Source organism: Marmota monax, unplaced genomic scaffold (genome assembly GCF_021218885.2).
Source record: "Marmota monax isolate L192 unplaced genomic scaffold, Marmota_monax_Labrador192_F-V1.1 WCK01_AAM20220418_F8-fsc00357, whole genome shotgun sequence".
NCBI lineage: Eukaryota > Metazoa > Chordata > Mammalia > Rodentia > Sciuridae > Marmota > Marmota monax.
In genome coordinates, this window is record NW_026694465.1 from 506,623 (window position 1) to 578,711 (window position 72,089).

Sequence of the window (72,089 nt, forward strand, 5' to 3'; positions counted from 1 at the left end):
ATATTCGACAACTAGATCAAAAGTTTAAAGGAAACCAAGATTCACCTATCAAATATTTTAAATGTCTGCAATGTTCTTGGTTTCTGAGGATAACTAAATTGGAAAGTTTATAGTCTAGTTGGGGATATATATATCCCCAACTAGACTATAAATATATATATATGCATATATACATATATGTATATGTATGTATGATGATCTATGTATGTATACATATGTATGTATGTATACATACATAGATCATTACAACACAGGTTCATCACAGAAATGTCATTTCGGGAGTTGGAGTTGAGGACACAAATTTTTCTGGAAAAAAAAAAGAAGCTCAAGCTGAGACTGAGACTTCAAGTATACAAAGAAATAGAAGTTAGATACTGATATATGTGTGATAAATTTAAGGAATGCTCCAGGAAGAAGAGTTAGGATATTAAGAAGAATAAAGTCAAGACAAGGCACAGAAAATGCTAGAAGTTACAGGCAGGTAACTGCTGCTGGATTTTGAGGTTCAAGTAAGAAAATATAGCAAGATGGTGGAGGCCAGAGAATATAGTAAAGGAAGAAAAAAGTGTTGTCTTCTATACCTCATTAAAGAGCTTGAACAGTGTCTTATAGGAAATGAGTAAGTATTGAAAGGCTTTGGGGGTTTTGTTAAAGAATAAGCCATTCTCTTTGTTTTAGACAGTCCCTTTAAACACCAGTGCCTGGTGCCTATTTTCCCTACCCATCACTCATTATTTCCCACCGAGTATCAGGGTTTTTAGCCCCCCGTTCCTTCCTTACCTGCAGAGAGATTGGGGAGAGCACGCCCTGACCAGTACGAGCCAAGAAAGGCAAAGGTCTGCTGACCCCTGGCACCCAGCCCTCCCCCGCTGGAGGACAATCAGAAGCATCAGGGAGACCAGTCAAAGCAGGATCTCTTTAATGAGAAAACACACACAGCTAATATAATGTACAGGAGCCAATCAGGATAAAGATCAGCAGGGTGGGGAGAATTTACATCTACACCCATCCTACAGGCCATAATGGGAGACAGGAGCTGTCCATGAGGGCAGAAGGGTTCTGAGCCAATCCTAGAGGTTGTCTGATTTTTTTGTCACAACCCACAGCACCGCCTCCTGGCTGATTGTCAGGTGCCATCTAGCCATGTGCAGCCCCAGGACCAGGAAGCAGGTAGCAAGTTAGGTTTCCTCTTTTCTGATGCAACATGCCTCACACTGAGTGTGAATGAAAACACCTAAGTGAAGAGTCTGGGGGAAGTGAGCTACCTCTTTGACATTATCTTGTAGGTACACTTGCCTTCTGGGAGGTGTCCTCCGTTTCACCCCTCTCTATTCAGCAGTAGCTTAGAGGAATAACCTTTGATACCACAGGGAGAGCTGATTACTCCACTGTTTGGATGACCAGATGCAGCTGCCTGCCTAATTTAGAGGGGGGTGTAGATCTGTCCTTTTATGAAGCCATACTCTGCTGTCTGCTTTTCCATAGTAGAGTCTACATTTATTCTCTAATTAGATTTCTAATTCAGAAAATGTAGGGCAGAAAACTGATAGTGTTTACTGATATCATAAAACTCCAGTAAGTTTTCTGGTGGTGAAGGTGAGTTTTACAGTTATGAAATCTGTCAAGAAAAAATAATGACTTCTACATAAAATGAAAATAAACACAAAGGTTGATAATGTGCATGAAAAGAAATACGTAGGGTTGAAAAATACCCACAAAAGAAAATACGATGCTGTTATTAAGATGTAGTGGCATATAAAATGAGTTATTAAGAATGACATTTGCGTCTTTAGGTGGCATAGCAGAATAGCAGAACCACCATATCATATAGTACAAAAGAATTCTCTAAAACAGAGAGAATTTAAGATTGTATTTGATTTCACTATGTGAAACCCAAGTGCAAATGTCTAGCTCCAGCTAGATAAGAGACCAAGAGCACCCAGGAAATGGCTTAGCTGGAAGGTGGCAAGTGAAGCCATGACAGTAAGAGAGGTTACTCAGAAATACTGAAGGGGTAGAATAAGTACAGGCTAAGTACAGAATGTGGACAAAGAATAACTTTATTAACATGTAAGAGAATACAATCTCACTTAGAAGACAAAGACCAGTAGAAGGGGAACCAAGAAGTTGTCGAAAAAGCAAAGAGAAGAGCATTTGAAAAGAAACAATAACTAAAGATGTCAAATTTGCAGTGAGGTTCATTAACAAGATGGAAAACTGTAATTAAATGCAGCAGTTAGTACCTCCCTGGTGGTGTCATAATCTACAGTTAAAGATTGAAATGGCTTGATACCCAAAACTGTCCATACTACAATGGGAAAAAAAATCAATTATGTTAAAGTTAAGTACATTAATTATTATTCAAAACAACTATAAGGGATGCGAAAGCCAGGATACACCAAGCCATGGATATTCACAGCATATATAGCTAGTAAGAGCTTAGTGTCTGATGTATTTGGAACTTCTCAGCAGTAGAGTGCTTGCCTAGAAATTCGAGGCTGTGAGTTTGATCCTCAGCAGCACATAAAAATATAGAAAGAAAATAAAGATATTGTGTCCAACTACAACTAAAAAAAAAATTTTAAATGTCTAATGAACCAAGGAAAAGAGTATTTGTCTCAGTTCATTTTGTGTTACCATAACAAGAGTATCACAGACTGGCTAATTGGTAAAAATAAGAAAATTTATTGCACATAGTTACAGATGCTGGGAAGTCCAGTTCTGGGTGCTGGAGTCTGGCAAGGGCCTTACATTGTTATCCCATGGTGAAAGGGCAAAGATCAAAGTTACAGCCTCAAGTCCTTTTATGATTGACATTAATCCATCCCAATGATGTTGATTTGGGAATTAACTTTCCAGTACATGCTTTCAGTGGGACATATTTAAATCATAGCAGCATTAAATCTTAAAAGAAAAAGTATGAAATATATGAAAAGATTCTGAACATTGTTGGTAATCAGGAAATGCAAATTAAACCCAAAATAATATAGTATTACACACCTGCCAAGTTGAAAAAAAGTAAAATGGTGGATAAAATTATGTGTTGAGTGAGATAATTAGCAAATTAGGAAGTTTTGTTTACTGCTGATGGGAATGAAATTTTTTGAAACCCTTCTGAAAACATTTTGGTGCTTTCTAGCAAGGCTGGATATGTACAAACCTATGGTTACCACTCAACGGTATCCCAATGCCTAGAACAAATGTCAAACAAGAAGCTAGAAATTTCATATTATTTTTATAATTGCACATAAACAATACACATAAACCTGCAAATATATAATCAGTCATAATGTCCTTTAATTAAAAATGATATAACACATCATATATAAATTATACCTGTAATATATCTAGATAAGAATTAATATCTTGATAATTTAAGCAAAAATTCATGAAAAAAGTATAGCTAGACAACACTTGCATAAAATTAAATGCCAGAAAAAATCTGAACAATACATGGTTGGAACCCACACTCAGGTGGTAAAACTATAAAATAAAAGCAAGAGATTATTAACTTCAGAGTCAGAAAATTTGCCGTCTGATGGAGGGAGGTTTTTCATGAGGCTGTGAGTGTTGAGAGGCACAGAGGCATTTCTGAGGCACAAGTGGTATTATTTTTTATTAATCTAGGTGATGGGTAGACAGATGTTCACTTGTTATCTTTAAAATGTACTTATACACTTCATATATTCTTTATATTTTTCACAATAATTAGCAATTTTCAAATAGAAATAAGTAGAATGATAGCAGGAAATCTTTGCTTTACAACACTCCCAAAATTATTAAAAGAACTGTTTTAAGAAAAGTCAGAGTAAATGGGACTTCTGCATTTTGCAATCTGACACAGGATCTCTTGCTAGAAAACAGAAATGCAAATGCAACAAGATTATTTCGCTTGCACAGCTGAGCTTGCTAGACAAGTCATGGAGAATCCTTGGAGGCCTAAAACAGAGTTGAAACTGAAAATCCAGAGTGCTAAGCATAACCAAAGCCAGAACTATTACACTACTAATAGCAGTGCAGGCTCATAAGCCACAGGCATATGATGCACATCCCCCAGCCAATACAACAAGGGGCAGTGGTAGAATTGAGAACCTGCTAGAGGGACCACTCCAAAGGTACGAAGTCAGGGAAGTCTGAGTGAGGAGGACAAAACCAAATTAAAGCACTCAGACAAATGTACTTCTTTGTCTCCGCCTTGGGGTCATGGTTGGACAATTAAATTAAGAAATTTTATTCAAAAGAGAACAGAAATGAACTCAAGACAGATCAACAAAGAGTGAAAAATTTGTTATGCATTATTTTATTTTCCCTTCCCTAATTTGTGGGTGGATATTAGCAAATGTTCAAGCAATACATGTATTCTTAATCCTATACAAGTTGTTTTATAAATAAGTTAATAAATAAATAAATGTTATGATAGTCAATTTAAAAATATGTAAAACTTATTTTCTGAATTTCTTTTAAAACTACAAAAGGCGAAAAATCCCTTAACTTGATAAATGCCACATAACAGAAACTGGACCTTCTTTAAAGAAGAATGGTGTATTTGCTATATATAACAAGCAAGGCTTTGCTCTCACAATAAGATTCCCAATTTCCTGTGCATTGTAATAATTTGTGGGGGAAAAAAACTTTAAATATTAGGAGGGAAAAATAAAATTGTCATAATCCAGGCAATTATAATCATCTACATAGAAAATTCAGTAGACTCTATATTGAAATAGGAATGTGTGGTATTCTGGAATCCAAGCCAACTTTTTCAAAACAAAAGCAACAGAATCAAATGTTAGTCGGTAAAATAATATAAAATATAAAATATGAACAATGAACATTTGATTTGGCATTGTGCATATGATTGATGTCCTGGATAAGATTAATCTCTATGGAGTAACAGATACAAAATATATCAAGAAAGGCATGACAATAAGTGTATTTAGTGAGTTTTCTCAACTCTGTCAAGGAATATTGTTGTAAAAGGGTTTATTAGGTATTTATGAAATACCAGATTCAGGTTACTCATGAAGAAAAGAGGTCAATTTAGCTCACAGTTATGGAGGTCCAGAGATCAAATGACATAGCATAGGCTCTATGAGATAGGTCGCTTGGCTACATCACCTCTGGGTGCTGATAGCAATGGCAGAAGAATGTGCAGGAGCAAGAAAGTGATTACATCTCCAACCAGGAGCTGAAAGGGATGGGTATAGGGAACACACTATCTCCATTTATAGCAATTTCTTGCAAGAACTCAAGATGTCGGTCGAATGAGAACTCTACCTTATATATCACCAGTGACCTAAGGACCTCCCACTGACCTCATCTTTTAAAGATTTCATCGTCTCCCAATAGGGCCACCCTGGGGACCAACCTTTTAACACATGGACCTTTGGGCCATTTTTAAATCATAGCAAAGGGAATAGAGAACTGCGGATGTATCTGCATGGAATATGAATTTTTTGAAGATGGGAGTTCTATGCTGGTAGAAGTAAACCTGGGATTTTATGGTTTCACATATGTAGTTAAGTTTGGGAAGGAGAAGAGGGAATAGTAATGAGAAGTAAAAATGTGAGTTCAAACCTGGACTTTAATTTCTAATCTTAAAAACCTTAGAAGTAAATAAAATGGGGTTGTGGATACATGTGTCAAGACATTTTTACTGAATTGAAAGAAAAAGGAAAAGTGACAGAAGAAATAGATGGAAATACCGAAAACTGGGTTAAATCATTACTGACAACGCCTCTTCTATTGCCCATCCAGTAGGGAAAAAAGGTCATCTTCTGAGACTAGAGGTGGAAATGCTGGAGAGGAGACTTTGGAATAAAATTTTAGTTATTATGAATTTCTAGTAACACAGATCAGCTTGCTTTCATGCATTTCCCCAGAAGTGCTTGTATGAATGGAGCAGGGAAGTGGCTGGGGTGTTGGTGCAGAGTTGCAATTTTGCTAATGAATCCCACAGTAAATCAAGATATTGAGAGTGATAGGGAGAGACTAGTTCCTACAGTAACCAGGGCACTTCTTTGTGCTGAGCAACTCAGCAGGGATGATTAGGTAAATTTCTCTGAAAACATTCAGTAGTGAAAATACCAGCAGAGGTACAATAATACAAAATATAGGGAAATTTAAGTACTACTTTATGTTTATATTTATAAGGTAGTTTTAATTCTCCCAATTTTTGATTATTAAGGTAATATATGCTCAGTAGGGAATGTGTGTAAGTATTCCCCCTAATACATCTGAGAATTCTGAAGTCTTTACACTTCCAGGTCCCTCTTGCTCCAATTTCTTCTTCCAGGGAATTGCAGTTGTTTCTTGGGCATGTGGCAGGTTGTAAATAACTAGCACTCCTCGGGAGGGTGTAGGATAGCAGCAACATTAATGATCATTGTTCTTTTTCAATGTGTTTTGTCCATTACAAAGGTTATCCTGAATACTTTATTCTAAGTACTGATGACACAAGCTGGGTTGCAGAGTAAGACTTGCTCTGAGGTTTAGTTTCAATGGAAGAGGACTACAGTGGAAGGAACCACTTAAAATTGATGAATATATAAAATTATGCTAAAAATCCACCTGCCATTTCCTTCACTGCCTCTTCTCATGGCTGCTTTTACATGGTGAGAGAATAAAGAATATCATTCATTAGGTGCTTTGTCAAACATAGGACCACCTAAAACAGACCTTTACTTTAGGAACTTCAATTATTCACAGCTAATTTAATGCAAATATTTTCTAAAGCATAATCAAAATCTCATGTAAAAACCCTCCTTCTACTTTTGTCTGAAAGGAGGACAGCTGGTATTCAAATTTGTTTTATCAATGTCCAAAATAAGCCACATATATCATAGTTTTATTTTTATATAGTTGAATGTATATGAATTTCATAAATGTGCCTATGTGTAAAAATGTTTAATGTGATCAGTCTAGCCATAACATTTGTGAATGCTTTGAGGCTTGATTTGTTTTTTGTGCTTTAATGATATATTATGGATATTTTTCTGTGTCAGATATCAACCTGTAGTGATTATGATATAATGGCCAACAATGTGGTATGAAACACTTGTAAAACAATTTAGTAATTAATGGGTTTTGCCTAAAATGTTGCTACTACAAACTACTACAAACATGGCCACAAATAAGCTCATTGAAAAAAAAAAAAAAAAAATATATATATATATATATATATATATATATATATATATATATTCGCCTGAGAAGGCTTATGCAACATTTCTATAGAATAGATAAGCAAAAAATTAATGTCTCAAATGATGTATGAGCATGAAACTTGCACAGTTACTGTCAAATGCTTACTTCCATTGTCTATCTCAATCATCCATTAAAATTTACATTCTTACCAACAGTATATGAAAGCATCTGTTTCCCAGTACCTTGAACAACACTGACAATGAATTATTTCTTTTTTGTGGCAGTCTTCCAGCATTATTGTTTTTATGTGACTCTCTTGGATTTGGAAGATGAACCTCATTTTATATCTTTACTAAAGATTTACATGTATACTATTAATTTCCTCTTTGCAAGTTTGCTAATGTAACTATTAAGCTGTTCATCATTTTTGTCTTACTGATTTATAGAAGTTTCTATGTATTATAAATCTTAATCCTTTATCTGATGTACTTACAAACAGCCATTTTTTTTTTTTCTTTCAGCCCCTTTCTTGATTAAGGTGTCATTCTCTGTATTGAAGTTCAAATGCTTATACCATCAATTCATCTTTTCTTGGTGTCTGGATTTCGATTCTTATTTACAAATACCTTCTCTGTAATTTTCAGTAATTACAGAGAAGGTCTTGGTAATTTTTAAAATGTCTTAAATATAAACAAAGAATTTAATTTTTTGTTGAATGAAATCTTCAAAAGAAATGTTAGGAATTTTCTCATATTTTAATACCATACCCCAATTAGTTCAATAAATAAAATATCTGAAAAGTACTTTTATCTCAAATTAGGTCCTATGTTTTCAGAAAGAGTGTTGTTATAAAACTTTTCATCAAATAGGTCTAATCTATATTTCTTTCTCATCTTTTATTGTGGTACTGGAGATTAAGCTCAAAGACTCATGCATACTAGGCAAATGCTCTACCACTGAGATACATATACAGACTTTTTAAATATGTATATATATCTCAGCAAAATGCATTACAATTCTTATTACTTATTATAGATATATATAATTATACATATCTTATTCTATATAGAGAGAGCACAATTTTTTTTTTTTATTTTATTTTTTTTTTTTAATTTTTTATTGTGGGTTGTTCAAAACATTACAAATTTCTTGACATATCATATTCCACACTTTGATTCTAGTGGGTTATGAACTCCCACCTTCACCCCATACACAGATTGCAGATTCACATCAGTTACACATCCATTGATTTACAAATTGCCATACTAGTGTCTGTTGTGCTCCGCTGCCTTTCCCATCATCCACCCTCCCCCCTCCCCACCTCTCCCCTGAGAGAGCACAATTTTTCATACTCTGTATACAAAGTATATTCACACCAATTCATTCCTTCGTACATGTACTTTGGATAATGATGTACATCACATCCCACTATTGTTTCTAACCCCTTTCCCCTTCCCTTCCCCTCCAACCCCGCTTCCCTAACTAGAGTTTGTCTATTCCTCCTGTGCTCCCTATCACTATCCCACTATGAATCAGCTTCCTTATATCAAAGAAAACATTCGGCATTTGGTTATTTGGGATTGGCTAACTTCACTTAGCATTATCTTCTCTAACTCCATCCATTTACCTGCAAATGCCATGATTTTATTCTCTTCTATTGCTGAGTAATATTCCATTGGGTATATATGCCACATTTTTGATTCAGGATCTTGCCTGAGCTGGCTTTGAACTTGCTATTCTCTCGCCTCAGCAACTCAGGAGGTGTGTCACACCACATCTAGCCAGATGTGTCCAAATTTTAATCTGACCTTCAGCACTCAATCTTAGGTGTCTTTGTGCACATTATGAAACCTATGTAGGTTTTTATTTTCTTGTTTATCAAACATGAATAATAATCAAAATTAATACAGACATTTATATTGAGGACTAAATAAACAATGTATTCATTTTACCTAGACATAAAAATGACCAACGAATATTAATTTTATTCTGTCCTGGAACTTTGCATTTTCTCAATAAATATCTGAACTATACAAAATAAATCTAGGTAATTTTATGCCTAGATGTTTAAGACACTTTGAATTTTTGTTGTATTTATCCTTTAAATAATGTACTTAAAGTTGTAAATATTATTTTTAAATACTTTCTCTAATATATCAATTTGAATAAATCCTACTGATTATATGCAATTCCTGTATTAAAATGAGTCTGATTGTTCTATTCTACAACATTGATGTATTTGACATTTCTTACAACTAAAGTACTTTAAAAATTTTTAAATTTCAAAATTATTACTATTCTCATACTACCCATGAGAAAGATAAAATAGCTATCAGAATTTTACACAAAAACTGTAGGCTCAAAACAGAATTGATGACCTATCCAAATTCATAGGATTAATCAATTAGAGCCACCATTATATTCCAGATTCACTGAATGTTAGGCCAGACTTCTACTTACTACACCAGTGGGAACCAAACTGTGAATCACTGCAATAGTGTTACTCAAGCTCAAACATGTGTTGGAATTATTTAAAGGGCTTGTATACCCCAGAGTTCTGTGTCTAACTGCACATTTCTGATTGAGTTGATTTAGCTTTTCTAAGAAAGCTCTGGATGGTAATAATATGGCTTCTCTAGGAATTTAATTTTGAGTACCACTGCAGAAATTCCACGCTTGAAATCCTCAGGAATGGTTAAAGGAACAGGTGGGATGTGGGGGTTTTGAAGCTCCCCACCCCAGCTTTGACCCAAGGAGCCACACTTTTATCTACATATTGGGCTTCCATAAAATCAATTGACAAAAAGTTCCTGGTGATTGAAAAAAATAAACCAATAAAGGTTCCTAAAACTGTCTTATACTATCTCTCATCTTCAAATTAAAAGGGTAAAGAACAATATTGTATCCAAGAAATTCCAATACTCTTCTAAGGATATCAGAGCCATAGTCTTCAATAAATCTTGTTACCTGTAGTATTAGACAGTTGGTTGCTTCTCCGTTTCATCCCCCTCACCCTGCCCTCTCAACCCCTTTTGTAACATTTTATATAAAGCCAATATTTTATTAACATTTTTTAAAATCTGGATGAAGATCTTTTCAATACAAAAGAACACACCATTCTGTTGATAGATGTGATGGAACTTGGAAGCATCTGAATGCTTTAACCTGTAGAACTCTTAGAATCAGCCAAGTCAGTGTGGTATGTCTACAGGCAAGTATTTGACACAGATGGATACCATGCATGACCTACCATATATTTCTCTGTCTTTCTCTGTGTGTGTGTGTGTGTGCGCACGCGCTAACCAATAATATAGTTTTGAACAACTATATTAGCTTGGACATCACAATGTTTCTGGCTCACTTTTTGAAACAGTGGATTTGGCTTTAATTATTTCCCAACCACTTTCAGCTGTATATATTTGTGTGAAACTGAAAAACAACAGCAGCAGCGACAACAACAAAGCACAACCAGGCAGAAATAGGTTCCAAAATATCTCCCTGGAAAAACAGTAAGTAAAAGGTGTCTAACTGTGTCTTGACTTTCCCCAGCTCATTCTACCCTCAGTTGTTTCAAAATATAGGCTTTGTAATGAAATACTTTCTTGGTACTATTGCCATACATAAGAAATTGCTAAGAGCCACAAAATAACTCGAATTCACTTATTTTCTTGAAACTCAGAACATATGTGATTTGCTCAGTATTTTGCACAGTCCTTAAATCCAAACCATTTTCCAGATATATCAAAAGTAGGTTGCACAAAATAGATCACAGTTCTCTTTGCCTGGCTAGCTCGGTCATTATCCCAGCTTGAAGATCTCAGGCTTAGGGAGAAAATTCTCTTGGTAAAGGGAAGAGTCTGACATAAATGATAGGGACACAAAGTTGTCTCCTAGATGTTTTTATGGTATCTAGAGATGTCCCCAGAAAAGATTACCTATTAAGCAATGCAGCAATGTTCAAAGGTGAAATGATTACATTATGAGAGCTGTAATCTCATTGGTAAATTAATACATTTAATGGATTAATAACCTGGATTGATTACTGGGTGGTAACTGTAGGCAGGTGGGCCATGGCTGAAAGAAGCAATTCAATGGAAACATGGCCTGGATTGTATTTATTCCTGGCTCCTCACTGTCTTGGCTCCCTGGCTGCCATGAGCTGACAGCTTTCTTCAACCACACCATGGAGTCAGCTGACCAAGAATGAAATCTCTGAAACTATGAGTCCCAAATAAACCTTTCCTCCTCTAAGTTGTTCTTGTCAGGGATTTTGGTCACAGTGACAAAAAGCTGACTAACAAAGTCTGTCTAGGAATTCAAATGGGAAGTCTTGTTGGCTAGCCAAGAGTCAGTGTCTTGCCAACTTGAAACTTTTTTTTTCCTCTCATCTCTTGCCTCAAAGAAGGATATAACCTGGGACTCAACAGCTGCTTTGTAAGCATCAAGTGTTCCACATATGTTATCAGTGGATTTATTTATTTTCTCCCTTAGGGCACTTTCCCAATCTTATTCCCTGTTTGAGGGGTTTCAGTTAATGGAGATTTATAGTTTTCATTCTCTGAAATTGCCAGTCCTATTAAGGATTAAATAATCTGAAATAGGTAAAGGAAGACTTTTATGCCTTCTAAGAACTTTCTTACCCTAACTTTGATCTGAGAAGAACTGTCATCAAGTAAGTTCTAATCAGACAAGGTACTGAGAGTCCGTAAGATGAAGGAATTCATGATGCAAATATAAGAAACAGCATCCCAGTTACCCAAAGGCAAGACTACAGGCTTTGTATACCCAAATGTAGCCAGTATCAAACATAAAGCAGGTATTGGAATAATGGTAAGCTGTGAAATAAATATAAAGGTGATCAGGTCATGAACTCTGCCTTTGGGATGCTCATGTGTGTGAAAACCCAATATATATGGTGAATGTGATATGATAGGATGTGATGTGGTAGGTATGGCATGATATACTGATTTAGATACAGATAAAGACACACTGCACCTGGGTAAGTTAGGCAGGCATGGACTAGCCATGGAGCTCCCTAATGGTATCCTTGAAGAGACCAACTCTACCTTCCCATGCATACCCTCATTCCTCTCATTTCTCTTTCTGTTTCAAAAGGAGAAGGAAAGAAGAAAATATAGTTAAGGTTTTGGTCAGCAACATTTGGATTAAGTTTACAAGGAAATTTTTCTTTTTAAATGTTAAAAAAATGTAAATCACTGATTCGGCTTCTTATTCTGCCCTTGAAAATATAAATGTTCTCAGCATTTAATAATGTTCAAGTTATTCCTATTACTTAAAAAACAATTCCACGGGGACAGCAGTACTCCTTCCAGTATATCAACTCTAATCAGTGAGCCTAACTGTCCATTGATTTGCTAACAGCTTGTGATTAAATTTTAAAATCTACCACATGGCCTGGAAGAAAAAATACCAGCATTACATCTTTCTCAGTCTTGAACAGTTAAAGTATAAATGTATACACTGATAAGCTTTGCAAGGTCATAGTCTAGCTGATTATGTAATGTACTGTGAGATTAAGCTACCCACAGAAATTCTACAGCTTTTGCCATACTGAAGAGTGGTTTTTGGTTTTGAACCAGGTAGATTTTTCTTACTCCTAACCCATTCTCATGATAGCAAGAATTTTTCCAAGATAGTAATGTTATATTTTTCTGTCAGTCTGTTTTTCTTTACAGTTGTAAGAGCCAAATAATTTTCCCAGGTCTCCAAAGCTATCTTGCTAGAAAAAAAAAAATGTTTGCAGAGGAGTCTACCAATAAATAAAGGTAATTTCTACAAATAAAAGTAATTGAAAATAATTGCTGATGACAAATCATTTTAGATTCCCTTCCTTCCTTTTTTATTTTTCTTTCTTCCTTCTTTCATCTTCTTTCCTTCCCTCCTTTCCTCCCTCCCTCCCTCTCTCTCCCCTTACCTAACCTCTCTTTCTCGGTTCATTGGTTTTCATTCTAATATTCACTATGGGATCCCGATAATGATCCTGAAAAAATAATCTCCGGATCCTTCGCATCTCCACCTCTCCCTGTCCTGGACATACTCGTGTGTTTCTAAATTCCATAACACGTGTGAGCCATTTTCAATGCCCAAATTGCCAAAGACATTATTCTCAGCTTTTCCTTCCAGACTTTAGGCATTCTAGTGTTGGCCTCAATAACAATTTTTTCCCCCAAGTGGTTGTGGGTTGGATGTTTAACTCACAGGGTTTTCAAGGAATGTCTTTTACTTTCCTGCCAGAAATAATTTCCATAATTTGCTAAACAAAGGCAGCATGTTGTCTTAGCCCTTCAGGCAGACCCTAGACAGGAAAGAACTGATCTACACAATTCATTGTGAGTAAGATCTGCTCTGCTCTCTCAGGAATGGGGACCTGAGTTCCTCCCTGAGAATGTGGACTGCCATTTAAAGACCACTACTGAGCCAGGGAAGGGGTGGGGTAAGAGCAAGCAGAAAACATGACAGTTTTTTCCTAAGGTTTCAAGTTGCCTTTTTCTTCAATCAGTATTCACTTGGTACCTTTCTTGTCATCTTGAGTTCTGACAAAGTTGATTGTAACAGTTTTCCATGGTTTTTTGATGGCATTTATATTTTCCTACTCTACTATTTCAGCTAATATTTTTCTTATCACATAAACTTTCATATTTCACATTAATCTCTTCTTACTTTTTCTCGTTCTGAGAGGTTCGCTCAAGCTAGTAATGTAATTTTTGTTTTGCTTTTTTATTTAGCTTTCAATCTTCTGTATAATCCCTCCACTGGGTTTTTTATTCAATAATTATACATTTCATCTTTAGTCAACCTTTTTCACTTTTAGACTTCTCCCTTTGCTAGATATAATGATGCATGGAACCCATATGAGACCACTAAATTAGAAGTTTTATTAAGTCTTCTCTTCTGCTTTTGCCATACTGAAGAGTGGTTTCTGGTTTTGAACCAGGTAGATTTTTCTTACTCCTAACCCATTCTCATGGTAGCAAGATTTTTTCCAAGATAGTAATGTTATATTAATATAATGTTATATTTTTCTGACAGTTTGTTTTTCTTTTCAGTTGTAAGAGCCAAATAATTTTCCCAGGTCTCCAAAGCTATCTTGCTAGAATAACTGTTTCCAGAGGAGTCTACCACCAAATGCTGGATTATAATGAAAGTCTATATTTTCTTAGCTATTTTGCAGGGGGGTGGGCCTTCCGGGGATTGAAATCAGGGGCACTCAACCACTGAGCCAAATCCCCAGCCATATTTTGTCTCACCTCACCATTGCTGAGGCTGGCTTTGAACTCATGATCCTCCTGCCTCAGTCTCTTGAGCCACTGGGATTACGGGCATGCACCACCATGCCTGCTTTTCTTAGCTATTTTAATGCTAAATATTATGTCTCCTTATTATTCTGATTTTAGCCCAAGAATTTGCTTTTCTTCCCCCCCTCTAAACTACTAGATATAGCCTATATCAACCATTAGGACTTGATTATGTTCATTTAATCAAGTAATTTGATTATATTCATTTAATCAAGACAACAGCAGAGAGGGTGAACCTATCTCTATTAGGATAATTCTACCAAATTAATAATACTGTTATAAAGCAGTAACACTCCTCAGTTCTTATCTTCTTGAAATATTTCTGTCAAAAGACCTAGAGAATAAGTATGAAGAGTTTATTTGCTGTAATGGAGGCAGCTTCACTCAGAACTGGCTGCCTCCTAGAGAGGAAAGTGGCCTAGGACTTCCACACGGGAGGTCTTTATATTTGGTCTGGGAGCCTCCCTCCTCCTGTATTATGTATTTGGGGCATTCATTGCATCTGAGAGGGGGATGGCCTAGTGCACCTGGGCTGGTTTCACCTTGTTGAAAAGTTTCCATGGATAACTAAGAGAAACCTATGGGGCAGCTAAGACCCTGACACAAATTACAGTGAATCAGTGTCACCTAGATGACGGTGCCTCAGCACTCTGTGCATGTTTCAACACTGGGAAAATCCCTTAATCTGATTACACCTGGTTCTTCTAGGTTAAGGTAGTAACTGACAGTGAATGAAATGGGTTTATGGGAGGGATTTCCCAACACCTCAGGTTGAGTGATTATTCGTCACTCAAATGGGAATGAACCCTGTCTTTCCTTCCCCCACTGATTTCTACCTATGACCCACTCTAACAATACCTGAACTCTGGAGTACCAGGCACTAACCAAAGGTGGAGAGAGGCAGCATCCTAACAAGACACTATAACTACCTGAATGAATGTGGGAAGAAGAGCATGAGCTCCTGCTTACCCTAAAGAAAAAAGGTAGGGTCAACTGTTGGGTGGAGAGAGGAGCCCTTATGGAAGCCAGAGCTGCCTATCAAGCCTGTCCAAGATGACCAGCTCCCTAAGGCACAGAGACTTTGCTGTATAGCCTAGGGGGTAAGGCCAGTGGGGAGCCTGGTCAGGATTGGTGAAATCCTGGGCAAGAAGCTGGAGGAAAGGGGCTTTACAGCATATATGTGGTCCTTGGCTAGTTTCTGGTGCTAAAAAAAAAAAAAAGGGATGATGAAGTCATCTTCAGGAAATGGCTGAAAGACACCTGTGGTGCCAATGCCAAGTAGTCTCTGGGATGTCTTGGGTGCCTTCAAGAGTGATGTAACACCTTCTTGTGATGCAACTCCCTTCCTCCCCCTTCCCCTGCCAGTTCCATAGAGACAGTTACCAGCTTCTCTGGTTGGATTACCGGCCCCTTACCTCACCTCCACCTTCATCTCTGATCAGTTTGGTGCCATTTTGTACCTATTTTTGGCATAACAGTCAAGGTCCCTTTAAAGTTTTTAGGTCAATAAAGTCAATGGCCTTCAAGGGGTGGGGGGAAGGAAAGAAAGATTGTGGTTGTTTTGGAAACAATTAAACCCCAAAGTTGTTTTTTTCCATCTTGCCACCTTCAAATAATAAACATATAACATATCCCTCCTTTCTAAAAAGAGTTAGTTACATTGAAATAAAAATTTAAAAGGAACTACATAGGCAGAAATTTGAAATGCCTTTTTGTAAGTTATTTCACTTTTACAATGTTTGGAGACAAGAAATTCCTCATGAAATCTGTTACTCTCTCATACTATTCAAAAATATACACACTGTTTTGAAATATTTCACTTAGAATTTTACTGTGTTCTCTGAATTACTGTAAGATTTGAAAGTCCCTATCAGTAAGTTAGGGGAATTAATGTAAAATCCTAGAGCTATGATGACAATGTTGTAATTGTCCCTAGTGACTTTTAGATTTGTGTCAAAAAGGCAAAAGATCAACTAAAATTCCAATTAAAACAAAGTATAATAAAGTTCTGTACAAAAGGCTGACTTCATTAAATACCAGAATTAAATATGTATTTCCTTTAAGAATGCAGCCTTTTGACTCTGTGAAGAGAGCTCTTTTTAATACTGAATAAACATGGCAATGTTAGGCATGAAATAGGTTTAACTCATTCCAATCCCAAATGCAAGAAGGCTGGGGAGTTAAGAAACTAAAATTTCTATTTTTTTTTTTTATTTCACAGAAACCCAATTGAAAAAGTGTTTAGAGCAGTGATTCCCAAACTTCACTGCATATTAGTATCGCCAGGGGAGCATTTATAAAATTTGATGACCTCTTGGAAATTAAATCATAATATCTGGAGATGGTATCAAGGAATCAGAAAATGTTTAAGGATCCCCAGCTAAAAACAATGTACAACAAAGTTTGAGAACCATGGTGTAGAATTCTCAAACATTAGCATAGATAGAATCATAGCTACACAGCTGGTCCTTGGAATTAACTTTAGGATCAGCTGTGAGCTTGTTAGAAATGCAAATGCAATTGGTCCTATCACCACCTACTAAAGGAGAATCTCTTAGCCTCTGTTATTTCCAGCTCTCCAAGGGGTTCTTAAGCATATCAAATTTAGGATCTACTGGTCTAGAGCATACAGAATGCATTTATAGACAAGTGGTTTTCATTTGGGACCAACATTAAAGATTTCTTAGCTCTTTCAGAGTGTCCACCATAGTGCTGAGATCGTGTGTTCCATAATATCCTCAGAGACAACCAATTTTTTTTTTCTGGATAAGGTATAAAAGAGGAAGGACCAGTCATTCACATGAAAGAGTAAATGTTTGGATTTGCAAGTCTTAATTTCCTTATCTTTTATGTCTAACTGTATGAACTTGGGCAAATTATATCATGGTCTTTCTTCTAAATGCCATAGTGAGAGTCAAAATACATCTATGTGGAAGGACTTACAAACTAAAAATTTTCTACATAAGCATGGTACTTTATAATTATTTTATTTTCATTGTATCTCAAAGAAGGGTCATATTATAAGCATGTACTCAAAAAGGAAATGTTAAATGAAGTTATCTTAGGACCTTAGCTCAGTGATGTAGACAGCTGCAAACAGAGCGATTTGCTTTCTAACAAGGAAGAAGCTAGACAAACTGAAAATTAGAGACTTTCTTAGAAGCCATTACCAAACTGAGATTGCAAGGTGTTGGGTGGAGGCTTATACCTGGGAAAGAGATTAGGGATCCCAGCAGGTGACGGAAGATGCAAGGTGCCACTGGGATAGTATATATTATTTATTCAGAGGAGGCTGCAACCCCCCAGCCTCCAGCTCCATTTAGCCTCCTGAGTTCTTCCATAGGCAAGCATATATATGTGTGTGTGTGTGTGTGTGTATGTATATATCAGGCCAGACCAAAAAAGGCACATTGCCAACAGGTTACATAAGTGGGTTCAAGCAAATGTTTATGATGTATGCTAAATCAAGGTGTTTGTGACCTTGGCTACATACTAAAAACACAGCCTACCAGAAGCCTTGGCAAGGGAGTCTAATTACAGCCATTTGGGGTCTTCCCTACATAAGGCAATCAACTAATCCTAAATCCGAGAAATAAGACAGACTGCCAGGCAAGAAGAGACAATACTTTTTTACCAGGAGAAGATTCTAAGTCTATAACCAGTAGAATCCAACTAAAAATTTCACAATCATAAAAAGCCAGCAGTGGGTTAACCTGAGAATGTAAAGCTAGCTAAGATAAGACACATCATCTAAATAGTCTTATACCCACATGAGAAATTAAACCTACAATTTTTAAACTTCCCTAGAAAGATATTTCAGGTGCAGAAAATTTCACTGTCAAATTCTACTGAATGTTTAAAGAATAAGAAGCAGTTCTAAACAATCTTTTTCAGAGCATATCAGTTTCAGAAATGAAAACTATGTTCAAAGAAATATTTATACACAAATTTCATAACAGCTTTATTTATAATAGCCCAAAGCTATAAACAACTCATATGTCCTTTATGGTATAAATAATTAGGAAAACTCTTTCCACCTATAGTGTGAGATAGCCATACTATGGAAAAATACTCAGAGATATAAAGGAATAGACTATTGATATTCACAACAACTTAGAAAAATCTGAGAGTAATTATGCTGAGTTAAAAAAGTCAATTCCCCAAAATTACAAACTGCATAATTTTATTTACCTATGATTCTTGAAATTACAAAACTGTAGACACAAACAACAGATAGTGGTTGCCAATGGTTACAGAAATAGTAGGGAAGGGAGAAAAATAAAGTTGTCCATCAAAGGGCAAGGTAAGGTGTCTTTGTGGTGAAGGGAATGTTTTTTATCCTGTCAATATCCTGAATGTCAATATCCTAATTGTGATATTGCACTATTATTTTTTTAAATGTTCTTATTGAGGAAAACTGAGTAAAGAGTACATAGAACCGTGTTATATTATTCCCTAAAACTGCATGTAAATTTACAACTACCTACAGATTTTTAAAAATAATTAATAAGTCAAGAAAAAGACTGTTCTAAACTGTACAGCTTAGACATGAGACAAATAATTAACATTCATATCAATAGAGAGGTCCCACTAATCACTGAAAAGACAATCCTATAAGGAAATGTGCAATGAATTATTATCCAATTAACTTGTGAAAAGATGCTTACCTTATCCAGTAATCAAGAATGCACATTGAAAAGATGAAAGTTATTTTAAAGATTTATATGCTGTAGACCTAAAGGAGAAGAGAAATAGACAACTGTATTTATTGTTAATAGTAGTGTAAATCAGAAAACCCTAGAATGGCAACTGGGTGATATCTATCAAAATTTAAGAATATAGTGTACCTATGAATGATCCAGAAAATATGAGCCTATACTCTAAATAACTGCTCTGTGGGTCTCTGTAAATTCAATGTTAGTTCTAGATACTCTCCAAAACAAACTAACTAAACCAATTATTTATGATAAAACTAACTCAAAACCTAACTTTGGGCTTTTGAATTAAATTTCTGGCTTTCACTTCAACAACTGTATCAGAAGGTATTAGAAGAAACCATCTATAAGGTTTCTCCTTTTTAATGTTTTTATTAGTGCATTATAGTTATACATAATACTAGAGTTCATTTTGACATATTCATACATGCATGGAATATAATTTGCCCTACTTCGGTCTTCAGTACTTCCTCTTGATGTGCATAATTCTGTTTAAATTTCTCCTGAATCCTATTTTTAATAAGAGAAGAGACTCCAGGGGAAATCATTTGTAGGGAAATAATTTAGATACAAAAGAATTATGATCAGATAACTATGGTCTCAAGCACCTATGGAAATTCCTTATTGTTTTCCATTTGTCAGAGGATGAAAGTTATGTTTGTTTCACTTAATGAATGTGTGATATTTTCTCAGTGGTAAATGTTTTATTTATTAAAGGTTGCAATAAAGGGTCTGAGTTCATATTTTGATGTATGATTACTGATTTCTTTTAGCCTCTCCACCTTCATGAGTTTTGGTTCCCTGTAGGGATAGGCTCATAAGAAAGCCTGTCCTCCCCTTTGGTGTCTGCAGGAATTCAAACCTCATAAAAACCTCAGTCTATAAAACTTCTCACCACTGTAAAATCACAGGCCTTGCCCTACTCCTATCTCCAGCTCCCCCTAGGATCCCCCTAGGATGTGAATAATAAATTCTTTCATAATCTCTTGGTGTGTGACAACTTCAGTCTCAATCTACAAACCAAAATGTGGGTGTGGAGGTGGGGGTGTGTCTTGTTTCTGTGGAATACCCACAACAGTAACATTATGAGCAGGGTGTGTAGCTGATGACCACCACTATCATTGTTCTCTTGATTTCGCTTGGTAACTGCTGTTGAGCGATGGAATGGAGCTTTCTCTTGCTGACCAGCACAGAGGATGGATTCAAACTAAAAAGCTTCTTATCAGAAAAAGAAACAATCAGGGAGGTGAATAGAGAGCCTACATTTTGGGAGCAAATTTTTACCACACACACATCAGATAGAGCACTAATCTCTAGGATATATAAAGAACTCAAAAATCTTAACACCCAAAACAAAACAAAACAAATAATCAATAAATGGGCCAAGGAATTGAACAGACACTTCTCAGAAGATAATATATAATCAACCAATAAATATATGAAAAAAGTGTTCAGGGCTGGGTTGTGGTTCAATGGTAGAGTGCTCGCCTAGCATGTGTCAGGCACTGGGTTCTATCCTCAGCACCACATAAAAACAAATAAAATAAAGGTATTGTGTCCAACTGCAACTAAAAAATATATTGCAAAAATGTTCAACACCTCTAACAATTAGAAAAATGCAAATCAAAACTAGTCTAAGATTTCATCTCACTCCAGTCAGAATGGCAGCTATTAAGAATACAAACAACAATAAGTGTTGGTGAGGATGTGGGGAAAATGCACGTTCATATGTTGCTGGTGGGACTGCAAATTGGTGCAGCCAATTTGGAAAGCAGTATGGAGATTCCTTGGAAAACTGGGTATGGAACCACCATTTGACCCAGCTATTCCTTTCCTTGGACTGTACCTAAAGGACTTAAAAACAGCATACTACAGGGACACAGTCACATCAATGTTCATAGCAGCACAATTCACAATAGCTAAATTGTGGAATCAACCTAGATCCCCTTCAGTAGATGAGTGGTTAAAGAAAATGTTCCATTTATACACAGTGGAATATTATTCAGCATTAAAAGAGAATAAAATCATGGCATTTACAGGTAAATGGATGAAATTGGAGAATATAATGCTAAGTGAAGTTAGCCAATCCCCAAAAAACAAATGCCAAATGTTTTCTCTGCTATAAGGATGCTGATTCATAGTGGGATTGGGGCAGGGAGCATGGGAGGATTAGCTGAACTCTAATCAAGGGGGTAGGAAAGACGTTGGAATGAGATGGATATCATTACCCTAAGTATATGAAGACAGGAATGGTGCGACTACTTTGTGTACAATCAGAGATATGAAAACTTGTGCTCTATGTGTGTAATATGAAATGTAATGCATTCTGCTGTCATACATAACAAATTAGAATAAAAAAATTTAAAATGCCTATACTACTGTTGCTGCTATCTGTTCTTCTATCTCCAAAATAGACATAGGTCACAGGCTTATAGAGGAACATGGTGCGCCTATGACATAGCTAAGGAGTTAATTCAACCACTGTGATGGAGATAACTTCTAACAATTGGTGATTCTGATTAGAGACTCATGGGATAAAAACCTTACACATGTGAACTGGATAGAAAAGGGCATCAACTACTGCTAGTAACCTCAGAATAAGAAAAGGAGACAGGAAGAAACCAATACAGGGTGAGGAATCCAAAAACTCAAACAAATGTCCAAAAATTGACTCAATTTGAAATATAAAGTTTACTTGAATTTTTTTCAAAAAAAAAATAAACACAAACAGGTACAAACAAGCTTCCACATCTGCAAATAGGTTCTGATTTAACTTTAAAATCTGCTGAAATGCATCAATCGGCAAACTTTAATGGACCACATCAATACAAGGGATCAAATTATAATTACACCTGGAATCATACTAAATTTAAACAAGATAATTCCTATAATCTTAGAGGAAGATATCCAGGAGTATATAATATAATATATAAAATATAAAATATATAAAATATAAAATATAATATAAAATAGTTATGCCTCACCTTAACCATCACAACTATCACCTGGCCTAAATTGCCTTCAATCACAGAACCCATTACCTTAAAATATCCCATTGAAGGCATAAACCCTCTAACGCAATGACTAATAAATTACTATTTAAATTAAATCTTCGGCGTTTACTAATTGGCTCATTAATTGACCTGTAAATAGTTTATTTGTCACAATGTAAATTAAAACAGACCTTCAAAGACTGAAGCTTCATACTGTTATAGTAGTTTTTAGTGTTGGGAATATTAGCCTCTCTGCTTCTCCATTTAACAGCTCAATTTAGGATTACTGCAATGCCATATCCCACTCAACAGATTCAGAAGCTAGTAAATAGCTTGCTAACATAGGCTGGCTAAAATGTCTGTTCAACATCAATTTGAGTAGCCCCTCAGTCCTGATTTTTCTTCATTTTAAAAGTGACAAAACACATCTTTTCCCACGAGCTGCCTCAACCGCTTTAACATTGCACAGGATCCTTGCTGGCAAGATCCTATTCTTATCTAACTTCCTCCAGGAGTACAAAGAGGCCATTACCCTGATGATATCCTCCTTTAAAGAGATACATTTGACACACTCATTTTGAATATATAAATACAAAGGAGCTCACAAAAAAAGGGGGGAACAAGCCATTGCTTTACATAGAGTGCAAGGCCTCAGTTAAATTCCTGAAAACTATTTGGTAAACTGAAGGCCATATGGTCCTTGATATCATTTAAAAAACAAAAATAAACAAAAACCAAAAAAAGCAGCTATTGTACTATTATTGCACTGATGGTATTTGCAAGCCAGCCCCCTTTGGATGAGACCCCTTCCAACAAAAGTGTCTAGAATTTTTTCAAATTGCAGTATTCCAGGCACTTCTGGTAGCGCTTGCTCCAAAACCACCTTTACTTTAGAGGCTTAATAACAACTTCTCATACCTGGTGGAGGCTCTGGACCACCCATTATGGCCACACATTTCCTATAGATTTATGATGGAAGAATTTTCTTTTTTCATTCTATATAATATGCTTTTTACAGTGGTGGCTGCTGTCCACATACTAGGATTTCCTAGAAATAGAGGCTTCCATAGCCCTTGAGCCTGAGACCCTCCCTGATAGCCAACAGATAGTCCCAACATAGCTTCATAAGTAACCTTTGATTTCACCACTGATTTGTAATGTCTCTGTTAATGGGTACAAAACATCCATATATATCTGGATCTATGTTGAATTATATTTTTTCTATTTACATTTATCTATTTATGATAAGTCCACCCAGAATTAAAGGACAAACATAATTTCATACATATCACCCAATATTTAATAGGGTGAGTCCCCTTCTTATTCCTGAATTCCAATTAATATTAGGTGCTTGAAAATTTTCTAGACCAAAACAACATCACCTTATGGATGGGACTGCTTTTCCTTATAGAGATGATCAACCCTACAGTGAATCTCTGGAGTAAATCCTGTTAGCTTTGTGGTTCCCAATCTTTCACTCACATTAGAATCTTTTGAGAGCTTTAAAATATTCAATGCCCATGCCTTACCCATGATGCAATTTCAATTACATCAGAATGTCTGGAGGTAGAAGCCAGACATCAGGATTATTTTGAAGTTCCCAGGTGTTTCTAATATGCACCAGAGTTTGGCAACCACTATCTTGAGTAGGGTTAAATAGCACAAGTACCCAGATGATTGTTCACCATTTTAGTCACCATGTAAACAGTCTATTCATTTGTCTAGAGGCCCTGTGATCAAGTTCCTTGATCTCTGGAACAGAATTCTCCACAACTATTTTCTTCCTATACTCCTGTCTCTATCATCTATCAATCATCTATCTCCCTACTTGCTCTTTATGATTCCTTAAACAGGCTGAGTTCCACCATCGTACATACTTGACAGTGACCACTTGCCTTCTTTGATGCTCATGTTAGCTGTCTTATTGATATTTCCACTAGATCAACTCGCCTGCCCATCATTGAATTTTTCCATTCTCACAGTCACTCACCTGTAGGTCTAACTAATCTTAGGTTATCATTGTTCTTAATCCTGAATGGCACATAGAAGACCAAGCCTTAACCAATTCCCAAATGATTATGTTGAAGTATTTTTGTGATTTAAATTGTATAAAGCTATCAAGTCATATCACATAGAAGTAAAATTCAAAGAAAAAAATCGCATCTCTGACAAACAGAAACAATACTTGAGGAATCCAAAAAAAAAAAGAATTTCCAGGACAAATTTTTTGGAGGCTTCTTTATTTCCTAAGACATTTAATGGGAGTTTAAACATTTATATTTCATAATGAAGTTTCATAGTTTTATTTTTAATTGGATTTTATCTCATATTCTGGTCTTGGCTGAGCTTCAAAGTTTACTAATTTGTGTTTGGTGCCCTAATTATTAGTGCACTTTGCTGACACTCTGCGGAATGGAGCCAATTCTCCACATTTGGTCAGCTTCCATGGCAAGGTAAATATGTCAGGCGTAACTGAATTTAAAAAAACCACCAATATTTTTTTTAACTGAAGCCAAGTAATCTCAACAGCTGTTTATTTTTATTTGTTTGTTTTTAATTAGAACAAAGATATAAAATTCTATTTGTTCAAAGTTAGTCTTAATTGCACTTCCTCAAATTTATTTTTTCCTGTTTTATTTTCCTGCCATTAAGAAGTTTTGTGATAATACACAGTGGTATTTCTGGCTTTTATCTGTTGCCTACAGTTTAATTTTATTCAGGACTTTCACATTAAGGCATCTGAATTTTGTCTTATGGGTATTTATTATTTTTGCTGCTCTTTTCACTGACTGAAGACATGCCTACGTTTATTACTTAAGATAAATTACGGCGATACCCAGGAAAAGAAGATGTAGTTCTTTTACTGTCATGTGTCATTCCTACCTTCCTCCATCTTTGTGATGAATAGCAGCCAGCATCACCTGGAGCAGGTGAGACATCTCTGGCAGAAAGGTCATGGTTATCTCTTGTCTAAGCCACATATGCAGAAAAATGTTCTTGGGAAAGAGACTAAAGTATCCTTAGTGCTAAAGTTTCAGGAAAGGGATCCATGTACCCACTAACCATTCTGTCCTCATTTTAGATTGTGATGTGTGTTGGTGTATAACAGAGCCTCTTAATTGGAAAGATCATGAGCTTTGCAGTGAGGCAAAATTGTCCTCCATTTCAGCCATAGCACTTAAGATCTGAGTGACTTTGGACAAATTACTTAAACCTTCTAAGGTCTAATATCATCATCCATAAAACATGAATATAGTGCAATCCTACTTGTGTTATTGAGAGGATTATATATGAGAGCAGGTTTAAAAATTTCTTCTCAGCAGAATAATTTTTAAAAGACAAATTATGCATGATATTTATGCACAGAAACCTAACATGAAAAGTAGATTAAAAATTGAGCCTCTTGGCCAAAAAATTTGGTGTTGTTGAATTATTTGTTAAAATCTTTAAGAAGTAAGATATGAGGGATAAAGAAAGTTTTGTTTGAATTTCTGAAGGTCTCTAGATGAAGTAGACCCTAGTTTATTCATTGAATACCTTTTTGGAATACAGTACCTTATGTTTGACACTCTGATGTTTGGGGAATGTAGTGATGAGCAAGACAGAGCAAATCCATTCCTCTGGATTTTGCACTATAGCTAAGGAGAACAACAATTGACAAATAAGCAAATATATTTATGATCTATTTGAGAGCAAGAGGTTCTTTGATGAAAATAAAAATAAAATGTGAATTCCAGAAGAAAGAGATTGATTTCTGAAATGATGGTAAGGCTTCAGGAAACAGTTAACATTGGAGGAGATGTATCCTTAAAGAAAAGGAAGTATTCTAGTCTGGGGAAAATGAAGACAAGCTATGCCTATATCTGAAGAAAGGATTTCAGAGTGAAGAACTAAACTCACATGTGCTAAGTAGAATCATTGTTGACTCATTTGAAGAAAAGAAAGTAAACCAATATGACAGGAGAGGAGGGAAACTGCAGGGACTAATAGGAAATGCAAGCAGAGTTAATCAAAATTCTTCCCTACTGGGGATTAAACCCAGGAAAACTCTACCACTGAGCTATATCCCCAGCCTTTATTATAATTTTTTATTTTGAGACAGAATTTCTCTAAATTACCAAGGCTTGTCTTGAACTGTGGTTCTTTTTTCTTTTTTAATAAATGACAGTGGAATGCATTACAATTCTTATTACATGTATACAGCACGATTTTTTATATCTCTGGTTGTTCTTTTGCTGTATCCTCCTCGGTCACTGGGAGTACAGGCTTGTGCCACCATGTAGGGGCTTTGTAAACACATTAGGGATTAGGATTTTATTACTTACCCGTTGAGAACCCATTGTTTTTAAAGAAGACAAGTGGCATTATTAAACTCATTTTTAAAGGGTTATTTTGCCTGTTTGAGAAAAGATTATAGAATGCAAGGGAAGCAGTCAAAAACAAATGAATTACAACAACCTAAAATAATACTGATCTCACCAACACAGTGTTAAGTGAAATAAGTAATCCTGCACAGAGTCCCAAAATATGACACCCTATTCTAAATCTCAGAACAAATGATAAATTTTATGGGTAAAAAAATGTAAATATAATTAAGCAAAAAATCACATTGAAAGAGAAAATAAGGGACCAATGAACACAGGATTCAACATGAGAATACTGTAGATATGGTGAGACAGATGTGGTGGTAGGAGTCATATGATTCCAGGAAGGTTATTGGCAATATTCTGACTTTGTGTGGGGATGATAGATCCATGGATAACTGTTATTTTTTTAAAAGGATATTTAACTATATATCTTAAACCCTGTAAATGGGTAGGGTAAGATGAGCTATGAATTAATGGATAGACCATGTCATGGATTAAATTTATGATTTAGATAAGCCAATGAGGTCCTTTACAGAAAGTACAGATGTCTTCTCCACAAAAGAATAATTCAAATATTTTAATTATAGAGGAATATTTCTAGGATATTATTATCATGTATATCCAAAAAAGTTTATATACAAGTGTACATAGATATATATTATATTTGTGTGTATATACTTACCAATTTTAAATAATTTGTCATAGAAATATATCAAATATAAGTAATAAGTTTATTATTATTTTATTTCAAAATAGGCATTTTAAAATAAATAACCCAATTGATAAATGGGCCAAGGAACTAAACACACACTTCTCAGAAGATGATATACAATCAATCAACAAATATATGAAAAAAATGTTCAACATCTCTAGCAATTAGAGAATTGCAAATCAAAACTACTCTAAGATTTCATCTCACTCCAGTCAGAAAGAATGGCAGCTATTAAGAATACTAACAACAATAAGTGTTGGTGAGGATGGTGGGGAAAAAGGCATACTCATATATTGCTGGTGGGACTGTAAATTGGTACAGTCAATATGGAAAGCAGTATGGAGAATCCTTGGAAAATTGGGAATGGAACCACCATTTGACCCAGCTATCCCACTCCTTGGTCTGTACCCAAAGGATTTAAAAACAGCATACTACAGGGACACAGTCACATCAATGTTTATAGTAGCATAATTCACAATAGCTAAACTCTGAAACCAACCCAGATCCCCGTCAGTAGATGAATGGATAATGAAAGTGTAGTATAGATACAAAATAAAATACTATTCAGCATTAGAAGAGAATAAAATCATGGCATCTGCAGGTAAATGGATGGTGTTTGAGAATATAATGCTAAGTGAAGTTAGCCAATCACAAAAAAAAAATGCCAAATTTTTTCTCTAATTCAAGGGTGCTGATTCATAATGGGGTTGTGGGTGAGAGGCATGCAAGGATTAGATGAACTCTAGATAGAGCAAAGGGGAGGGAGGGAGAGGGAGGAGAAATGGAGATAAGAAAGATGGTGGAATGAGATGGTCATCATTACCCTAAGTACATGTATGAAGACACAAATGGTGTGACTCTACTTTTTGTATAGCCATAGATATGAAAAATTGTGTGCTATATGTGTAATGTGAATAGTAATGCATTTTGGTGTCATACGTAACAAATTAAAATTTTAAAAAAAGAATTAAAATATAAACATTTTAAACATTTAAATTATATACTTACTAGAATAAAACTTGTTTTAATGGAATATAATTCATATGTAAAATGGAGATAATCATAACAGATGTATTATTTCTGGAAATTTTCATTTAACCCTTTATATTATTCAAAATTGAAAGTATGGTTCTAAGTGGAATATATTGTGATATTTGATTTTAATGACCCTTAGCTTAAATGCATTTCATAATGAAAATTAATCAAGTTGAAAAATGAATTCATTGGTTTATGCCATCAACCTCATTTTGTAACTTTATCCATAAGCTATGAAAAGTTTTGTTATTCCTGTAGAAATTCAACTAGCAAACTCCCCTTATTACACTCAATTGTTTTTGCAAACAAATTGTACATTTACATCTTTTATTTATATATAGGTAGGATATTTGATTCCCAAGCTTTGAGAGAACAACTTTGGACCAATTCATGGTTGCTATATCTATATTTTTTTCAGAGGCAAAAAAATCATACAGCCATGGAAATATTTCCAATTATTTTAATGTTTTTCATGTTGGAAAGGTTTTTTTTCTTTATAATTTTAAAGCATCTTTTTCACCATAAAAAGTATAATTTGACTTTTCTTTTACAAATTCACTTAGAATACTTTAGAAAATACTTTTGTCATAAAAAAATACTTTTTGTATTTTTAAATATGGAATTTCTTTAAGTGCAACAACTCTTCAGTAATTTGTCTGTAGATAATCAATTATTCACATGTGGAACAATAATATTTTTAGGTCAAGGGCTGTACTTTGAAGATGAAGAGCCTACAGGACCTCCTCCAACATGTCTTCGAAGAACTTGTCAGAACCTTTCTGATCCAACTACAGTCACCTTGCTAAGCCATACTGGGCTCCTTTCCCTTACTGTAGATGTACCATGCGTCCACTCTTTCTTACTTTCTATTTATTTTTCTGAATATGGTACTCTTCATAACCCTTTCTTTCCCTCCAGGAAATTTTTAGCATTCACCAATATTCAAAGTAAATAACACCAATTGTTCAAAATCTTTTTTATAGTTCCTTTGCATAATTACTCTTTTTGTGACCAGTGTATTCACCATCACTGACCAAGCTCTATGACAGTACATGTCACAGGGTATTATAGTTTTCAGTCCATAGGATTGCTTCCCTTGACAGACTGTTATCAACTCTGAGGAGCTCAAACCTTCTAAAATATGGACTAAGCTTATTGAACTTTATATATCATCTACAGTGTCTGGGATATAGTAGGAATTCAAAACTCCTTTCAAAATGAATAATGAAATAGAAAATGAGCAACTGTTTAAAAAAAATCCAGTGAATTGTTAAATGGGACTAAAAGGGAACACTGAATTCCAGCAAATATTCTGATAAAGTTAATTTAATTTTAGAAAACTTGAGGTCTGGTCTATGCAGATAATTGGGAAGTGGACCAATAAATTTTTGTAGTCATCCCTGGAATATTTTAATATGCAAGCAAAATAGTCTATCTCATTTCAACTTCTCATCAACACATGGTGAATCAAAATCAGCTGGTGATTCCGGGGACTGAAAAAATTGAAAGATAATAGAGGAAATGAGTGCTAGGCAATACAGAGATATGGCATTGTTACTATCCAGCAGCTATTATTCATGTAGGAAACATCCCACAAACTCTCAGTTACTAACAATTCAGGATATACCTGGCAAATGTCTCCAGAAATCTGCAGAAGGAAATAAGACTGACCTCTAACATTTTATGGAAACTCAACGACTTTCAAAAGGGCTTCTTCAATTTAAAAGCACCATAAGTTGCGAAACAGAAATTCAATGACATGGGGAAAATGTTTCAGCACGAAAATGGAAAGAGAGACCACCTCTTGAAAAGGTTTTGGGAAGTAGTCAAGTAGCTGTAGAGCTGGCCTGGGAGTAAATCTCAAGATTCAGAAGCTACACATCATAGTAGTGAAGCTGCCTTCATGGCAAGACAGGATGGATGCCAGGGGTACCTCCATTTGATCATAATGACCACTATCAGAGTTTAGGGGAGCCCTCTTAGATGTTAAAATTCCCAAAGACCCACCCCATTGTTTTATTGAGAAGCATTTACAGGATTGACTCATCTTCAGAAATGATGGGTGATGTCTTATGCCCAGACATGCCATCTTTTCTTAATTTAATGTATTAAACAATGATACATCCTGCCTCATTAAGTGATCACCTTAATTATGACAATGGATGACTGTGATCATTAAACTAATGACATCTGTTACCATCAGCCCAAGGGGTAATGAATGAATTACAAGATGAAATGTATATTTCTACATAATGCCCAGTGATTGAGAATGAGGGTGACATAGCAGGGATAAGAATACATTCCAGGAGCTTGAAAGACAGAGTTTTCTTTCTCTCTAATAATCATGGAATGAGGCAATTCAGTTTCCAAAGTGTATTTGTGGAGAAAATATTTATGAACTATTCAAACCAATAGACTCAACCAATCTGTTGTTCTTTTCTCAGCAGCGATTTAGACCAAGAGCAGAGTGTGACAATAGGTGACCTGAAATATTACAGCATAACCTGCCACTACCCACTGCCATTTTAGATGTTGCCATTTAACTGCTATCAGTGTTAGGAAGGGATAGTAAGGGATGTGTAGCCCCCCACACTGTCTTCTGAAGACCCACTTTCCAGATTGCTTTCCACTTGTCCAACATCAAAGCCAAGCTCCTCTGTTCTGTCTGTCTCCTTTGGACCTTCACCTTGTCTTTTTAAGTGATCAAGAATTAATTATAACTGGATGCAGAGGTCCATGCCTGTAATCCCAGCAGCTCAGGAGTCAGGAGGATGGCAAATTCAAAAACAGCCTCAGCAAAAGCAAGGTGCTAAGCCACTCAGTGAGACCCTGTCTCTAAATAAAATACAAAAATAGGGCTGGAGATGTGGCTCAGTGGTTGAGTATCTCAGTTCAATCCTTGGTACCACCACCTCCCCCACAAAAAAAAAGAATTAACTTGAGACAATATTCATATGTAATATCTCTCTAAATTTAGACAAAACTGACTGGTAATAGAAAACATACTGCCAAAGATCTAGTTACTTGAAATTCAGAGCTGACTGAGTCAATATTCAGTTCAACAGAAATAAATGTAATGTTCTAGGTTCAGAAGACCAATATAAAAAGTAGAAATAATAGGTACCATCCTTCTAGAGTTTCTTTTTACTTAGACCATTAGGAAGCTCCCAATAAGCTCTGTGTCAGTTCCCCTGATGTCGGCATTAACTATTCTCTGTGGAGATTTTGTTTGCTCTTGCTTTTGTATTTTTTTATTTATTTTTTTTAGTTTTTTAGTTGTAGATGGACACAATGCCTTTATTTTATTTATTTATTTTTATGTGGTGCTGAAGCTTGAACCCAGTGCTTAACATGTGCGAGGCAATGCTCTGTCGCTGAGCCAAAACCCCAGCTCCTTGCTTTCTATTATTTTAGGCTTCACATTTAACCTCCAAGTGAATTTTTTTTTTACTTTTTGTGATTTTATAATTTACCATATTTATTATAGTTGTATTCAAATTTTGCAAGTGAGTAAAATGCAATCAAATGTCAACCCTGAAAGAGAAAATTGAAATAAACCAGTCTATCAGTCATGTCTATGTAAATCACAGGACTAAGAGTTGATGACGAGTTGATGTAACTCAAAGTACATCTAAATTTTTAAATTTGCATGGATGTGAGTCATAGAACACATTGTTATATCAGGAGTAATACTTTCACTGAACATTTTTGTATAGTGTATTTATATTCTTGAATGATCAAACCACATTTGGAAATTTGTCTTTGAATCTGAAAACCACACATTAGAAGACAATGAACTCCTGGTAGTAAAATCTGACAATCAAACTGCAAACATGAAGAAAAAGTCTGCCTTGAGGTCTTATTTTTAGTATCTCCACTTAAACTACCCAAAGTTTCCTCCATTCAATTACAAGTTGAATTCGGACAGCACCAAGGAAAGCCCATTGAATATTGCATCCATAAAACACATTCTGCCAGTTCATATTCATCTAATATGTCACTTCATATCATCAGCTTTCTTGCTGCTTTTGAATTAGCCAGACATGATGGGGTTAATAATGTTCCTAAAGTATTCCAAATTTTATAACATGAGCAAAGTATGCATGCAGTAGATCGGCAAATGTACAAATGCCCAGGTTGAATTCATCCCTGAGCTACAGTACTTTCTCTAAAGTAGAGACTGAAGTGGTAAACTTGATCCTGAAGAAAGCTCTGATAAATGCCTATGGAGGTTGATATTATATGTGAGTTTATTTGAGGGTTCAACTTTGTATTAAATTAAGAAACATTCACAGAAGATAAGTACATGGAATAAATGTCTTTTAATTTTCCCCAAATTTAACATCAAAGTATGATACATAGATTAAGATGATTTTTCCCTACACAATATCTCCTTGCTCCCTTTTTATTAATTGAATTGGCAAGGTCCTTCCAAGACCTAACTTCAAAGAAACAATTTGATTTTTCATTCCCACTTATCATACAACTGAATAAAACAATGCATTTGCAATTCATTAAACAACACGACATAAGGAAAGGGCAAAGTCATTGAAAAGCAGGAATCATGATCACCATCTTCATCATCACCATTGTCTTCAGTTTCAGGTCATCAATCATTGCCCTGTATTTCTTGATCTCTTTTCTAAGAATAAACACAATCTTAGGCACTGAAGAGAGTGTTAGCCAGTACTAAGTGAAAGAAATCATGATATTAATGTAAAATTTTACCATAAAAGTAGTTTCAATATTTTGTGAGTGTTTTAAGAGAAGTAAAATGCAAATCACAAGAAAACCATCTAATATTAATGCACTCAATTTTGCTCAGTGTTATCAGGCTAATATCAGTGTAATCTTCCACACTTTCCTCTTTCCACAATCTTTAGTAATCCTGAGATGAAACTCAACAGGGTAATTAGGATCTTGCACTCTCCAGCCTAATGAGCTACGTTTGCATCCCACTTCTACTAGAGACTAGTGACTTGTAGCAAATTTTATATTTTCTCTGTGCCTCAGCTTCCTATGCAGTAAAATGGAGATTAGAATACTATATCTACAGCTAGGGATGTAGCTTTGTGGAAGAGCACCTGTGTAGCATGCATGTGGCCCTGAATTTGATCCCTAGCACAGAAAAGGATGAGGAAGAAGGAGAAGAAAAGATGAGAAAGACAGTGACGATGGTGAACACAAAGATGAAGAAGGAAAGAAAGAGAGAGGGAAAGCCATGCCCCAGGCACCATGGCACATGTCTGTAATCTCATGTACATGGGAAGCTGAGACAGGAGGATCAAAAATTAAGGACAACTTTGGCAATTTAACAATACCTTATCTCAAAATCTTAAAAAAGACTGGAGATGTAGCTCATTGGTAGAGGGCTTGCTTAGCAAGAACAAGGCCCTGAGTTCGGTCCCTAGTAACAAAATTCAAAGAAAAAAAATTATTGAAAACACAGTAATATATTTACCTCTTCGGGATGCAAAACTCGATCTGGCCTATAATAAGCCTAAGAAATTTTGATAATAATTATGATGAGGGTAAAGTGTGAATTTATCTTTAAATGATTTCTTACAAGACTTTCAAAAATAACCAGGGCAGAGCAGGGCCTGGTGGTGTACACTTGTAATTCTAGCGACTCAGGAAGCTGAGGCAGGAGTACAAAGCCAACCTCAGCAACAGCGAGGTGCTAAGCAACTCAGTGAGACCCTGTCTCTAAATAAAATACAAAATAGGGCTGAGGATGTGGTTAAAGAGTTGAGTACTCCTGAGTTCAATCCCCAGTACCAACCTCCCCCCAAAAATAGCCAGTGCAGAGAGCCACAAACCTATAATCCCAGTATTTGTGAGGCTGAGTCAGGAGAATCTCAAGTTTGAGGCTAGCCTTAGAAACTTAGTGAGACCCTATTTCAAAATGAAAAAATAAAAGCCAAATGTCTGAACTAAAGCACCCCTGGTTCAATCACTAGTTCTGAGAACAAAAGCAATCATAAAGACAAATCCAGATACATTTACCAGACTGAAATTACTGAGACAAAATAATTGCTTTATCTATTTGAGACAAGATTAAAATAAGAACCACAAAAATAAATATTTCTCATGTGGGCCTTTAATTTAAAATTAATTACTAAGAACTTTCTACCTTTCTTCCATATCCACAAGAACTCAACTAAATGAAGGTGTATTCAATATCTATTGCTGCATAACAGATCAACCCCAAATTTAGAGGCTTAGAACAATACACATTTATTATAGTTTCTGTGTGTGAGGAATTTAATTACGGCCTAACCACGCCTGCCAGGTTGGAATAAAACTCAGAAACGCTTTTTTTCCCCCCTCCTAAAGTCAGAGGATAATATATCCTTCCACTGCTTCTGAATCAGAGAGAGATTCAGAAGTCATAGTTACGATGGAGAGGGCCTGCAACAGAGTCAGGCCAGAATTAAAAGGAGCCTGTTTTAGTCAGCTTTTTCAGCACTATGACCAAAAGACCTGACAAGAACAATTAGAGGAGGAAAAGTTTATTTGAGGGCTCAGGGTTTCAGAGGTCTCAGTCTGTAGATGGCTGACTCCATTCTTTGGGACCTGAGGTGAGGCAGAAGATCATGAAGAAAGGGTGTGATGGAGGAAAGCAGTTGAGGATATGTCACCCAGGAAGAAGAGAGGGAGAGATCTCTCTTCAACAAAGACAAAATATATACTTATCCCTAGGACCTGGGACCCACTTCCTCCAGCCACCCACTACCTGCTTACAGTAACCACCCAGATAATCCCTATGATGGGATTAATTTACTGATTGGGTTAGGGCTTTCATGACCCAAACATGAAACATGATTGGCTCACACATGAGCCAATCAAAACACAGCAAGTGTTCCATATTAAAACTTTACAATTTTATGTGTAAAATCTCTAGGAGGTAGGTCCTATTATCATTCTCTTCATAGATAAAGTGGCTGAGGCATAAATAGATTAATTGGCCCAAGGTCATACAACTGTTTTAAAAGTGAAACTGGTATTTCAACCCAGATGTCAGGATCCAAAACTGCACCTAAGCACTGATGAAGGTGCTCTCCCAAAAACGTAGTGGCTCCAGTGCCCATCCCATTCCATGTGCAAAGAAGAAGAATGACATAAGAGGGAGGGAGGTTAATTACATTAAATAAGAAAGAATATTCAAACAGGGCCAATCTAGAGATATTTTCTTTCACTGCACTTTGTTATAGTTTTTATCAATGTTCTAATAAAAGCAAACACTGTTCAAATTGGTATGTGTGGTCCTATATAGTCATGACCACTTTTGTTATATAGTTTATCATTCTCTTTCCATGAGATAAGTTCAATTATTTTCAAGTAATCCTTCCATTGCCATCCTAAAGTTCTTATTAACAAAATTCTATCTGGTGATATAATAGATGAGCAGGCAAATCTTAATACTATCATCTTGTCTGTAGTAAGCAAAACCTCATATGTAGTAATGCCTTTTTAAAAGGCTCCTTCTTTGGTTAGTATTTAGAATACTATACTTGTTACTCTCTTTCCCTTGCTCCCTCTCTCTTTCATGCATAAAGAAATGAATTTCACTTAGAATATTCCAGTAGGGGCAGGGGATCCAGTAGTTTCCAAAAGATGTTCTCTGGATATCTCTGCTCAAGCCATGAATTTAACCATCAGAAACAAGCAAAGGCCACATAGTTCTGATGCTGCAGAAGTCTACCAGGCCTGGAAGGAGAGGGCATCAAGACCAATGCACATATCCATAAGAGGTACAACCCACACCAGGTGATTTTGAGAAATAAAATAACTGCAATGCAGATTGCTGAATATCCACTGTGTATTCCAGTTGATGGATATCAGACGTGTAAGGGCTACTTTTATTTTGTTTGGGGTGAGGGTAGGCAAGGGTGAAGAGAAGGACTAAAACAACTCACCAAGTTGGTTCCTCTGTTTCCCTTTTCTTCTACTAAAGATTATGTGTTCCTTGAGGATTTTCAATTAAATAGGAACCTAAGACATTAACCTTTTCTATATATAATATATCCATCATAATTGCTTTGGCATGCACTTAAAATACTTGGCTGGGCCCCTGGAAAAGCTACCATGATATCGAGCAAACACTAGCCAAAACTTGGTCCAGGCAAGTCTTGAAGAATATAAATGAAATGAATCATTTTAAGCAGGATCTTTTATGAGTGTAATTTTGGATTGGAGGAGAGTCCAAAAACTTTGTTCGATTAACTCTTTTCTAAAATAAGATTACACTAAATAGCCTGCCCTCTGTAATTTAAATATGAAACACATGTATAAAGCTTTATCGTTTACACAGTAGTTTTACTTATGTTATTTTATTTGATCCACAGAACAACTGTGACCTAGAGCAGGAAAGGAAAGCTGAAAGAAGACTGAAAAAGCAAACAAGAAAAAAGAAAAAGGAAAGAAATTAGTGGTACGGTGATAATTGAGCACTGAGATGTGCTAAATCCACTCCTAGGAGTGTGTGTTTTATACTCATACACTCAGAAGTGAGCAGATGATCCTCAAAGGCATGTGGCTACTGAAAAGGAATTGGAACACTTAGGGCCATCCTTAGAGGATGCTTTTCTCACAAGCAGGAAGCGAAATTTTTGTTGTTATTCTTTTCTTGTTTTCTGTTGTTGCTCCTCAGTCTTTAGTGAAATCTTAGCCTTTTCTAGCTGTTAGACAAAACAATAATTTGGCTTGCTAAAATACTTAAGAGATTTCAAGCCAAAAAAATATATTTAGGGACCAGTAAGGTTTGGAAAACAATAAATACTGTGGGAGGCTGCAACTAGATGGCAGACCTTATGGGGAGAATAGTAAATTCCCCTTCATGCTCACCAAGTCTAAGAAATTCTGAAAGTAATAAAAAAAAATTAAAATCCAAAATATAATTTTAAGACATTTACCTGGTTTGCTTGAGACCCATAGCATGTGTTTCAAATTGCTCCTGAATAGCAATATTCAGGATTGCAAAACTACAGTCATGAATTGTTGGCCAAAATTAGCTCTCTAACTTAGCTATAGAAGTATAATTACTCAAATCAAGAAAAGCAAACTAGACATGCAGAGAACTTGCTGGTGAAAAAATGCACCGTTGAGCCCTGGTAGACTGAACACTTCTAAATGTTTGTGTTGGATTCAATTTTAATGATTATTTAGCAGTCTCCTACCTGCAGCATCAAAGTTCCCAGGGCACATACTAAATTTAAGGATATTTGTAATAAAAACATATAAGCCTCCAACTCTTATTTTTACCAAACATTAATAAAAATCGAATTAGAAGTAAGTGCCTTGAAAGGCTACTGGCGAAAGGTTTGAGTATTGTAACAATGTGAAGAGGATAAGGAAAGGAAACGCTGCCATTTTTATTTCCTTTTTTTATTATAGTAATAACATGAAAACCACTTTAAAAAAAAAGTTGTGTAAAAGTCCAAAAAATTCATTCCTACATTCTAATACATCTAGAAAGAACAGATTCTATTTTTTTACACACTGCAAAGAATACAAAGATATGAAAGGAAGTCACCGTGATTAAAACCTACACAGCTACCTCAAACCACAATAGTAATTCTGACTCCAAATGCCCTTTTCATTATTTTTAATGAAATGCGACTTCATTTTCCCACACACTCGAAATTGTGTGAGCAGAGAGTTCAAATATGTAAATGGAGCCAAACCATCCAAAGAATAACTCCATTCTCTGTTTCCAAAGGCCATGTAAGGACACCAGCTTGTGCCAAGTGGACACACGGAAAGAAGAAAAGCAGGGGATGTTGTTTTACTAACTTTTTTTACTACTTAATCTCTTTAGGACTTAAGCTTATTGCAGTTTTGTAGCTGGTTTTGTTTTCCTACCCTATCATGAGCTGAGTTGAAACTGGTACTTGGTCATATTTAACCAGTTATCATTTCATAATGTAGCTGCCATTTCAGATTGACAGCCCACTGGGACCAATGCCAAGGTCCTTTGTGTTCTACTATTTCATTGTCTAAACATAGGCATTATTTTCAACCCAGGGGTACAGCAAAAAGATTCCTGGTTTGGGCACTGAATTACCTATGTTATAAATCCAGCCCCTCCTTCCAAAAAAGTGAGCAAATGCTTCTGTTTTACTACAAGTGACACCATTCAATCTGATCACTGTGTATTCTATCTCTCCTTGTTTCCTTGCTTTATTTCTCAATGTGAAGAAAGTTTGAGGTGATGGGTACGTGGACTCAAGGGTGCAAGGTAAGGGGATGATTCTTAAAAAGCCTGTAAAATGATACATACCTGACTCTTGGTTTACTTTTCCTCTGGTTTACTATGGACATGGCAGCCTTGTTTCTTTTCAAAAATTTCAAGATCATTCCAACCATAGTGCTTTAATCTTTGTTGCAATGCTATGCCTAGAATGTTCTTTGTGCAAATCTTCATGTAGCTGGCTCATTGTTCAGGTATGAGCTTTTATCTCACCTTCTGAGACAAGTCTATCTGATCCACTTATTTAAACATCTCCACATTCCTAGGTTTCTCTGGAGCCTCTTATCTCTTTTACTTCATCCATAGTACTCACCATTTTCTCATTTTATTTGAAGTAATTGTTTCTTTGTCATTGCTTTGCTCCTCCTTTTCAGACTAGAGTATGAGCATCATTTGAACAGGGATCTTGTCTTCCATTCACTGTTCTATCCCCAGATTCAAGAAAACCACTAAAATGGATCTCTCATTTAATTTAATTAAATTTAATTCTACATACTTCTTTGTGTTCAGGTACTCACAACTGCAGGTGAAAATGAATTGTTAGAAACAATGAATATGATCTTTTCCCTGGTTTCCTTATGATAAAGTTGAGGAGACTTGTATTAAACATACAGAAAGCCTAATAGTGGAAAAAGTAAGATTTTTAAAAAAACAAAATCAGAGAGCTGCCATATGCCTCATAGGAGTAGGGCAACAATTGAGTCTTATTCCTTCCAACATTTTTTTTGCATACCCAATTTTGTTCCCTTTTTTAATTTTATAGGCCAATGACAAATATGTTTTTAAAATTATTTTAAAGGATGGCTTTCTTGATGTGCCTTTTAATTTATCCTTCCATTCCTCTAATGCCCCTTAGCAAATTATCTCCATTAAAGTGAATGCAACTACTGAGTGCTAACATTCTCGATGCCATTTTAAAGAAATTAGGAATTACAAGATCAAAATTTCTCCTCCACTTTCCTCTTGTCACATGAACTATTTATTTGTATCTATTTTTCATTATCCTAAAAATCAACATTTGGAAGCGTATGTGATGTAACCCAAGAGCTCATGAAAAACAAACAAACAAGAAAACACTCTTTCTGGGATTCCCAGTCTTGCATTAAATACTTTCTGGATGCAATAAACATATACATTATGGTTTATATCTGAAAGAAAAATAATATTTCCACCACTGCAAAAGTTGTAGGTCCTTTTTGTGTATTTATAGATATACATGTTTTACAACATGTGATGCTCTCTTGCCCACAGCTGTTTGGAAGGGACCAGTTTAATGAAAGCCATGGTGTTCATAATGTAGCTGGCCTCATCTAACATTTTTGAGCCTTATGTTGCTTTCACTAATATAAAATGGTGACCTCCCTCTTTCTCCATCTGGATGCTATGTTTTTGAGCTAAGATGTACAAGTGTCCAGGAGATTAGAGAACATTAATCCAAGATTTCAAGATCTTTGGTGCTTCCAAAAGAAGGAAAATGACAATATTAAAATTTTATAGTGAATTATGTCTAGTTCTTCTAACAAGAAAAATCATTTATGTTGGAGGAGGAGAATTATTCTTTAATATGGAGTCAAGATTATTTGATTGCTCAGAGGAAAACCCTAGATAGAGCCAGACTAGAGAAAGAATTTGAGAGAAAGAAGTTCTCATTAATGCTACCCAAAATGCAAGGCACAACCTTTATGAGGGAGAAAGTAACCTGTCAATTACCTTATTCCAGTGAGTCCCAACAGGAAGAATTTTAAATTTTTATTTTATTTTTTTGTTTGAGTTTTAAAGTGGAAGAAGATTTGAAAGCAGGAACTAAAGAAAATTGGATAGATAACAGGCTAGATGTTTTTAAAAGAAAACTTTCCCATTAGAAGTCCCTATGAAGGTGGATTTCTGTCTTATGAACATTAGAAGCAATTCTCTCTGGACTGAGTTTTAAGTTTGTTGTCATTGTTTTTCTCAGTAAATTCATTGGTTGCTGCCAATGCTCTAGAAAAATCTACACAGATACTAAAACACTTTGTTAGTAGTGCCTCCTTAGTGACCAAAGATTATGGAGAGACCGCAACAATATGGAGAAGCCTTGGGTCAGTAAGACATAAACTTTCAGACTGGAGCAACTGCTGGAGCATGGAACATTGATAACATAGGGGTGAGCACTTAAGAAGTGGGAGGCTTACCCTTAGAAGGAAATGAACTTCTATAATTCTGCATAGAGATGCAGTTATTCACCTTGCTGTTGAAAAAGGGTGTGTGTGGCTGGGGGGATAATCTTATGAGATTGGGCAATTTGGAGATACTCAGTTTACGTATGTACAAGTGCTTCAAAGTTTTATTGTGGGATTATTCATTTTGTGTCAGTCCTTCAAAGATGAACTTAAGGGCTGCTAGCAATGTGTCCCCATGGTCATATTTTTGGCAAAATTTGTATGCTTCAACTATGTGGTCAAGACCATTGTCCCTTCACTGTCATTTCACTCCCAGTTCTGATTACTATCCTGTAGAGTGGCATGGTTATAGAATGGACATCTTTGGGACATCACTGAGGGAAATTTAAATGAAGAATATTACTTCAACATGAGGAAAAATTGTGAAACATTATAACAAAATAATGAAGAGATTAGTAATATATTAAAAATACTGTGACAGATTTTCAATTTGTTCTGGCATGTCCAATAGGCCTTAACATCACAGTGCAGAGATTTGAAATCCAATTGCCATAATTTCCTAGTACCCAGAGATGTTGATGCCTGTTCTTTACTTGAAAATAACCTCAAAAAGGACAGATGTTGGTAGAACAATCCCTCAAATCCCACATCCCTCATAACTCAGGTCAGATACCCCAAGTTCCCAAACTATTTTAATCTCACTATTCACAGTGGTTAGTTTTTTGATAACATTCCGTTTTATTGCCCATCCATGTGTCCCTCTCTCCTTTCCCCACTTCTTACCAATACTTCAAGACATCATTTCCTCAAAAAAAATAAATAAATAAAACTACTTATACTCAGATTCTTATTTCAAGCAAGTCTGTTTCCGAGACACCCAAACTCAGATTTTTTTTTCTTTTGTCATCTTTACATGTGTTTTTAACAAAACCAAAAGCATTTCAAGTAAAACAGTAATGGAGTATGAAACACAAGTTGTAAAGATGAAACAATAAAATCAACAAAAAATATTCTGACATAGAGAAAGGCGTTATAACAAAATACTTTTCAGATCGTAGCAAAAAGTAGTATTTCTTAAAGGAGTATTATGTTTTTAATAGAAATAGTAACAGGCTCTTAGAACTCTAATACTATAACTAATGAAGGACATTTAATCATAAAGGCACATTAAAAAGTATAAAATTTCTGTTGATTTGACGCAGGTCACTAGCACAACACAGGACCGAAAATAAATGACCCCATGAGGACATTGCTGGCACACAGGCTAACGGGCATTATTAATTCAAGTAATGCCTTAAATAAACTATTTCACATGAAAATTCAAAGTATCCAGAACATTTACAGTTTCTTGATGGGAAAGGAAATCTGCCATGAGCTCTGAGCCTCCTCATATATTCTTACAGGATATACCAGGAATGCAAGGCCCTGACAACCCTTCATCTGGACAATTTCTTGGTACTGTGTTTCCAGAGAGCAAACTTGAGGGATGAGGTAATGTCTCTCCTTAAACAAACTGCAGCCTTGCTTCCACTTACTATAAAAGTGGTGAGTCCCTCAAGTTTCCAGCCCCTTTCCTGCAGCATAGCCCACAGCCTGTGCATTCATCCATGATAAGACCTCTGTGTGATCCTCATGGAGGGGATGGTGAACCTGCCTAAACCTGTGCAAACCCACATTAATCTCTAGCTACTGTTTTTGCTGTGAGTAATAAAGTCTTTTGTCCTTTGTCTCTGACCCATAAATCTCTTGTCTTCTGCTACTATTTGTGAGACAGAAATAGGGTAACTTGCCTTGTAATAAGGGCAAAAAATCTCAGACCTGTAGTTTCTGGTACTTTTATATCAAATAAACTTGATAGAGATGATCTCAGATGTGTTAACACTAAAAATAGATATGATATTCCAAAGAGGAAGCCCTGATGCCTTAAAAAAATCTTTCCTAATGTATGAATACTAAAACCCAAATTTAAATCAACCATACCAGGAAAAGTGCTATATTATTGTTCTCTTTTCTCCACAGAACATGGTTTAGCATAATTGTTAGTCTATGTGAAGATGATCAAAGAGTATAGAGACAAAACTATAAAAGAAAAAGTATATTATTGAAGTGTATTTTAAACATGTTTATTGTAAAATGTTTACTATAATATCAGTTCATTAATTAAATGTTAGGTTGATTTTCTAGATTTTGTACAACTTGTGGCAAGTTTTTGTCAATTGCTATTTATTACAATTACTTTTTCCATCTTAAATAAATATTGACTTTTTATTTTTTGATCAAACATTAGGGTTTTTTCCAACGTGAGCCCCAGCATTTTTATATGCTTCAAACCTCACAATTGGATCTGTCCTTACTCTCAATATTTGGATTTAGCTTTAAACGTTACCACCTCACAATTGCCTTTTTAGGGCCTTATCACCTTTATTTTCCTGTCTGAAGTGAGACTATTTTACTCTAGGAAAATGACTATGGCTGACAGTCCAGTTACTCTCTTCTTCCCTGCCATCATGCAGGGAATAAGAATGACTCAGAGAATAAATGTCTTGTGGTACATTTCAGTGTTAGGAGAGCCTCGTGGTCTAGGTACTTACCCACTGCAGTGATACAAAAGGCTGAGTTAGCCTAACATTAGCCTATACTTGGAACAGTATCATGAAGAAAGATGAAGTGCTTAAAACAGAGGTCAACTAATGACATCCCACAGCCCGCAGTTTTGTATGGTCCTTAAGCTATTAATGAATTCTACATTTTAAAATGAATTATACATTTTACTGAAAAGGAAGGAGAGGGGGAGAAGAAGGAAGAGGAGAAGGAGGAAGAGGAGAAAAGGAAGAGGAGGAGATAAAAGGATGAATATGTAACAAATAATATATAGACAACCCTCAAAGCCTGAAGTAGCTACTATGTGGCCTTTTACAAAAAAAAAAATAATAAAAACTTGTCAACCTGTGGTATGGCCTAGAATAACCTCACATATGAGCCATCAATGTTTCAAATACACTTTGGATTGTGCATGCTAAATCTAGTGGATATGAAGTAAATTACTTAAGGATGACATTGCTGAGCTTCAGACACTAGCCACAAACATGAGCCGCCTATAGCTCATCTTGACTGTTAATCATTAATGTTTTGCCCTGTGCTGTCTTCCAGTATTGGTCATTTAAATCTGTTAAAGTGAACTGAAGCACAGAAAAAAATTAGTTCATTTCATAAAGTACTTTTATATCTGTGAGAATTCTTAATTTGGAGAAAAAAAACTGAACATTTCAACAAATAATTCGCATAAATTGAACACACTAAATGAGATTGTAATAAAGAGAATGTAAATTTTTCCCTTTCATCTATCACCAAATATGTTTTTTTAATCTGAGAGAAAATTTTATAAAAAATAGTTTCTAGTTCTGCTCCCCCCAAAAAAAATATTAATTATTTGTCCACTAAGTGTCTGCTCAAATTCCCTCTGTTTCTGAGAGCTTACCACACTGCATTCGAGATAATAAAGCTTATCATTATTTTTAGGGAAAAGTCTACTTTGTTTAAATGGGAATCTTCTATGACCTTTTTTTTCCCTCTCAGAACTACAAGGAAAAATGTTCTATTATTTTAATTTCAAGTAGTGGAATTTGTACAAGGCAACTTTGGAACTTTAGTAGAGTACCCTGGTTAATGTACCATGCTTCATTCAAATGTTCCCCATAGAGTACAACATCCAGGCCCATGTCTTCCAGATCAGCTGCCACTGAATCATCTCTGTTTTACCAGTGGTCCTCTTAAATGTGTGCCCCCAGATATGAACACTGAACTCCAGGGATAGTTTGACAGTTCTTTGATCCCTATAAGGCAGACAGGGAGTCAACTCTATTATAAAATTAAATTTAATGGTGCTTGGTAAACATGGAAACAAGAAAACCTAATTCCAGAAAAGACACCTCTGTTAATAAGCAGACAAGTTTCAAGAGAGCAAGAAACATTTTTTTAAATAATTTTCTTTAATGACACTGGCATTCCCAAGACATAGCAAAAGTGATTCTATACTTCTCATCTTGTTATTATTGCAAAGCACAGAATATCTTGTAGGCACTGGAAGAAAAACAAACACATATCAGAAACATGACCACAGAAGTAATGAGAAAACACTAAAATAAGTAGCGTTCAGAAACAAATCCTTATTTGTATTTTATGGTAAGGGTCAGCAAACTTTTTGTATAAAGGATTAAACAGTCATGGTAGGCTGTGCAGACCACCAGGTCCTCGTCACAACTATCTATTTCTACCGCTGAAACACAACTGTAGCCATGCACAATTCAGAAATGAAAGGTGAATCTATAGTCCAATAAAACTGATCATGGTACTAGAATTTGAATTTCATGTAATTTTTATGTGCCATACAATATTATTTTGATTTTTAAACTTTTCAAAACTGCAAAAAAAACATTCCTCCTAGCTTGCAGGCCATAATTTATATGCTCCTGTATTTGACCAAGAAAGGTTACTACATAAACTAGATTATACAGCCCCAGGTTAGAGTACCAAGAAAAATTAGAGGAGTACAGGATGGGGACATTGGTGGTTTATTTATTTATTTATTTATTTATTTATTTTTATTTGTTTTAATTAGTTACACATGACAGTACAATGATCTTGACATATCATACATTTGAATCAAATGGTATTGTTTTGATGTTTTCCCCTATTAAGTAAACTATATTCCATGTACCCTGCCTGATGTCAGAATGACACGTGAAAATCCTCTTAAGAAATCCATTTAATACCAGTGGGGTCCAGTTGAGGTCCAGGTTCTTGGCATCCCAATCAAAGAATTGATCAAGATGCACAGAAAAATAACAGGCACAGCATAGATTTATGGAAAGTAAAAGTGAAAGTACACTCTGTAAAGGAGTGCTCAGTGGACTGAGCAAGAGAGAATGGCTCAAGATCACAATGTCTGGTCTCATTTGTTGAACTATTTTAGTTCTAGTCCCCTCTGAACTGATTGAAAACCTCGATGTATTTGTTCTTATTGGTGCCGCAGCCAGGCTGGCTGGGCAAAATAACGGGGGGGGGGGGGGGGGGCGAATAACTTGTGTAGATTGATACAGCAGGAGTGAGAGCCCGTTTATTGCAGGACAGGAGCAGTAGACATTACACACAGCTTATCTAATTAGCATAAACTAGATACATCAGTCAACCAATAAGGAATCTCCACACTTAATGGCTCGCTTTTGTTACTTCTCAAACCACTCCCTCTGGCATTTTGCCAGGCACCATCCAGCCTTGTTTAGGAACTCTAACATATTGGTGGCTTTATTTTCTCCTAAATTAGAATACAGAACTGGTGGTGGAGTTACTGTGGTGATAGACCTTTGTGGTCACAACTAGTTGCAGCAGTAATAGGATTTATGCTAAACAGGGACATGATGACTCATCTCCCATCTTGGACCCCAGTCAGCATTTTTCTTGTACCCCGCCTTGGGCATTTTGACATCCCTAAAATCCAACCTCACACTGATTGTAGACCAAGACTGGAGAGGATATGAAGGAGGGAGCAGGATAATGAGAGAGCATAACTTAATCTCAGTGCAAAATACTGTCATGTGCAACTAATTAAAAAAAAAAAAAGAAGAAGAAGAAGAAAGAAAAAATATAAAATAAAACCTTAAAGATTGCCCCCCCCAAAATAAATAAATAAATAAATAAGACGAATTCCAGAAAGGGGTCTGGGGTGCTGAGACAGAAAGAAAAGGAAAAAGGAGGAAATAAGTAAACAAAAAATGCCGTAAGTTTCTATTAGATGCCAAGCATTCTAGCAAGAGTTTTATATGATAGCTCACCTATGTTGTAGATTAGGGCACTGAACTATCTTGAATTATTTGGGGGAATGGGAAGCTCAAGTTGAGCTTCAAGAGTCTGCTAGGAATATGCTAGTTGGACAACAGGAGTAGACAACTTTTATGATAACTCTACAGCGACCCAGGGTGTTGGAGATCACCATTTGAGATGGAGATGGAGATGTATCTTTTTTTTAATGCAACATTTAATGCAAACACAAATTATGTTAAAATAATAGAATAATTTCACTCAATTTGAGAAGTAAAATTCAGCCAACACAGTTAAATCCCTCTAGATTGCACAATGGATTTCAATCTAACTCCTTACTCTTGTGGGCTTTCAGAAAGTATCTGAATGGCTGTAATGATAGGTGGCAGATCAATAGAACAGGGCTCAAGATTCCTCACCTTAATTTCAGCTCTAGTTTTATAGATATGTTTTTAAGTTCTGGAGCTATAAGAAGCTTTAAATATATCCTTGTAGCCCAACACTGTGGAAAGTCACTTTTAAAAGGTGACAAAACTGCTTCTCTAGAGGTTATTAAAGATAATACAGAAATCCTTGTTCCTTGGAATGGTTTATGTATGGAGCTGCCTGCAGACAGGGCTTTGGTCTGAATGATCCTTCTATTCATTTCTTCTTATTTTAATCTTATGACTAAATCCCTAGGAGTTAATGACCGTCTATTTGCTATGAGAGCAGGCAAACTAAAGTGTCAGATGAAAATTGAAATTCCTGTTCTTATGGTTTTTATTAAAAGAAAAGAAAAAAATATTAAATAGGATTTCATTTATTATAGTAAGAACACTTGTAAGTGAATCATGTCTACATAAATAAAAGAGGGCTGAAAAATTGAAGTCGTTAACTAAATCATTCAAGTACCTTTCAAATACTTTCCCACTTATAATTATCTGGTTATTTCTAATCAAAATAGAAATGATTTTTTGGCCACATTTAGCTGACTCATTGCTTTGAGTCTTTGTTTGAATAAGAATGAACCTATTTTTTTTTTCAATTTAACTGCATCACAAATATACCTTTATTTAGTCTTAAACCAGAGTGTGAACATAGACATTGTAGAAAAAATGAATCTTCAGCACTTAACTTTGCACTCTATGTTGCTGGCTACATTATAATAAATGATATAGAGTGGTTATTGCAACATAGTTCCCTTCAATCAGAGGTGCATATTCTGCAGCCTCATTTTTCCAAGCAAGAAGTATAGCAGTTCACAAGGCAGGAACTATCTGTCAGCAGGAGGCAGCTGTGGAATCTATTTTAAGGTATTAATTAGAAGTGATATTTGGCCTTCTAGTGAACCAAACACCCTTCTTCTAAAAATCAGCTCACTGAATGAATGTTCACTAAAGACATGATGACTATAGGTCCTGAATATGCCAACAAGATCTTCAACTTCTCACAAATTTATGTGAATTTTTGTAGGTAATTTGTCCTGATGTTGATCCCACATCCGCAAAAAGACAATAATAGGGATAACTGATGTACTTTACACCAGCTTTGAGCAAATGATTTGAGCACACTGAGTCCTGGGAACATGTGTTGATTTGGGAGCTGGAAATAAGCAGGATTCAAGTCTTGGTTCAAGCCGACTGAGTGACATTGAGTGGTTTATCTAACCACACACATTCATGATACCTCATCTGGGAAAAGGGTTTGGATACCATTCCAATAAGTTTGTGATGATCAAATTAGGATATAAGCCACTCACAGCTCTCAGTAAAGTATTGACAAGTAGTTCTTTCTGCTGTTTCTTCATCTGTAAAATGGGGATAATATCAGTGCCTTGTTCACCGGGGTATTGTAAAGATCAAATTGGGGTGTATAAGTATGTATCACATATATAGGTAACTCAAATGAGCCTGAAATACAGCGAGGGCTCAAGAAAAATAGCTGTTGTTTGTTGGAATATTATTGTTAGTACTTCTTTAAAAAATTGCAGACATCTTTGTATATCTTTGGGTTCTACATCTGCGGATTCAAAAAATACAGACCTACAACATTCATTTTGAAAAAAATCCATCTGTATTTAACATGTACAGATTGTTTCCTCATCGTTATTTCCTAAACAATGCAGTACAAAAACTATTTACATAGCACTTACATTGTATTAGATGTTATAAGTAATCTAGACATGTTTAAAGTATGTGGGAGGCTTTTCACAGTTTATATTCAAATACCACACCATTTCATAAAAGGGACATGAGCATCCATGGATTTGGGTTGGTATCCATGGGAGATCCTGGAATAAATCCCCCATAGATACTGAGAGATGACTCCATTTTATTACTATTAATAGCCCCTGTCTAAGAAAATGAAGATTGAGATTGTACTTCTAGGTAAGTTACTAACTCATGTTTTATCTGCAGCAGTTCACTCCCTAGCAAATTTTGCTGTATAGAGAGGTTAAAATGAGTTCTGAGTCACATTTATTTAACATTATAGTATGCCTTTAAGTGTGGTAGATGCTAAAAGTGTAAAAATAAATAAATAAATAATGCTTCCTTCATCTAACATAGAGATATGCCTACTTCATAGGCTGACTTGTGAAGCCCTGTGTGTGTATAATGTGCATGTGTGGTATGGGTGTGTGCTGTGTATGGTATGTGTGTCTATGGTGTTTGGTGTGCATGTTTGTGTACATGTGATGTGTGTGATATAAGTGTATAATGTACATGGTACGTGTATATATGGTATGTGTAAACAGTGTGTATCTAATGTGTGGGGGATGTCGTATATGGTGCACATAGTATGTACATGGTGTGGTATGTATGTGTAGTAGGTAGGCATGTGTGTACAAGTCTAAGAAGTACTCCTGAAGAGCTGCTACAGAAGTCATACATATTGACATGGGTGAAATACAACTGTAACTAAATTAAGGAAGATTTTTGAAACTATAAAAACCAAATGATTTATGTATTATATATATGACTGCATGACCAATATGACTGTACAACATGTACAATCAGAAAAATTAGAAATTATACCCCATCTATGTATATCAAAGTGCATAAATGCATTCTACTTTCATGTATAACTAACTAAAACAAATTTTAAAAATTCAGAAAGAAAGAAAGAAAGAAAACCAAAGGCTAGTAGAAATTCATGTGGAAAATAATTCATTCCCTTATGAATGGAACCTGCACTATTAAGATATAGAAGAATTGTTAGTGCCACAGTCGTAGTACAACATACCCAATTACATCTCTTTTAAAATTGACAGTAGTTCACAAGTAAGAGGATACAGATATAGAATTGCTAAGACTTTAACCCTTTAACCCCCAACTATGTGGTTTCCTGTAGCCTCTCTTGTGGTTATGAGGAAGTTCTTTGAGGGTCATAAAGCATTAATCAAATGTAGCTTTCTTAGATCTATCATGTCTGAATAGATTTTTTAAAAACTGTATTCAAAGACATGTAGTCTCCCCTGATGTGAGCACTAAAAAGTGCTGGGTCACAAGACAAATTCTTGGGGACATTTAGAAGCAGGAGTTACCTGCCTTGTATGACCTCCAAATCCCATTTTATTATTTTCACTTTTCTTTAAGTTTTCCATGTCTTAGGGCCAAAAACAAAGCCTTCTACCTTCCAGGGAAACAACTCGGGCAGGTACCTCCATCTATCCCTCCTTTCCCCCTCCCCAGCCCACCTTACCCCACCCTCTGCCCATACCATCCCAGGTTCTGCCTTGGCCTGGCCCTGTCAGACCCAAATTGAGCACTTTTTTCCAGGTGATTCTATTTGGGTGCAGTTTCTCCCAGCCCTTTATTATCTACTAATAACACCCGGACAGCTATTCTATCTAGGTGAGCACATTATTTAAGCAATGCACTTATTCCTAAGGACCTGTGCTTAGCTAACAGAATGGGCTGATGTTGAGATGACTTTCCAAATCTGCCCTCAAGAAGCTTAAAGTTTAGGGCTAGGGATATAGCCCTTTTGTTAGAGTGGATGCCTCCTATGCATAAGGCCCTGGGTTCAATTCCCCAGCACCACCAAAAAAAAAAAAAAAAAAAAAAAGCTTTAAGTTAAGGAAATAAGAAACAGGTTTAACTATTTAGATATTCAAACAGAATTGGAAAAAAACGAAATTTCTTATGAGAGGCTACTTGTATTTAGGGACTTGAGCATACAGGATACATGGGAGATCTTGGAATAAATACTCCACAGGTACTTCAGGACAATTCTATTTTATTACTGTTAATAGTTTGAGTCTAAGAAAAAGAAGACTAAGATTGTATTTCTAGGAGGCTTATCCCATTAAGATACAAACTATAATCATTTTCAATTCAGTACAAAAAACCTATTCTAAGATGAAATTCCTATAATCTAACACCTCTGTGTTATTTTAGCCATACCTAGTCACCATAAAAAAACAATTTGCTAAAGAAAATATACTAGGTATGTTAAATTGAAATTCCTAATAACTATAAACATTATTGAGCACCTAAGATATGTTAGCACTTTACTGAAAAAGTAGGAGGAACAAGCACTTCTCAGAGTAAGGAGAGCAAGTTATAAACTGCAGGAATCCAGGGACCTATTCACTTCCTATCTGCATAAGAATAAGAGGAAGTTTCTTTTCATTTGCATAAAGAATGACACCTCTAAGGTCAATCACTCCCCAGGTGCTCAGAACTGGAGAAAAAAAGAAAAGAAAGAATGGTCCCTCTGAGGGTGAAGGACTTCAATGCTAAGAACAAGTCATTCTAAGTGAAGTGCTCCCCAAATATGGAACTGCCAGTGAAAGTAATAAATAACTGTGCCCTCTTCTGCACAATGAGGGTTCTGAACTCAGTGATTTCTAATTTTTCTTTCATCCCTACTATGCTGGATCTCCTTGCAGCCATTGTCAGCCTGAAATGCTGGATACAGTATAGATTCTTCATGCTCTCTGAGTAGAGAATAGGGAGCCTTCCTGTTCAAGTATTATGCCAGAAGTTTTCATGGTGAGGAGGGGGTCAATAGCACCTGTCAATGCGGGAAGGAATCTGCCAGAGATTTATGACAGGGCTAACACAGGGAATTAGCTGGGGAGTATATGCAAGGAAAATTAAAACAGAAGCAAAGATAGAAGGGACAGCAGGAAAAGAGCTATACAGCAGTATCTGCCAAGGGAGTTCTACTTAAAAGAGACCCACTGATGCTAACAACATGCTATGGAGATGGTGCCAGCATTATGAAGGCTTCAGGCCAAAGGAGTCGGTAATGGGAGGATATCAAATAGAGCAAGCCATTTGGACAACTTTTCTCCCTCAAATTATTACATACTAGGCATCTGTTGTGAGGGGATGATTTTCAAAAAGTAATAGAATCATGACTTCAGTACAAATGCAAAAATTAGCCTGTGTTACAGATTATATGTAACAATCAATGAGGGAACAGGTAGGCTATTGCAACCAGTAAAATAGAGGAAGGTCAGAAAAGGGGTGATCCCTTTCCTTCCCATCCTAAAGAGTAAAAAGAAAACTTTTAGAATGAAGATCCAAAGTCCCAAGGTGAACTATCTATCTTTTATGCTTAGGTTCAATGAAGCGTGGACAGCTGTGTAGAAATATGATTGGGCACAGAGTTTATGATGTAATTAATGCTAAGAGACTTAGGAGGTGGGTAGGCCCGCAAGGTCTGTCTGTTCAGATTGTTCTTGGCCTCTCTCTGTAGCACTCCTTCCTTCCAGGAACAGGACAGGGATTTTTTTTTTTCTAGAATGGTGGTCTTATTATAACAAGGATCTAGAGAGGCTGCTTTGCTAAAAGTAGTGATCTTTACTTAAGCCTGCAGATGTCCAATGGGTAACTAAAAACAGGATAAAACTTGGCATCTCTGCCTTGATTTTTGAGTCTGTCTTCTTTAGTGCCTTAAATTTTTTTAATGTGCTCAGCTCTGCATGTAGGCATGTTAATCATTCAAGGAGAACTCATCTACTCATCTAAAAATTAGTAATGCCATGTTTATTAACCCTAAATTTACCTCACCTACCTTGTTTCTCTTCAAGACTGAGAAAGATTTGCAAGAATATTTAAAGCATCCTGTTTCAGATACCTGGAGTGACACTTAGAATTCTCTAGTCATTGTCCAATACCTTCTCAGAGCAGCAGTGTTACTCAGGCCCACACCTCAATGATGAGATGTCCCATGGAGAAATCACCTCATGGGAACTGAATTCTCTCTTCCAGGATCATTGGTCTGATAGATGAACATCCTGAGCTGTGGGAGGCTGACTAGCACATGACTGGATCCATCTCCCCTGCTGAGCGGTATGGCAACTGGTGGTGCTCACCCTTCAGGATAGCCCTGGGTCTTCTAGGGTTCCAGGGACTGTGTATTCGTGCCTAGGCATGACTTCGTGCCTGGGTGTGTCTTCTTGCATCCCCATGAGTAGAGCTATGCTCACCTGTTCCTTTGTAATATTACCCCTTGCCCTGTTTGGGATAGAATGTTCCATGGAAGTGACTTTTGTGTGTCCCCTTCTCTTACTATGCCATTGGGTGTGGCCTATCTAGATGTCAGTCAACCTGCTGACAGCAGACATCATGAAGCTAGACTCAGCCCTTTGAAACCTGATCCCTTGCCTCATTTGAATAGCTTGTGCACTCTCTCTCTCTCTCTCTCTCTCTCTCTCTCTCTGCTGACCCTTAAGGTCAGAGGAGCCTTCACAGCACTCCCAAAAGAAAAGGTATTTCTGTCTCTTGTGTGGTTATTTCGCACAGCCCAATTAGCCCAGTTCTCCTGGAGTGACCCCCAGCTTGCAACCCGGTACTGGGCTATAAGTGGAAATTACCCCCTCATGCAACAAAGAACTGCTCCAGAGCTGAACCAGTACTGAGATAACAATCTAACAGGCCACATTTTGAACACAACTTTTTAAATTTTCCATACCTCCCACCCCCTGCCCCAGTTCTTTCTCCGTTAAACCTAAAGCTCATTTTAGCACATCAAAGGCAGGGCTGAGATGCTTGATCTCACTTCACCTTCTCAATATGCCCACATTGATTGGAGTTCCTTGCCTGTTTTCACCATTACTTTTTCTGTTTGGTTTTAAGGACAAGTGACCAGTCCTGATTTGTTGGAACACCTGGATTTAGGCCTCTGGCCTAGGACTCTGGTAACTTGATGACCTAAAATCAAACAATGTAACAGAGAATTGCTTGATGACCAACTGTTATATAGAAAGATGGGGAATGGAGTGATGTTTTGAGGCTCTATGGCTGATTTTGAGGAGAGGAGGTTCTGGTTTCTATTACCTATCATTAGGAAGGGGAATTCCCATAGAAGAATTCCAGTTTCTAGGGCAGAACAAGGTTAGAAAGAAATTTGCTTCAGAGGCTTTTGAGATGTTATTTTCTCAGCCCCAACAATAGACATATTTTAAATCTTCAATGTACAAATGGAGGGAAACTGACCTCCACAGTGGGAAGGGAAAGGAATTGACAGAATGTGCATGTTTGTAGACAAGAATTATTTTGGATTGTTATCAGCTATATTCAGTTATAAACTAGCTCACAGACCCATTAAGAACTAGAAACAAGGTGGATTGCAAAGATGTGATCTAAACCATGAAGAGTTTCCTTTGAATAATTTTTTTTTTCCTTATGAAGCTCTGCCTGTTTTTAATGTAAGTTATGTTTACAATTCTGGGATTTCCTTGGAAACACTTTTTTAAAGTCTCCATTCATAGACCTAGGCCCCCAGTGTGGAATTTATAACACCAAGACCAGAATGGCTAACAGTTTGCAATTACAAAGTTCTCCCTTTTTGAGTTTATTAAATGTAAAAGCTTTGGGGGAAATTGTGTTGACAGTGAAACAGAGTGAAGAGAAATGTCGTAGGTGATAGATCCGTCAGAAAGGAGGAAGTGGAGAAAGGAAGAAAATGAATGACAGGGAATCTATGATGAATTTGTGAGGAAGCAGTGTCTCATCTGGAAGTCTTAGTGTCCAGGTGGGAAATACAGGAAGGCAAGCCAGCTCTAGACAGCTGGAGCAAGATTTCCAAAGTCCCCAAATAAATAAGAATATGGACCCATGGGGGAATTATGTGATATTTTTGGCTTGTAGACATAACTGATAAGTTAAAAGAAATCCAGAAGAAATGAGACCAGAAACATTTTTTAAAAGCAAACTGTATTCAGAGCACAGGGTTTTTTAAAAATTATATTTGAATTAATATTCTCTCTAATGTGTATTGCTGATTTTAAGAAACATTTTCCTGGAAAAAAATAGTTATGGAAGAGATTAAATCATCATTGTCAACAGGTGATCAAAAATAGCAGTTCTTGTTTACAATTCAATAAAACTTCAGACAACTCAAGAGAAAAAAATAAATAAATTAGGTGACAACAGAATTGGGCCTGTTAGGTGTGTTACTAAGATGAAACTGTAAACTGTTTACCTGTAAATTAGGTCAAGAAAAGAATAATGCTGGAATTTATGTTACCCAGACTTAATATATATCATTTCTGAAGTCAAAAATATTAGAATTTTTTAAATAAAGAATAAAAAGAGGAGGAGGAAAAGAAGAAGAAAAAAGAAAGAAAAATTGAAAAAAAACTGAACTCCCATGGGAAGTAATTTGCCCAGTCATATCCTAAGATTCAAGGTAGTGACTAGACATCTAGTCATATATACTCATTGCAAAATCTTTCCACTACCAAAGGAAACATTATGTAAAATAAGTTTTAAGGGAACCCATAAAAGGGCTCGCTTAGTCTTTAATATGTTCCTATGACTATACATTTAAGTCAAGAAATGCTAAGAGGTGTTTCGCACGTGCCTTGACTATTAAACAGAGGGACTTCATTATTGAACACACAGCTCAGAAAATGTTTTCTTCTCTGCTGCCTTTTTTTTTTTGCAGTGATATCTGTTCTTATTGTCTCTCCACAGGTGCATTAATAGTGACAGTTTTCTGCAAACAGACATCAGGATAATAAAAATGTTAATCAGTAAATTGGTAGTAGTAATAGATTAATAATCCAAGATATATAGAAAATAACAATAGTGTATAAAAAGAACATTGCTGACACCACCATCAGAGTTTTTGTTACAAATTAAAATTCAGACCCAGCAAACAAGCAGCCCTGAACTCTGAGCCATGGATGAAAAAGATAAAGATCTCTCAAAGTAAAGATAAAGAAATGACAGCCAAGGAACTTGACAGACATTCATCCCTCATCAATTTGTAAAATTAGCACATGTCTGGAACCCCAGTCTCTTCCATCCTGATGGCCTTTTATCTTTTAAGAATGATCATATTGAACACAACTATTATCAAAAACTTATGGGCTGGGGGTTTAGCTCAGTGGTAGAGTGTTTGCTTAGCATGCATGAAAACTGGGTTCAATTTCCCACACTGGAAAAATAAAAAGAAGAGGAATTCATTATCATTATTGTCCAAGCACAATTTAAAGTACTCTCGATTCAACTGAACACTTATTCCATGGAATAATCTTATGAGTTAGTGCAAACATTATCATCTGTATTATGTAGGTGAAGAACCTGAGGCTGAAGTACATAGGCACCTCTGGACACAAGATTGAATGAAAGACTGTGAGCTTATTAAGGACTTCCTGTTACTCCTTACTTTTAACATTCTTGTTTCCCAACTTAGCCACCTCCAAACATATTTTCCCTGTAAAACCTCCAGAGAAAAGCTGAACCTCATTCACTCTGAAGTTGAGTGAATTAGCCATCATGCCAAGTTGGAGGTCAGAGCTTTACAAAAAGGATTAAATGAGACGTCACCATGAAGTCTCAGAAATACAGGGAAAAGAGAGGTCTTCTTGTGAGAAGGACTGGATAGGATAGCAACATGCAGGGATGGAGAGAAGGGGTCAGAGATGCCTTTTGCTTCTTGGGATTTAAGCTTTACAAGAAATGTTGTTCTCATCCCTTTCTCTCGCCATGCACAAAAGTGAATTCAAAATGGATCAAGGAGCTTGATATCAAATCAGAGACTCTGCATCTGATAGAAGAAAAAGTTGGCTACGATCTACATACTGTGTGGTCTGGCTCCAAATTCCTCAATAGGACACCCATAGCACAAAAGTTAATAACTAGAATCAACAAATGGGACTTACTCAAACTAAAAAGTTTTTTCTCAGCAAAAGAAACAATAAGAGAGGTAAATAGGGAGCCTACACCCTGTGAACAAATCTTTACTCCTCACACTTCAGATAGAGCCCTAATATCCAGAGTATACAAAGAACTCAAAAAATTAGACAATAAGAGAACAAACAACCCAATCAACAAATGGGCCAAGGACCTGAACAGACACTTCTCAGAGGAGGACACACAATCAATCAACAAGTACATGAAAAAATGCTCACCATCTCTAGCTGTCAGAGAAATGCAAATCAAAACCACCCTAAGATACCATCTCACTCCAGTAAGATTGGCAGCCATTATGAAGTCAAACAACAACAAGTGCTGGCGAGGATGTGGGGAAAAGGGTACACTTGTACATTGCTGGTGGGACTGCAGATTGGTGCAGCCAATTTGGAAAGCAGTATGGAGATTTCTTGGAAAGCTGGGAATGGAGCCACCATTTGACCCAGCTATTCCCCTTCTTGGTCTATTCCCTAAAGACCTAAAAAGAGCATGCTACAGGGACAGTGCTACATCGATGTTCATAGCAGCACAATTCACAATAGCAAGACTGTGGAACCAACCTAGATGCCCTTCAATAGATGAATGGATAAAAAAAATGTGGCATTTATACACAATGGAGTATTACTCTGCATTAAAAAATGACAAAATCATAGAATTTGCAGGGAAATGGATGGCATTAGAGCAGATTATGCTAAGTGAAGCTAGCCAATCCCTAAAAAACAAATGCCAAATGTCTTCTTTGATATAAGGAGAGTAACTAAGATCAGAGTAGGGATGAAGAGCAGGAGAAGAAGATTAACATTTAACAGGGATGAGAGGTGGGAGGGAAAGGGAGAGAGAAGGGAAATTGCATGGAAATGGAAGGAGACCCTCAGGGTTATACAGTGGAGCGGGTAGAGAGAGAGGAGGGGAGGGGAGGGGAGGGGAGAGGTGGGGAGGGTGGAGGGTGGAGGATGGGAAAGGCAGCGGAGCACAACAGACACTAGTATGGCAATATGTAAATCAATGGATGTGTAACTGATGTGATTCTGCAATCTGTGTATGGGGTGAAGGTGGGAGTTCATAACCCACTTGAATCAAAGTGTGGAATATGATATGTCAAGAAATTTGTAATGTTTTGAACAACCAACAATAAAAAATTTAAAAAAAAAAGAAATGTTGTTCTCTTTAACACCAGTAAGCAAAACAGAAAACTCAATTCCACTTTTTTTTTTTTTTTTTGTAATGGGGAATCAATCCTATTCACTGCCCTGTCCCCTAGACAGCAGGAAATGAGACAACATCATTTCTACTTTCCACACCTAATCACGAAGCCGAGGCAGACAGCAAAAGCTCCAGGTACTGTCAGTTGTGATCAGAGTCACCACAAGTGGAGGATGAGAGCTGGGACCCCTGACACTGACCAAGCTTGAGACAGCAGCTGCTTCCCATCTCCACCACGCAGACATGGTCACAAAGCCAGGCTCAGGAGGAAAAGGCAGTCATGCTCCTCTGGTTCATCTCCATCCTGTGTCATCCAAATTGAACCCCTGTCCCTTTCCATTTATCACGCCAATCTTGACAAAGCTGTGTGTTGTTTTTCTCCTGATTTAACCTGGTTCAGAAATGCTGACCTTGTTAGGGCAAGTCCTTCTCACATCTTTTCTTGACATTTAATTTTTTTTATTCCAGTTGACAGAGCAGAGTGTTAGGTACAGATTTAATAGACATTCAAATTAGTCATTCCCAAAATAATTTCCTGCTAATTGGGCAATTATTTTATTTTATATTGATGGGGGGATAAATGCACTTTAATTATAGGGTGGAAGAAAAAGAAATCAAGTCAATTAACACTTGACTTCAGTATTCACTTATAAAGTAACCAGGGCTATGGGTCCCTTTTATGCCCATTCATACCTACCAAGGGATGGAAAATAAGGGAATGGGGTTATGTTCAGGGTCTATTAATAATACACAACTGCGGGCTACCTTGGGGGATTGATGATCTTGAGAAAAGTATATCTACAATGGAGACAATGAGTGAACTCTCACTCAGTTATTGTATATCTTTCCCTTAGGTTTCAAACATATTTTTCCTTTGCTTTGATTTCTAGGAATGTTTAAAACAACTTTTATGCTTCTACTGAATGTACCGTTTCTTATTGCTGCTATAAAAATCACAAGTTGTGTGACTTAACAGCATGCACTTACTACCTTATAGTTCCAGATGTCAGAAATCCTACATGGGTCTTAGGTGCCGTAGTCTGGCTGGGCACACAATCATGAGCCACCACACAGCTTGTAGATTCAAACAGCAACTCTTTATTCCCGAACTCACACCAGCCGTCTACAATCACGTTCTGGGGAAATCCACGTTCTCTGCCCAAATCCACCTCCACTGGGCTTCTGTCTCCCAAAATATACTCTCTAAATCCCCTGAGAACTCAAGGGGAACTCAGGCAGCAGGATACGCCCTATTCCCAGCAGGAATAATCTTAAACCTTAAACCTGGAACCTAAACCGGGAACGCCCTAAACACGATTATCTTAAAACCGGGAACACCCTAATCTGCCTTGGTCCTTGAGCAAGGTCACTTACATTCAATGTCACTGCAACATGTCAGCAACATGGGGTACGCTGGCAAGGAAATTGTCATACCTACTTGGCTAATGGCTCCCAGCATCTCCCCCCTTCTGATTAATTAAACAACAAGCAATGTGGCTTAAGGACCGTGCCTGGTAGGTTGTCCAATTCAACATATGGTTCTTACCCGTCATGGGAAAAACTGACCTTTAGGTGTCAGCCTCCTGTGTTAGGTTGATACCACTGCAATTGAATCATACCCGTCACTGACTACAGGTCCAGCATACAGCCATACTTGTGGATAGGTCTATGCACCAGTGGGGGGGTGAGGTTCTTTGCCTCACCTCTGTTGGCCCCCAAATTTGGCCTTGGTGCCAGTGGGGGAGTGAGGTTAATGTGGCTTATGGACCGTGCCTGGTAGGTTGTCCAATTCAACATATGGTTCTTACCCGTCATCGGAAAACTGACCTTTAGGCGTCAGCCTCCTGTCTTAGGTTGATACCACTGCAATTGGATCATACCCGTCACTGACTACCGGTCCAGCATAAGCCATTGGCCCCCAAATTTTAGACCATCACTAGCAGAAGGGAGGATACAGAAATGCCACGACACCAAGCCAATTGACGGCTCCTTGGGAAAAATTGCATCACTGGTGACACCATCAGCAAAGATATGTCAGCACTACCACAATTAACACGGGGTGCGCTGGCAAGGAAATAAAAATTGCATCACTAGTGACACCATCAGCAAAGATATGCCAGCATTACCACAATTCGCTGCACCAAACGATAGTTACATAGTCCAGGCAAGTTCTGCAAGCAGTTCAAAGCAGAGGAATCTATCAATATGTCCATTTCCTCCCAAAATCCGTTTCCTCCCAAAGTAAGTTGACTCTTTGAGCATTACTTGTTGAGTTCTTCACTGGCACTGGGATGGAGATAGGAATTCTGGCAATGATGCTAAAGAGACATTATCCTGAAAAGAATTATTAAATATAATGAAAAGGAAAGGTGAAAGTAAACAAACAGATCTGTTAACCTACTTTAAAAACAATCCTTAACAGCCTTTTACCTAATTTAAACTAGTAAACAAACAGATCTGTTAACCACCTTTAAAAACAATCCTTAACAGCTGTTTACCTAATTTAAATTAAACCATTTAAATCACGTGAATAAATAAAATAATAATAATTCGGATCCATTTTTTCATGAGCACTCCTCATATAAGAAATATGGACATACGCACATACAGACATACAACACAAAACACAAGAGTGTACACAAACGTACAACACATAAGAAAATAGTAAAGGCCTTGTAGCTTTACCTGGGTGAAATCTCCATTGCAATGTTTAAAACCTCCACAGTCAAAAAATAAAACTGATCAGAAGAACATTAACCTAGGTTTGTATGAGCTCAAAAAATAAAAATAGAACCTTATGATGTGGAAAAATGCAATAATAAAATAGCTATTGAAAAAAGCATCCTGGTTAATCACTGTCGCAGATGTAAGAATGGCCAAGCTGGAGTTCTGGATATCAGCTGTTATGGATTTGAGTCAAATCATCTTCTTTTCGATCTGTAGAAACTGTTTTAGTTAATCTCTCTGGAATCCAAATGGGCTGCTGTTCTCCCTGTGGAAAAACACAAACAGACCCCCGACTCCAGACAATCACTGGGTCAGGACCTTTCCATTGTCCTGTTAGAATATCTTTCCAAAGTACTTTAGGCTTATGTACATTTTTTGGATACATATGCCTTTCCGCAGCACTAAGTCCTGATGAATCCAAATTTTAAAAGTTTAGAGTAAAAAGGGTTATTTTAAGTTTATCTATGGGGGATATATACCCCTTTCCAATTCCCTCTTTTTGCTTTAATAAGTATGTCTGTATCTAATAGTTGTCTTAGCTTTTTGCATTTTCTATCTGTGTAATACCTTACTTGACATTTTCAACCATTTTCTATCTTATTTCTATCTTCTAGTTTTTTTTTTCCCTAAGGTTTGTATTTTTACCCTTAGTTGCTTATTTTCCTCTTAGTTTTTTTTTTTTTTTCCTATTTTGTGGGTTTAAAATTCTTGTCTTCCTACATCTTTTCTATCTTTCTACATCTTCTTTATCTTTTTTCTTTTTAACTTTCTATACTTCTGTCTTTAAAGTTTTTCACTTTAAATTTTTAATCTTCTTTATCTAAATATATTTTATCCTATTATCTTCCCATTTTTTTTAAGTAATGCCTTTACAATTAACTAAGCTTCTTTCCTCCATCATGAAGGCATTTTAACCACCTTCAATTTAACCTTTTAAAGCCTTTTAATTATCATCTATACTGTACTTTTAAATGTACTTTTTCACCACCTACAGCTTCACTCTTTTAAACGAGGCTTAGATTCTGTTTAAATTGCTTTAATGTTAGTTTACATGGCTGCCCTTCAACCAAAGGCTTTTTTTTTTTTTAACTCCATTGAGAAGCTTTGTCTCAATCTGCCATGTACAAATACCTTTTTCTTCTTTCTTCCTTTCTCAAGCTTTTAAAGTAAGTCTAGTTTCCTCAAAATTTTTTTAAATGGCATTTTACAACTTTTACTTTACCACATAGAGATTATCTCATCTAGAAACATTTCTTTTTCCTTTAACCTTTTATATTAAAATATATTTCCACATCTTGAATCTTTTTCTATCTCTTTTTTAACCGTTAACCCTTTTTATAAATTCACATTTTGAAACAACTCTTATAAAATTTCTGATTTAGACAAATTACTCCACTTTAATAAGATGAAAGACTTTCATGTTTTTTATGATACTATAATACTATAATTGAAACCCAACTGAAAATTTTTCTACTCTTTGTATATAAATTACACATGATAGAATCTTAACACTTAGTAACCTTGTTTTAGCAAAGACACAGACACAAAGCAATATTAAACATTTTCCATTCACCAATTTATGAAAACACACATAATGTTTAAATATATTACCTTATGGAACTTAATAAGTAAAGAATACTTGATTTCATATTTAGTGGTTGATATTTTAACACTTTAGCTTTGTAAATTAATCAGATGTCTGTAAAAACCAAGATCTTAGACAAATGTAGTAAACAGAACTAGCCATCTCTTTCTTGTTGAAGAAAAATCCTTCTACAGGATACCATGATGGTCTCATTAATATACTTAATAACTCATCTTTAAAAAGCCATTGGCTACATTTTTGTATTGTATCAACATATGCCCTAATTGTTCTTGGTCTCACTGGGGTGCCTCCTTCCTCTAACAATTTCTTTTGCTCGGAGGCGAATAACTTCAAACCTTGAGTCAACCATTTTCCCAGGTTTGCCTGAGAAAGTTCTAGGGATAGGCAGCTTGAAACAAAAACAAGATAAATCAAAACAATAACACATTGTTTTTTGAGTTGGTCACCCATTCTTTCGCTCTTCTTCAGGGGCAAGCAATTTCACTTACCTCCAAGCTTCAGAAGTTCCCCGTACGGGCCACCAAATGCCGCAGTCTGGCTGGGCACACAATCATGAGCCACCACACAGCTTGTAGATTCAAACAGCAACTCTTTATTCCCGAACTCACACCAGCCGTCTACAATCACGTTCTGGGGAAATCCACGTTCTCTGCCCAAATCCACCTCCACTGGGCTTCTGTCTCCCAAAATATACTCTCTAAATCCCCTGAGAACTCAAGGGGAACTCAGGCAGCAGGATACGCCCTATTCCCAGCAGGAATAATCTTAAACCTTAAACCTGGAACCTAAACCGGGAACGCCCTAAACACGATTATCTTAAAACCGGGAACACCCTAATCTGCCTTGGTCCTTGAGCAAGGTCACTTACATTCAATGTCACTGCAACATGTCAGCAACATGGGGTACACTGGCAAGGAAATTGTCATACCTACTTGGCTAATGGCTCCCAGCATTAGGGAAGAAAGTCAAGGTGACTGTAAAGCTACACTCCTTCTAGAAGCTATTCTCTAGCTTGTGGCTCTGTCCTCTGTCTCTAATCCCCATCATGCCAACCTCAGGTTCCATTGTCAATTCTCCTGACTCTAACCTCCTAACAAGAAGATACTTATGATTACACTAATGTCCTCAGATAATCCAATCTCAAAGTCCTTGTCTTCATCACATCTGCAAAGTCTCTTTTGCCATATAAGGTGATGTATTCACAAGTTCTAGGGTTAGGACATAGGCATATTGAGTATACCATGATTTTGTTTGCCACAGTGATAATTCTCCAGTTTCCACTAAGAAATCATTCAATTCTCACTCTGTGCTGACTTGCTCTCCCGTCTCTTCCTTCCTCCTCCTGGTGAGCTTTGTATCCAGGAAGCAGTACTATCAAGCCCCTATCTACTCTAGCTTCTGAGAGGCCATGATGAAAGACTAGGTTGGAGGAAGGTGAAACCAAGATATTTCTCCTCTTCTTTCTGTTTCCTGTGGTGTGTTCTGATACTGACTGCCTTTTCTCCATCTCCAACTTCTCTGACGTATACCTCCAATATATACTCAGATATCATCAGGACCCCTGAGCTCTTACCAGATGACCCTGCCGTTTCTGTTGCTGTAGGACTGGTGGCTCTTTCTTCATAGTCAACTCTGTCAGCAAGGCTTCTTAGCTCTTTCATTACCTTCAGTGACGGAAAGTTGAATTCCCTCCATCTAAACAATCTAAAGTGGCAAGTCCTGGTTAACATGCCAATACAGGCAGATCCCAAGTCAATTAATTTATTCAAGAACTAACCATCCCTTAGAATGATGGCCACAGAGATGCCATTCTTCTGCATACATGATGTGGGGAGATATCACCCCACATGAACAGAAGCAGATAGACCATGGCTTGGATTCCACTGTATTTATACTTGTTTCATCCTTTCATGTCTCTACAGTGATGCTTATGAAATGTGCTATATTTTAACCTCTTGTGTCATGTTCTCTATATTCTGCAAGTTGATTCTGAAATAACCAAGGTGATTTGATTGTATTTAAATGAGATCTTTTAATCTGATGGCTGTGTTGAAGTTTCTGGTTTCCTTCTTCATCTCTCTGAAATCCAAATGGGTCCACCTACTTCCTCAATATTTTTTCAATTACAAAGGACATAGGAATCGTGTTGAAGAAAAAGAAAAAATAATAACTCAAAGACTGCAAAGGTATCTTTTTAATTAGAGACTAGAGTTAATGCCAAAGTTCTCCAAGACAAATCAAAGTAGCCACAGAAGTGCACAATGGTGCAACATTCTCAACCTGCAGAGTAAGACATTTCTTTTTTCTTTTTGGAACCAGGGATTAAACCCAGGGATGTTTAACTATTAAGTCACACCCTCAGCCCTTTATTCTTTTTAATTTTGAGATAGGCCTTGCTAAATTACATAGGGCCTCACTAAGCTGGTAAGATTGGCCTCAAACTTGTGATCCTCCTTCCTTGGCCTCCAGCATCTCTCAGATTACAGGTGTGTGCCACCGGGCCTGATGACATTTTTAAATTCACTGCCCCAATTTCTGTCTCTTCTGGGATTCAAACTGCTACTGTTGCAGCTGGGGGTGTAGTTTAGTACTAGAACACTCACCTCGTATGTGTGAGGCCCTGTATTTGATCTCCAACTCTATTAAAAAATAAAAATTTACACTGCCACTATGTAGGATTGTAATGTGATAATTTGTAGAGCCAGACTTGGCAGGGAATAAGTTAGTGTATCTTAGTTTAGCCAGATAGACAAAAGTGGCACATAGTATGATGAGAGATAGGGAGCTTCCCATGTCTCCTACATTACTAGCATAATTAAGGATCATTGAGCCAGATATGGTGGTGCATACCAGAAGGCTGAGGCAGGAAGATTATTTGAGCCCGGAAGTTCAAGACCAGCCTGGGCAACAGAGTGAGACCCTGTCTCAAAGAAAAGAAAGGAATAAAAAAAAATCATGGTAGAACCCAATTGCCTGTCTTCCAAAGTATCCTCTGAAATATGATATCCTTCACCACAAAGTTGTAAACCTGCCTAAAACTGTGCCAAATGCACTCTGGCAAATAGCCTAAGTATATCTCTTCAAATTAATGAAGCCCTCACTGATTATAACAAATGCATGTGAGCAAGACATTTTAGGCTCATAAGAGGAGCAGAGAAGGAGGAAGAGGGAGACAGTAGAAGCAAAAATACGTGTAGATAAACCAGGGCTTTTGAACAGCATTTATACAATGGTTTTCCATTTCCCTTCCTCCATGTCAGAATATAAGCAACGATTACAGTAGGTTTTCTTTTGTTTGTTTGTTTTGTTTTTTCCTGAAAGGTCACATTTTATATAATATTGAGAAAGAACTTAAGTGATCTTAGACATTCAAAATTCAGAAAGCAATATACACACATTGATTGTATTGAAGAACTTTAAAAAATTATATCGGTGGCAGTAATGTTCATAAAGTTTTTTCTTTCAACACTGCATTTTGTAATGGAGGACACTGGGCCCAGCAAAGTGTTGTGGATGTCCCCAGGTTACCATTAGAGTAAATTTAAAAAGAGACAAGGCCTGAAGAATCCCTGAGCAGACAAAGCCAATTGGGCCTTATAAGTGAACTTAACCTTGCCTGATTTGCAAATATAAATAAAACCTAAACTCTTTCTTTAAAATGCTTATATTAAAGAAAAACAAAGCACAAGGTTAGCCTAACAGAAATCACCAACTAATCTATAGTTATACAAATAGGAACATTCCAGTAGAATAGACCAAATAAGGCATCTTGTAACTATGAAAAAATCAAATATTTGCTTTAACTTCCATATTCAGCTTGTAAAAACTTTCCCCTTGCATTCCTTCAGCACAGGACCCAACCACTTCTGGTTTGTAGTTATCCAATTTATAAATCACGATAGGCACAAATGAGCTCAAAAATTCTAAATTTTATTATGCCTTGGTTTACCTGTTAACATTCCCTAGTGCACATTTCCGAGCTGGAGGAGAGTCGGGGTACACACTTCATCCAAATGTCTGGTGGCCATGTTTTTTCACTGTATCAAGCTTCATGGTATAAGCTTATTGCAACTTTCAACTTATACACAAAAACACTTGAGAAATTTTGTTTTAGTTGTTTCAGATAAAATAGACAAGCTGGATATGCTTGAGAGGCACAAAAGCAAACCAAGTTACCTGTGAATTTGTGACGGATTAACTTCATTCCTCCTAGTCACAGTAATGAATCTCCAGCATAATGTCACACTTGGGCAATTACCCACAAGAACATAATGCTGAGCACAACCCTGCTAAGGAAATTTGAGCTGAGAATATTACCTTTGCTGATTGATTTAAAGTAAAGCCATATAACTGTAGCAGAAGGAAATGAGTGGGCTTTGGTGCTCCGTGAATGCCTCAGAACACCCTAAACCTTTCTCAACCAGTTGTATTCCAAACCTGAGGCAAGAACATAGAAACTGAGGGTATGTTGATTTTTCCGTTTAAGGAGAAAGTGCTAGAAGATAACTACATGATAGGTACTTAAACATTACTGTGGATTTCATTCACAAAATAGTGTTTTATGATACTGTATTAGAATTTCTCTTTTCTATAGAAAACATTTTATTTCACTGGTCTGTATATTTTTCATTTGTACTAAATAAAATTTTCAGTCATGTAAAAATATAAATAAAGACAAAGGCAAAAAAACTCATATATTCACAACAGAGATAAGCACTACTAACATCTTATTGTATCTCTTATCAAGATTGTGTTCTCCTTTGATAAAAAAAAAACTATTTTTACTTTCAACATTTGTAAATATAGGTTATATCTGAAGTTCTCGTAGAAAATCATTTAGAAAAGACATCGCTTACCTTCAAAATTTCCTAATTTTGATTCAATTTCCAGAAAGTTTATAATATCTTTGACAATTTTCAAAATAATAATATTAGGTTTTAATTGAGAACTATATTTAATTTATAAATTAATTTGAGGAATAATTTCATTTTTATACTATACCATTTTATATTTGATGAAATCTGTTACGAAAATAAAAAATTAGTCATTATCTCGTATATATTTATAAATTGTTTTCCATCAGAAAAAAAATATATAGTTGATATATATTTGGTATTCATACATATGAATAATGTGTGTGTGTGTACTACACACACACACACACACACACACACACATATATATATATATATGGCCATGCATCTCTTAACGACATGTATATGTTTTGAGAAATGCATCATGAGATAATTTCTCATTGTGTGACTAGCACAGAATATAAACCTGGGTGGTATAGCCCACTACAAACCTAGGCTATATGGCTTATATACATTTATGTACATATGTGTGCATGTGTGTGTATATAATAGACTACTGTTCTAGGGTCATGATGAACAAAACAACAAAAGATTAAATTAAGCCCAAGAGAAAATGATGCCATCAAGAGCTAGAAAGCAAAGTATATATGAGGCTGCCTTTGGCATAATCGGAAATAGTATTTTTACAATAAACCTTTTTATATGTAAATAGAAATACACTTCAAAATGATGATTAAAAAGTGTAATGTAGGCCAAGCGTGGTGACCCATGCCTGTAATCCCAGTCTCTGGGGAAGTTGAGGCAGGAGGAGAGCAAGTTAAAGCCAGCATCAGCAATTTAGTGAGGACTTTCTCTGACTCCTCTTGTGATACTGGGCAACAACTATCTAATCTCTTAGCTGTTTTAGTCTTTGCTTCCCAACATGATTACAACCCAGACAGAGGAGAGGAAAAATGCAACCCAATTTTTGAGTTCCCATGATGAATCTGCCATGCCTATCATTCAAAAAGCTAATGTCAGGAATTACTATCAGAGAGTAAAGGCATGTGTCCTGAAATAGGCAAATATGCTAGGCACATAAATATAAATAAAATATTTTTAAAAGGGCTGGGAATGTTGATCAGTGGTTAAGCACCCCTGGCTTCAATCCCTGATTAAAAAAAATGTGTAGTAAAAACATAAGCCCATATCATGGTAGTAAGTACTTTCATGTGACTGGTGGCACAGTAAGTGTTCATACCACCATCACCATAATCATGTGAGTAATGCATTATAATATAACCACATCATCAGGTGATAGGAATTTTTCATCTCTTACATAGTTTTATGGGACAACCATTATAAACATGCGCTGTGGTAGAACAGAATGTCATTAAGGAGTGTGTGACTTAGGATTTTCTACTTTTAAGATGATGTGAAAGCAATATTCATTCCAATGGAAAGCATACTGGGGACTTTGAATTTTTATCTTTTCTCTGACTAGTAATCTACGGTTTGATACCTTCTTGTGATAATGGGCAATAGCAGTGAGCTCCCATTCAGCTGATATGGGGACAAGTGCATGGGGTGCTGCACACATGGCATACATTAAGGGCGGCTGAGTGGCAAACCACTCCCCTTGTGCTAGGCGCCAGATTGGCAAACCACTTACCCCATAGAAACAGCCCTAGGCACGAGGCCATGTGCTGCAGTTCCTGCACTTGCTCCATGGCCCACTCCTCAATTGGTTACTGCAAGGACAGTTAGCAAGAAATTGCATTGGTGTCTGCCTATAATCTGCTTAGCTACTGCCTGAGTATACATACATGGTAACTGCGCAATAAAATCTGACCTGTTTCCTGCTTGGTCTCTGGAGGTCTTGATTAGGGACTCGGCAGCCACCCTCTCCTCTACCCTGTTCCGTGGACCTCCTCGCTGGATGAAAGGGAGCTGATGCAAACCATGAAATCACAGTATACTGTTCTGCTAATCATGCTGCTTGGCATGTCCAGGTGCATTAATTTATTATAGATTTACCATATTTTTGAATGATGATGAGTTTATGGAAATACAACCCCATCATAAGTCAAAGAACATTAACATGCCTATGATACTTAATAATGTATCTACCAAGAATATAATATAAAACCCCCACCCAGACTTCCATCTTAATATTATGTCCCCCCTCCAATTGTCCCTTGCCTGGATCAGAGCCTGGCTGTTAAGAAACCCAACCCAAGGATTTTTATCAATTTCATTTCTTAAAAAACATATTACTGTATTCCTTCTGTTATGTGATTTTGAAGGCAAAAAAAAGAAGAAACTTATTATTCTTATCCAAATGAGACTTTTTCCCCCAGAATATGTGGCTTTGACTATGTTCCTCTCATAGAGTATCCTCTTCTTGCCATTTGCCCTATATTTGTAGATGAATCTTCATCAGAATGGTCCCAGAATCTACTGCAAACTATGTGATTCCCAAATGATTCTCTGATAAGGACAAAATATTTGGATCTATATTCCCTCCCTGGTGATTCTGTCTCATGATCTAGGTCAGCTATATGCAGAATTGGAAGAATGTCACTGGAAAAAGGAATCTGGCTATTTTATTGATCAAGTAGTAGAACTACTGTTCTAATTACTTGAAAACAAGGAAGATGAGATTAACTTCTGGAATTGGTTGAAGTTAAGCTCCAGGGAAAGTCTAGAATTTGGAGGCTGCCTTTTGAACATTATAGGCATGTAAAGAAAGCATCTCCTTCTGAATTAAGATGATCAAAGAATAAATATGTTCTTCCTTAACAAGAAAAAAAAAGCACTGGTTTGGTTCACAAAGTTCTAAGGTTTATCTAGAATTTATTTTGGTTTTAGATGTGAAGTAGTAATCCATTTTTCGAGATGTATATCAAATTATCTCAATATGATATAATAAATTGTATCTATGTTATCTTCACTGAAATGCAACACACTGGATGACATTTTCTTCTAGCTAAGGCATTTCTCCTACCTACATGTCTTTATACTGGGAACCAATCAGGTCATTTTTATAAATAAAAATAGGATGGAAGCGTCAAGAACAACCATTTTTTCCCTGCCAGTCTCGAGAAGGATTCAGGCATATCTCCACACATGTACTTGCTTTGCCATTGGGGAGGTGGATGCATTTCTAATGGGTAAATTTCACACCTATGCCAGGCATGCTTGGCTCAGCTCAGCCCTTCTTCCTGGGTGTGAGGTACTCTAAGAGAATATGCTTCTTTCTGCTTCTCTAGCAGAAGGCTCCTCTGTGGACTATGAACACCTATGTCTTTGATAAAGCTAACTATTCCTGCTGTTCACATACATGGTCCATTCAACTTTCACATTAAAAGGATTCTTCCTAAACCTTTCTAGAGAATAAAGCTGCTATTTAATCTCTTATCTGTTTTAGTCTTTGTTACCAATAATGATTAGAACACAGACAGAGGAAAGAAAAATGGAACCTGGGCTACTTTTGAGCTCCATTGGTGGACATGCCATGCCTGTCATTGAAAAAACTAATGCCAGGAATTACTATCAGGGAGTAAAGAATAGACAAACCTACTAAGCACATGAGGTGAATGTTGCCAAAAGCTAAGCCCATAGCACCATATCCCCCTCCTGTGCTTTTTCATCTCATGTCCCCACATCTCAACAATTAGACATTTTCTTTGTTACCCTTTGTATATTGTGACCCTAATGAGCAAGAAATATTTACATGTTTTCTTCTTCTTCTTTGATTTTTTTAATCTTTATTTATTTTTATGTGGTGCTGAGGATCAAATTCAGTGCCTGTCATGTATCAGGCAAGCTCTCTACTGCTGAGCTATAGCCCCAGCTTTGATTTATGTGTTTTCTAACCAGTTTACCTATCAGCTAATGACCCTATGAACTCTGGAGAACATTAGGAAACTTTAATATTCCTATGAAACCTTTCCCAAACATTAGAGCCTGACTCTAATTTGATATAAACAGATAATATAAATAATATCCTTATTTAGAATTGGCTGTTCTCTTTCTATACTATTAATAATCAAGTAAGATTGATTAAAGCTTTAAATTCTAACATAAATTCTCAAACGTGTTGTTTTTAGGAATTCACATTTTACGAGCCAGATTTCCATTATGATCAACTATTTCTCAATTGTTTTGTTGCTAATGATTTAAATTTGCCATGTCTACATAATTTTTTCATAACAGCCTTTTTATTAAAGATCTGTTGATCTATATAAGCAAGATTCTACTTATGAAAAATAACATATTAGTTAAATAGCTGGATATTAAATTTTAAAAAAATAAGTAAACAAGATTTAGGTTAAAAAAATTCCAAAGGATCCAAGAACTTATGATTAAAACAATAGCTCCTATCATAATAATAACAATTTGAGTACAAATATTTCCATCATATTTCCATAAGTCAGGTTTGTTGCAACTAATTTGTGTGAATTAGCAAAAGACATGTAGAGTTTAAATAAAGTTTATATTTTAATGAATTGCTATTTAGAAGGTCACAAAATTTAATTACTCAATAGGCTATGTTCTTGGATAAAAATATTCAACATTACAAATACATCAATAATCTCTAAATTATTCTTTAAAATTCTATAATATGAACAACAATACTAACAAATTTTTTACTTAGAAAGTGATCCTGAAGTTCATATGAAAATAAGTCAATATAATTTGAAAGTTAACATTGCAAAATGTAATTCAGATTTGAAGTAATTAAAACATTAATCTTAGTGCATTAAAAGAAAAAATGATGTTCTTAAGCATAATGGGTTTTAGTGAAGATAGTATAAACAGCAATATTACATCACATTGAAATAATCTGTAGTCTTCTGGAAAAAATAGATTGTTATCTCACATTTACGAACAGTAAATTCTAGATAAGTCCTAGAATTTAATGAACAAAAATAACAACCCATAAATAACAAAAAATCAAAGTGTGAATATATATGAATATATATATATATACACAAACACAGGTTACAGCAGATAATGTATAGATGAAAAATGTTCAATAGTTTAATAATAAAGAATCATGAGGGCTTTTTAACCTATAACACTGACAAAGTTTTTAATGCTTTTTAA

At 36.2% G+C, this 72,089-nt stretch overlaps 1 pseudogene; it reads left to right on the plus strand.

Annotated features, from left to right (window-relative positions):
- The first annotated feature begins 15,512 nt into the window (after positions 1-15,512).
- LOC124075512 (barrier-to-autointegration factor-like) lies at positions 15,513-15,792 on the plus strand (annotated as a pseudogene).
- Positions 15,793-72,089: the final 56,297 nt, after the last annotated feature.